The sequence below is a fragment of the Rhamphochromis longiceps genome, linkage group LG19 (genome assembly GCF_057381845.1).
Source record: "Rhamphochromis longiceps isolate RC_006_pf linkage group LG19, R_longiceps_female_GT1.1, whole genome shotgun sequence".
Lineage (NCBI taxonomy): Eukaryota > Metazoa > Chordata > Actinopteri > Cichliformes > Cichlidae > Rhamphochromis > Rhamphochromis longiceps.
The window spans coordinates 3269010-3341098 of record NC_140575.1 but is presented as its reverse complement, the minus strand read 5'-3'; the positions used below and the strand labels follow the sequence as shown (position 1 = coordinate 3341098).

At 41.7% G+C, this 72089-nt stretch overlaps 2 protein-coding genes across 3 annotated transcripts; one reads left to right on the top strand and one right to left on the bottom strand.

Annotated features, from left to right (window-relative positions):
* Positions 1-38243: 38243 nt before the first annotated feature.
* Positions 38244-46788, bottom strand: lamtor3 (late endosomal/lysosomal adaptor, MAPK and MTOR activator 3). Its single transcript, XM_085391601.1, has 7 exons — positions 46681-46788; positions 46422-46477; positions 43422-43456; positions 43265-43323; positions 41656-41789; positions 41101-41164; positions 38244-38596 (listed from the first exon to the last, which is right to left on the bottom strand). Exons 2-7 carry the CDS (start codon positions 46428-46430, stop codon positions 38523-38525), a joined length of 375 nt encoding a protein of 124 aa, XP_085247727.1. The 5' UTR covers positions 46431-46477; positions 46681-46788; the 3' UTR covers positions 38244-38522.
* Positions 46789-55099: 8311 nt separating this feature from the next.
* LOC146646027 (sterile alpha motif domain-containing protein 3-like) lies at positions 55100-63697 on the top strand. 2 transcript variants are annotated; one of them, XM_085391317.1, is made up of 10 exons: positions 55100-55201; positions 56291-56375; positions 59046-59160; positions 59495-59683; positions 59768-59855; positions 60752-60913; positions 61025-61234; positions 61702-61867; positions 62835-62914; positions 63067-63697. In XM_085391317.1, the coding sequence occupies exons 2-10, from the start codon at positions 56294-56296 to the stop codon at positions 63367-63369; spliced, it is 1395 nt and encodes a 464-aa protein (XP_085247443.1). In that variant the 5' UTR covers positions 55100-55201; positions 56291-56293; the 3' UTR covers positions 63370-63697. The 2 variants fall into 2 exon arrangements, with proteins under 2 accessions (XP_085247443.1, XP_085247441.1); XM_085391315.1 differs by lacking the exons at positions 60752-60913; positions 61025-61234.
* Positions 63698-72089: the final 8392 nt, after the last annotated feature.

Genomic DNA, 72089 nt, shown 5'->3' with positions numbered 1-72089 from the left:
TAGGTATATTTGTATTTTGAGCATTTTAGTTCATGTTTTATTTAAGTCCTCTTTTTCAGTCTGGATTGAGTTTTTAAGTGTAGCTTGTCTCTCTTTTTATTAGTTTCCTTGAATTAGTTCCTCCTTTAGGGCCAGATTTACACATCGGGGCAAAATAGCATGTGAGCGCTGATAAGTGTGGTTAGTTTTGCAAAAGTTGTGCTGTTTTCTAAATACAGGCGAAATCAGTTGAATAATCCATGCCTAATCTTCATATTATTAATTTAGAGGAAAGTCACAAACTAAGGGCCACATTTACTAATTAGAAAAGAATAGAATAAGAAATGAGTTCATGACGCAGTCATGCAAATGCAACATTAGTAAATTTGGCCCTTTACTCTTTGTTGTCGTTCTTGTACAATTTCAATTGCTCTTCCAGAGCCATGAATTCTCTTTTCTCTCATACTTATTATAGTATATTTGTACATGCTTGTGTTTTACATAAACTGTGGAGTGTATGATTTAATCCCGTATGTCCTATTCTCAGTCTTCCTTTGGGTTTTTGCTCTGCATTCCCTTCAGACCTACTTACTTTTGAGTACTGTACAGATGTCTTCTTGTGCCAGCTGTGTCCCAATATTCCTGTCAAATATTCAAAATATAATTCTTAATCATTTTAACCTCAGCTTTGCTTAGTAATATTTTCATGTTAATTTCCTGTAATTTCATCTTTTTGTCTACCTTTTCATTCCCTTCAACGTAATGACATTCCTAAATTATGGAATTCCAAAAGCATCTGGAAAATCTGATAAAAAAATACACATACGACATAATTTATGTGAATATTTTCCAGACTTGAGAGTGCAAATAAGCTATCAGAAGCTATGATGAAACTATGTTTTGTTATTTTCTTTCACCCACTGTAAAGCAAACATTATTCCATTTAATTCCACTTGAATTCCACTTGAATTCCACTTGAATTCCACTTGAATTCCACTTTAATTCCACTTGCCATTATACTGACAAATCTGTTCTTCTCTTCTTATCATTCCTTCTGCATATTAAATGAAAATTGTAAAAGCAACCCCTGTCTGCCCAGTCGCTGATATTCTTTTTGATTTTCTTTTTAACTTCTCCTGCAGACGTAAGAAATAAAAAAATCTCCAGGGAGGTAGGACTGACAATGAGACAGTCAGGCTTATTTTCAAATGTGTCAGACCTGCAGTTTGCACCTTTCCTATCCACCCACTATAATAACTGGTTTGGTTATGTTCCCAGCATTCCTGTAAAATACTCTTTGCAGAATTAGCACTAATATTGCCTTGAAGGTGCACCCAGTATTTATAGTATAACATAAGTTTTACGTTCCTAATTTTCAGTGGCATTTCTCCCATTTCCTCTTCCATTGTAGACGTTAATTATGTGTTGAATGCTCTACTGTAGATTTGGGCCTATACCTGTTCAAAATCTTACCTTTTGAGGTCAGTTTCTGGTGCAGACATATAAGATATCCTAAGATTTTTCAAACAGTAATTTAAATTCTTACTTATTAGACCATTTTCCAGATGTTCTTTTAATGTAGTTTGCATTTTGTTTCTTCGATATTGTAGATGCTGAACCCCTTATCAACAATGCCCCTTCAACAACGTAAAGTGGTTTTCCTGTGTTTTCTCAAACTGCTCAGAAATATTATTAATCATTAGTTAAAATAATCTGTGACTACCATTATCAACTATATGCTTGTTTGAATACTCTGCACCTACTTTTACCTCTATTGAAGTCTATATAATTTGCAATTTACTGCAGCTTAGGAGATAGAGCAGGTTGGAAGTTTGCTATCTGTTCTAGTCTGCATACCAAAGTACCCTTGGGCAAGATACTGACCCCACGGTTGCTCTGAAATGTATGTGTATGTATCAGTGCATGAGTGTGAATGTCTGTAAATGTTAAATAGAAAGCAGCACTTAGGTGTGAATGAGGCATGTTACATGTAGAAAACTGCTTTGTCCTGTGCTTTTTTTTTTAACACTTTTATTTATTTTGAAATGACTAGCTAGGATGTATCGTGTGTAAGCAGGATAGGATGGACTTTGTGTGTATGGTACGTGCAAGGGCGTAGATTTGGCATGGACGGAAGGGACAAGTCCCCACCAATACTTTGATCTCTTCGAGTAAAGAAAAACAAAACCGATAGAAATAAAAAAAATAAAAAAAAAACCCCGATCTGTCAACGTCTCATTCACCCAGCGGTGCAGAAAGAGTTAAATTACGTTCTCTACTGGAGTCCTATATCATGTGACAAATATGGCCAATGTGATTGGCTGTGCCTTTCAGGGAGCTCTGTTTAGTTTTAGCAGCGGCAAGGCTGCGCTGCGAGAAGGAGAGGAGGATGGCAGCGAAGAACCTGGATATAAGAAAGTATTTTTCAAAGAAACCTGTCAGTCACTTAAAGTCAAGTTCACTCATAAAATCTGTCCATCATAATAACGTTACAGGCTATGCAAGGTAATACATGCCAACCCTCCTGTTTTTCTCGGACAATCCCGAATTTCAGTGCCCCTCTTGTTACTCTTTCTGGGTCGCAAAATAAACTTAAAAATTTTTCAGGCGAGAATGTAGCTGTGCAAACTTCAAATATCTGAACCTGGGAGAACAGCAAACTCCCGGCACATCGTTTTAGGCTTTGGCCCACATCAGTCTAAAATTGTAACCATGAATAACGAGTTACCATGTCCACCAGGAGAGGCTGGACAGTATAGATGTAAAACAAATATGCCAGCAGTTTATCTCAGTTAACGTAAAACATACCAGTTCACTGACTTGATCGGGGCAATAGTGCCTAAAATGTTGCATAATTTTGCTGAGAGATCTGTTACTTTGTGGTAACCTTAGATGAGTAGTTTTATGGACAAAAACCAGCAGGTCACTCAGTGTTCCCTTAGTGCTAATGCGTAAGAGATGTTGGTGTAACTGAAGTAATGTTGTTAAGTCCTTAAAGTCATATTATTTTATTCTCATGACTGTATTTTAAGCTATATTTGGCCAGAGGGGCCGATGGTGCAATATGGCAGCCTCACTTCTTCACTGGGTCTCCTGTATCCACCCTGCCTCAAAGCATCTATGTGTGCCATTTGGCCAGAGGGGCCGATGGTGCAATATGGCAGCCTCGCTTCTGTCAGTCTGCCCCAGGGCAGCTGTGGCTACAACTGTAGCTGCCTCCACCAGTGTGTGAATGTGAGAGTGAATGAATAGTGGAATTGTAAAGCGCTTTGAGGGGTCCTGAAAAGCGCTATATAAATCCAATCCATTATTATCATTATTATTTATTTTTGTATGGAATATGGTTGAAGTAAACTAAAGTATAAAATACTTAGTCAGTCATTTGTTTAATAGTAACTTAACATTATATAATTCACATATAAAACTATGAATTGTAATTTTAAATGGTTTAAAAGCATGTAGAATAGCACATGTAGGCAAGTATATTTCTCCTTTTTTTATCAAGAAGCAAAGACGAAAAGGAAAAAAACAAACAGGGCAGGGGTCGGTGGTTGAATCATCTGTCCCCAACGCCAAAACCAAATCTACGCCCTTGGGTACGTGCTACAGAGTTCTGCAATGTGACTAATAAAGTATGGGTTGTTATACTCCACTCACGCTTAGGTTCTTACACAAACACTACAAAATTGGCAACAAGATTTTGTTACTTTTGTAACCCTAACAACGGCACATGTGCCATTTCCACCTGTTTTCTGCCTCTAAAACTGTCAGACAGGTGTTTTGCAACATTTTGTTAAACATCTGTAATGCCTGTAACTCCTGTCCACATGTTCATTTAGCCAATGTATCTAACTGTCCAGCAGGTACAGCAACATGCAGGCAATGCAAAAACAAAAAATAGCACTAAAAAAAGTTTTAGTGCTATACACAGACCATGCTGCTAGTGCAACGAGTAAATTTCTTGCACCGTGGAGATCTTAACCCACAACTCACAACCCTGCACAGCAGACTTAGTTGTTCACTGGGTCTCCTGTATCCACCCTGCCTCAAAGCATCTATGTGTGCCATTTGAGCACATTCAGCCGACTTAGCCTATGGTCAAGCTTGTGTCTTACTCTAAAAGGAATCAGGCCGAATTCACAAGTGTGTTGATCTGCACAAACTTCATTGTGGATGCATCTCCATTGCCCCATATGGACGCTCCACTGCTATCTACACACTTGGCTTAAAAACCCAGCCTGCCCTCTGACAGCAACCCTTCCCTTACATTAGGGCAGGGGTGCCCAATCCCGGTCCTCGAGAGCTACTATCCTGCAGCTTTTAGATGCATCCTTGTTCCCACACACCCGAATCAAATGAATGGCTTGTTATCAGGCCTTTGCCAAACATGATGGCATGCTGAAGAGGTAATCAAACCATTTGATTCAGCTGTGTTGGAGTAGGGATGCATCTAAAAGCTGCAGGATAGTAGCTCTCGAGGACCGGGATTGGGCAGCCCTGCATTAGGGTATGAGCTTGGCGATTGTTTCATTGTCATTGAATGCCCCACAGGGATGTTGGGGCGTGGTGTGCGGCAGACACCTGGTGCAGGTTAAGAATTTTATCTGCCAGGCATTAACAACTCCTCCAGTGACTTAGCCTTTAAGTCGTGTTTTGAGTACATATGCTGTTCCTTCACACTTTCTCTAGCAAGATATTAGATCAACTGCTGTGATACTTATTGTTAAGGAAAAAAGCTAAATGTTTGTAGATTGTGTGAATAAGATTTATTACTGGGGCGATAAGCTGACTGGTAGCAGGTTAGTAGTAGAGCAGGCCTGATTGTCACCTTATTATGTCAGTGGTTGTGAAGGCAGTTTCAGAGGTACATTGTGTATGCAGTAATCTATTCCACTTACATTTTAATGTGAACAGGCTTTGGTAAAGTCTGCTGCACACTTGTTTCTAAATACCTGCATAACAGTCAGCGTTAAAGCTTTAGGGCAGGTACAGATGTGTTGCACTAGTACTAACGCCTATTCTCCCTGTTCACAGATCCTCTCAGGTCCTCGGTACAGCCAGTAGTTTCTGCCTGCCCAGTTCCTCCTCAGTTACCAAACACACTTTATAAATAAACAAAATAAAATAATGTTTGCTTTTTGGGTTCAGTAACAATGAAATCAAGCCATCCATGAAACACTGCAAAGGCGTGTTGAGCAAGACTGCCTAGTAACACACAGGGCCTTGCAAAACTCGAGACAAATCTGATGCATATACACATCACAATTACAAATGCTTGCATCCATGTCAGAGCAGGTGTAGCAATGGGCAACAAAAGTGTTTTGCAGGTCAGGAAGTAACCACCCTCATTCCTTCCAAGCCTGGAGGAGGTCCTTTTGGAGTCAGGGCTCATCCCACTCTTTTTATGATGCATATATCTGCTGAAGAATGATGTTAGCACAATATGGCCAAGCTGCTCATGCTGACTTGCTAAAACCTTGTAAATTGCATGCAGTCAATTTTGGGTAATTAACAGGGTGGAACTTATGGCAAAGTCTTTTTGCTGTGAGATTAAGGCTCAGCGGGAAGGTGGCTGGTGATGGAGGGCTGACTACTGGCCATTGACTCAAAACCTCCGTCTGCCAGGAGCAGGAGCAGTTTATCTACAAAAGCTTTGACCTCAGCTTCTGATGCCAAACTATACAGACAGCTGCCAAGATATAATGACTGCATCGCAGTCTCGCAAGCATCCTCACCTGGGTGTTGTGGTCTATATGAACTTTTGTAGAGCAAAGATGGCACAACATGGGCTGCATGTGGTGCAGAAGGGGAGTGCACTCCACTCATATACAGGCGATTCTTCAAAGTAAAAATCCCATCACATGAATCAGAGCAGTGGCTATTCTTCCCTTACTTGTCAGACCTGATAAAATATCCCGTGCATGTGCATGTGGTTTCTGATTGCAAAAGGATGTTGTCTAAATCAAGATAGTTTCACTGTCAAACATTTACATTTGTTTTCTCTCATTTGATGAATAAGAGAAAAAAATAAATAAATAGAAAAGATAAAATGCAAGCATTAAATGCAAATGCACAACTTGCAGGCTTCTTCTTGAAAGCTAAAGAGAATAATAAATGTCAGTCTCTCTCAGTCTCTCATCAAGTATAACAGCATTATATACAGTTTAAAGGGGCAGATGTTAGAATGAGACATCGACCAGTTTGAAGGTTGAAAGTTGAATTCTGCATGCTCAAGTATCCATGTCGAAAGCACTTAGGCATTGATAAATGGTAAATGGACTCGTAGTGAGCATTAAAAAACTTTGTTGATATAAGCTTCATTAACACATTACATGCTTTTTTTTATATTGCATGGCTGTTTTCTTTCCTTTTTTTCTTTTTTTTTAAATTAACATTTAGGAATCACTGTACAGTACCATCAACTTCAACAATTTGTTACGACATGCATTTTTCTTTTTTCTTTTTTTTAACAACAAAAATATACAAAAGGGGGAAAAGGAAAAAAAGAAAACAAAGAGAAAAAAACATGTAGGGAGTGAGTTTTTATTACCATTAATATAACTAATGTATCCTCTAGTCTTCTACTAGTTAACAAAGTCAAAATCAAAATCTGGCCTGCGTTTTTTTATACAGTCCATCCATTTCCTCCATCGTGATACAAACTGGTCCCTCTTGTAGTTCACATCTGCTGTCATGTTCTCCATCCTGCAAATGTCCATTGTGATGTCCATCCACATGTTCATAGTTGGACTCTCAGAAGAAAGCCATTTTTTTGTGATGGCTTCTTTGCCTGCAGCCAGTAAAATATTAAACAAATATTTATTGTTATTTGTCCATCCTTCTGGCATAAGTCCAAAAAATAGAGTTTTGCTTTCCAAATAACTTCCAAATGTCTCTTGTATTGCTGCATGTATTCCCTTCCAATAAGTTTAACATGACAGTCCCAGAAAATATGATAGTGATTTGCATTTGTATTTCCACAATTTCTCCAGCAAGCGGGAGGGTTACCTTCATAGTGAGATTTTTGGTGAGGTGTAATAAAATATCTTATCAGGCATTTCCACCCAAATTCCCTCCAGCTCTGTGAGCTGCTACATTTCCATTGGTATCTCCATATTGTTGTCCACTCGTCCTCCTTTATCTCTGTTCCTCCCTCCATTTCCCATTTTGTTTTAATATATAGGGTCGAGTGTGATTTCATATTCGTTAATCCTTTATAAAGGCCAGAGATAATGCCTCTATCTTTATTTGAACTGTATGCCCTTTTAAATAAGTCTAGCAGCTGTTTACTTAATTCAGCCTTAGCTTCCTGTGTTTCTAATGAATAATTTTCTTTCATTTTATCAAAACTAATTAGTCTGCCTTGTAATGGGGGAACCATTACCATACATAAAGCTGTTAATCCTTTATTTGTCCTATCTTTGAATCTAGTGTCAAATTTATTTGGAGCAAAATGTGTGTCGTATGCACACCACTTAAGAACTGCTACATCCTCTTCTAGTTTATATTCTTTTATTACTGTTTCCCAAATTTTAAAAGTCAGCGTGATCCATGGATTTTCAATAGTTTTTATTAAACCTTGCAGGCTGCTGTCTGCTATAATAGCTTGTATGGGAATGGAGGTCAGACCCTCCTCAAAGACTTTCCATTGAGCGTCATCTGAAGGATCACACCACCATCATAGGCCTTAATTGTGCTGCTTAATAATAATCCCTAAGAGAAGGTAGGCCCCACCCCCCTTTTCCTTCATTGAGTTGTAAGGTTATAAATCTAATTCGGGGCCTTATTTCTTGCCACATGTATCTTGACAAAATTGTGTCCCATTCATTAAATTGTTTCTGGTTTATTTCTATTGGTAATGTTTGAAATAGATATAATAATTTGGGTAGTATATTAATTTTAATTGAATCTATTCCATTTCGCTATATCTTCCTTAATTTTCTTTTGTATTGGTGAGTAATTTCGTTCTAATAGTTCTGTAAGATCCAGATATTTAAAGTACTCTGTTTGCCATGCTAATTGGTACTTATTTTTAATTTCTTCTGATGGAATATAGTTGTACTTAAAAATACTTGTATTTTATTTTATGTTATTTTATGTATTTTATGACTACTGTTCCTTTTATTAATTTTGTGTTTTGTAAGGTGACGTTACATTATCTTGTATTTGATGCTCTCGAATAAAACCTGTCTGATCATTATGTATTAGACTAGGTAAGAGCTTTTCTAATCGTCTAGCCATGATAGATGTAAACAGCTAATATACTGTATTAAGAACAGATATTGGTCTATATGACCCACATTCTAATTTATCCTTATTTTCTTTTGGGATGGCAGAGATAATTGCTTCTTTCCAGCTAGGAGGTCCTTGAGCCTTCTTTAGGACCTGATTCAGTGTGGGGAGCATCACTGGTATTAATTCTTCTTTTAGCTCCTTGTACCATTCTGCCGTATATCCATCTGATCCTGGGGATTTATTTATTTTAACTTTACTTATTGCTATTCTTACTTCCTTTTCCATTATATCCTCAATCAAAGTTTTATTCTGTTCTTCATTCAATACTGGTAAATCAAGAGAGTCTAACAAACTGTCCATTTCAATCTTATTAGCATAAACATTATAAAATGTTTCAAATGCACCCTGAACTTCTAATAATTTATTTTTTATTAATTTGTCACTGGATGTTTAATTTTGTGGACTGTATTATGTGCTATTTTCTTTTTAAGTTTCCAGGCTAAGACATTCATTGCTTTAGATCCTCCTTCATAATACCTTTGTTTATGAAACATTTGATTTTTTTTTTTATTTCATGTGTAGTCAAATCATTTATTTCATTTCTTGTTTTCATGATTTCCTCCAATATATCTTGTGTTGTTTTTATTTTATGCTTTTTCTCCAATTCTTCTAACTTACTTTGTAACTCTTCTAATTTCTTACTTCTCATCTTCTTCATATAAGAGGATATTGCTATTATTTTCCTTCTGAGGACGGCTTTTAAAGCATCCCACACAATAGGAGGAGGCACCTCACCTTTGTCATTAGTTTCCATGTAGAAGTAAATCTCTTTCTTAATTAGTTATTTGAAGTGAGGATCATTCAGTAAGAATGAATTTAATTTCCAATTATTACATTTTGGTTGCAGGTTTAAATCCTTCCTTACAGTCCAGATGGGTTTCCTGTAGAAACACTATTTGTGCTTGGTCTTTGCTCATTTTAGTTAAAATTTTATTACATTTAATTGGGTTCAACAGGCCATTTACATGATATGATATGATTTTTACCTTATCCTTAAGCATACCCTTACTGTCTGGATATTATTAAAATAGCAACACCTGGTACAATCAGACCACTCCCTAAACATACATAAGCAAACATTAATATTAACATTAAAGCGGTAAAAGACAACAGCTACAAAAATAAACATTATTTGATCAAAGAAAAAAATAATGATAAAGAAAAAATTGACTTCCAACTGTGGGGTCTCCAATATGACCCTAAGCAAGCCCCGATGAAGAAGTGGGCTTCGAGGGGGGGCCTCTCTCACCTCAATGTGAGTCAGGGCCTTCCTTTGCCAGCCGGCTAATGTTCATTCTATTAATAGCATAGATAAAACATCCGCCTATTTTTAATTTCTACATTGCCACTACAGTCTATAATTTCAAAATAAGATATCGTTACCAGTGTACATGGCTAGTTTCTTCAGAGGACGTGTTTTTATTTACATAAACTCACCACCAATCCCCTTTACTCCTCAGTCTCTCTGTGTCCCACTCATTCTTGCTCTTGACATCTAAATCCTGGGAGACTTTCCTTATAATCTTGGGTCTGGTCTTTATAGGGCTTTGGAGCTGACATCACGCCGCAAGGTATTGTGGGAGCGCGGCGCCATTTTTCTGGGCCACAAATCAAAACAAACACACTGTGTTGGAAGGACGGTTGCTAGAAAGCAGTTTAAAAGAAAAAGGGCAGACAGATTGCGTCTGGATGCAAAGAGACGGTACTTGCAGATAATAGCGTGCGTTGGAAATGTGGACCCGTATGAAATACGGCAGTGGAGTAGAAACCCCAGAGACGTACCGCTGTTGACGTAGCCTGATATATTTTCGTACCTTGTCTGTGGAGTCAGCGCGTACAAGGTGAACCAGTTTCACAATTATAAGTCTCTGGAGGCACACATCCAGTTCATCAAGGATGGGTACAAGATTTGGCTATTTTTAAGTCTCCACGTTGTGAGTACCTCGTCATTCAAACAAAGGTAAGTCAGTTTGAGTACTGCGAGTAAAATGCGTTTGATTTCCCCCCGAACATTCAGATTAGTGATAGCATAACTTCATTCATGAGGAGGAAATTACAGTGAGAACATGTGGAGGCTGTTAGAGGGATAACATAGTGAGTGAGTTCAGTGCATTGATGTGACATTGTCCTGAAGGATTTAGTTATTCTCTATGGTTAAAGAAATTGCAATGATTTATTCATATTTATTATAAATAATTCTAATTACACATTTTGCTTCCGTGTTTGTGCTGTGTCACTACATTTTATTTTAGTTTTATACATTGATTAATGACCTGCAGAATCTCCTTATCATATTAGGTGTCCATAATTGTCACTTAAAGTCGAACTTTTCCATCTTGAAAGTGATTACATCCTTGCATTACATACTTTAGGTTCATTTTTCCGAAAGAGAACAGGCAGATTTAGAATATAACAGGTGGCGTTCTATAGATGGATACATTAAACAAATGAAAAATTACATGTATGTGCAAACTTTCTAAACGTTCTTTGTAACATTTGTGATAAATGGATTTGAAAGTAGATAAAACACGTTTGTGTCGGCCTTGGTTCATTAAAGTTCTTGTCTTTAAATTAACTTTGTCTGTGTGTGTTTCAGATACTGCACTCCAAAAGACTGAATGAACCAGCATTGCAGCCATGGGTCACTGTGAGCATCACAGGGAAGATTGAAGCCGCCCGCTGCACCTGTATGGCCAGAGTCGTGGAGACCTGCAGCCATGTCGCTGCTCTTCTGTTTAAAGTAGAAGCAACAGTGTTGATCCGTGGCACAAGGACTGTTACAGATGAACCTGCATACTGGTTTTGCTGGGTAATATGACCAAGATACAGCCAGAGGTTGGCCATAAGATAGACTTCTCCTCTTCAGCTGCCCAAAAAAAGGCTCTCAATCAAAACATAAACAGACCATCTGTAGTGACGGGGAAAAGAAACCGTCCTCAAAAAAAAAAAATCCCACCTGCTACTGTGGAGGAGTTGTCACCGTTACTAGATACACTGCTGGAACACAGTAAAGCTGTGGGTTGTGGTAATGAACCATCTTTTTTTTTTATCTAGGGGTCTAGATTTATGCCAGAAGTGCACTGCCATGTAAATAATTTGCATTTACTGAATATGTACTTACTAAGTAACACTGTTCAAAAGCTGAATAAAGAAACAAAAACATTTTTGCCTTTTTTTTAAAAAATTAAAACCACTTTATAGAACATCACATCAGTTACAATGTAGAATCCATGGCATTTATAGTTTACAAATGAAAAAATGTTTACACAAAATCATGACAGCGTTTCCATAATATCACCCACTACTAACATTACTTTATTTACTGTTTCTTTTGAAAAATTACTGCTATATATACGGCACAAGACTTTTAAGAGAATTTAACAAGAGCAAGTTTCCTTTTCCCCTGGTTTTATTATCACACTGTTCACCAAAACACAGCAAACCTTCATGTTTTTATCCAGAAGGGTCACCTCTTCACCCTCACATGGAAGAAGTAATCTGATTGGCATGGTGGTTTGTTTGAAGCAGGGATTTTGGAGCGGCCCTTGTGTAGCGCAGTCACGATGTTTCATCCATTTCATAGGCTGGTTTGCTGCAATAATGCCAAATAATTAACAACTCTATAAATAGAAGGTAGTTCTGCAAAATCACTCATTAGGATGTTTGTTTTAATTTGCTATGAGCTCAGAGTGCATCGCAAATAAAACTAATAGGCTATAAAGAGTTATATGAACATCTTTAGAACTTACTGGAATGAAACTGTCTGGAGCACCAACAGATATTTGGAGGTGGAAGAGAACTGGATATCAGCTCGTCTCACAGACGCCTTCTTTTGGTAACATCCGCTACATGAGCTGCCTCATGTTGCTTCCAGGTGGGGAAAGAATGAAAAGATAAACCATTTTCAACCTTATTCCCTTGCCGGTCGTGCGATCTAACATTACAACCGACCACACAGCAAGTACGAACCATAGCTGGTGTTATCCGTGTGCTTTTGCTCTTCTTTCGCTAGCGCTTTGTTTGGCCCAGAAACATGGCGTCTCAACCAAAAATCCTGACCACGCCCCCTCCCGTGACATCACGCTCCAAAGCCCTATTTACTTGGCTCCGTGTTTTCCTTTCTATGCGCCACAATAAACGTCGGATCTGTTCCAAAAGGGTCTCCGGGCATTTGGCGATCGTCACCGGGAATTCCCTCTTTACCATGTCACCTGTCGCCTCCTCCACCAAGCTGTACAACACTGTTCCCTCGGGATAAAGGACGTTCGTCTTTGCTGGAAAAAGAGTTTGGAATCAGATTTTCTTGTCTTTTAATGCGGATTTCACATCTGCATATTCCCTTCGCTGCTTTAAAACCTCTGGTGCATAATCGTGATCCAACTAAACTGTTTTGCCTCGGTAGTGAAATCCACGCTTCTGCCAGGTCAACTTCAGTATTTCTTCTTTCATTCTGTAACTAGACATGTTGGCGATGATAGGCCGTGGTCTGTTAGCTTGGCATCCATCTCAACATGCAGTTTGAGCATCTCTGTTACTGCTTCCTCATTAGCTTGTACTTGAGTTTCAACATCCACAATTCTTTCTTCTACCTCTTCCACTCTCTCATTGGTTTTGTTTATTTTCTCTCTGATTTCATTCAGTTGTGCACAATTATCACTTCTGAATTCCCTTAATTCTCATAGAATAAGGTCCAAGCTTGCAGTGCTAGCATGTTCTCTTGCGTCTGCTAGCTTATCGCTGTCCTCGTGCTTTTTTTTTCTATACCTAAGCACCTTAAGATAAACGTGCTGCATGAATGTGTGTGTGAATGGATGAATGAGAATGTTTTGAGTGCTCAACTGAGAAGAAAGGCACCATACTGTAACTATTCGGTGCATTCACAAACTGTTATAAAAGGTAAAACATTTCTTCCCTCCTACCTTTGTTATCTTAACTGCTGTCCAACTGGGTTTACACGAATAAATGAAATTTATAATGCTTAATTTTATTTGACTAGAGTGTTAGTGCCCTGGGACAGACTCTGTGTATCCTGCCTTTTGTAGGATGGATGAATTAATTAAATTAAAAGTCAGCGTATACAAGTTTGTCAGGTCCATTGTTAATAAATGTATTTGTAAATCACATGAATTGGCTAATACCATGGCTGAAGTGTTGGCATAAAAGATTTCATTTATTTAGATCTCTGTGGAGACAACTGCCCTCTGCTACTGCCACAAGTGGCAAAAAATATAAAGCCATGAAATGGGTGGATGCTATTTCACTTTTGACTGCTACTCCTTCCTTCCCATGGCTGCAAGTGAGGAGTAGCATTCAAAAATGAGTTAGTGTGAGAAAATATGTTGTTTTTAATTGGCCAGTGTCTGGCAGGCTATACACACCTATGTAGTCAGAAAGTTTAAGGCATGAATTTGAAGAGCTGTCTGACAATGGCAAATCTTACAATAACAAACATCTGTACATGTTCCCTCAGAACAGTGTTAAAACCTGTTTTTCATCCAGCTTGTATTCCGAGGGATATATGCATGACTGAACATGTAGGCTCCCCACAACGGGTACAACACAACGAATGATAATAACGGCCAGAGACCCAGTGTAAATGGTTACTCTACAAACACATTCAGCATGCATGATTAGATATGAATCATCTTCTTCCCATTTAAATTTACATATCTAAATATAAATTTATATATGTATACATTTATACATGCTAATAATTATTCTATTACTATATGAATTTAGTAAATAAGTAGTAAGTAATGTTGATTTACTTACAACAGATCTAGTTTATAAGATTAAACATTCAATTGTCAATTCAGTTTTATTTATGTAGCACCAAATGACAGCAACAATTGCCTCAAGGCGCTTTATATTGGAAGGTAAAGACTACAATAATACAAAGAAAACATAGAAAACCCCAACGCTTGGTGCGTTGCTGACAGTGGTAAGGAAAAACTCCCTTTTAACAGGAAGAAACCTCCAGCAGAACCAGGCTTAAGGGGGGTGAGTGGATACTGTGAAAGAGAGCCAGAGATTAATAATAAGTAATGATTCAATGATCACGTGGCGGAAAACTAACACAGCTTTTCATTAAAAGCTGATGGCCCCTCCCCTCCCTGAGCCTGGTTCTGCCAGAGGTTTCTTCCTGTTAAAAGGGAGTTTTTCCTTCCCACTGTTGCCAAAGTGCTTGATCATAGGGGGTCATTTGATTGTTGGGTTTTTCTCTGTATGAATTATTGTAGGGTCGCTGTATAAATAAAATTGAATTAAATTGAATTGAATAGAAAAAAAAATCATACCAAAAGCCAAACATAATGGTGTGATGGTCTGGGACTACTTTGCTGCTTCAGGGCCTGGAAGACTTGGAAGACTGATCCAACCATGAATTTTGTCGCTACCAGAAAATCTCTACTGTCATGCCCTAAAGTTCAACAGCATTCTGTTTATGCAGCAGGACAATGATCCAAAACACACCCACAAGTTCACTACTGTATAGCTAAAAAACACAGTAAAACTCAAAAAAACCAATGCGGCAGAATTTTTGAAATTCTGAAAAGAAGATGGGCCAAAAATTATCCACAGCAATATAAAAAAAAAACTCATTGCCTGTAATCAAAAACCAGTTAAGCAGTTATTAGGGTTGGAGGGCAATTATTTCTTCACACAGGGCCAGGTAGGTTTAGAGGGCTTAAACTGCATTTTGTATTCACTCGGGTTGTCTTTGTTTAACACTTGGTTTGATTTTCTGAAACACAGAAGTATGACAAATATTCAAAAAAATTAAATAAATAAATCGGGAGCATACTTTTTACATTTTCACACTTTTTACTTTTACACTTAGGAGAGGCAGTGTGACATCCGCACAGTGAACCAGAGTGTCTATTACACGATTTGCCGTGATAATGGGTTGACCAGAGGCATATATGTTGGCTGTTCACAGCCTCCCAGAGTACTGAAGGCCCCTTTTAACAGGAAGAAACCTCCAGCATCTTCACATCTCAACGACAACTGCATGCCCACCCCGGAAGAAGGAGGGAGGCCCCACTTGGAGCATTCACAGCCAAAGTGCAAGAGCCCCAGATAACCAGAGGAAACGGGCATCCTACCTCACCGGAGGCTGGGGTACCACCCAAGACACCCATTACTGTTCCAGTAAAAAAAGATGTAGTGGTAATCAGGTAAATGGTAAATAGACTTGTACTTGCAGTATATGTACTACACTAGCTGTGCAATAAACATATAGTATTTAGTCTTTAATGTTGGCTCTAACATATATGCACTGTTCACCATTCTGTCTGCTGTCTGGCTGTGTCATTATCTTATGTCTCTATCTAGAATTTAAAGAAAGAGGTATCTATAAACAAAAGCCTCCTTGTCCCACTCTGGCAGCAAACAATCCCAAAATATGCCAAAAGCATGAAAGGTGTTTTCCAGCAGCATATTTTTGACAAATAAGCATTGTTTGAAAATTGGCAGCTGAAAGTTGTGTTTCCACCATACAAAAACATTCTCTTCATATCACAAACACCCAATTTCAAGCTCCATTCATTATTAAACCAATAAATTGTTGATAACATGACATGCTTTGACAAAAAACACTGTATGGCAGCTTTTGCAATCAGAAATACGATCTGAATGCGCAATTTTGCCTAGCATATTTTGTTTTCCATAACAGGCTCTATAAATCCTCTATAGGCTCCTCATGGTTGTGTTTTTCATTGTATTTCAATGGGGAGACCCTTCAAATCCTCTTTCAACTCCAACTACTTCCACATACATTCACCTAAAGACACCGTTCAAACTTTAAAATGAAGCCAAGCCATTGAACTATTCAGCTTGTATTTATCTTTTCAATAGCTTTCATATGTTTTCTTCAGTTTCAGCTTAAGTTTCATGCTTTTTTTTTTTCACCCGTTTCAGAGTTTATAATGGGTGTCTATGGGATGAAACTTAGATTGAGGGCCAACTAACACAGTGGCAGAAACCAACAGATTCATCTTAAAAACTTCTCTTTCAACAGTGTTTGTTCCACAGGCATCATTTTACTCTCAAAAATGTATCTTTCCAACGACGCGTCTCTCAAAGTTAAAAGATGTAAACTTTTTGGACTGTGTAGATCCAAGTGGCGTTAGCACCTTCTAACCAACCCATTGTACTTTGACACCGGGAACATTAAAAACACACTGTTGTGTAGAACAAATCCTCGGGATTGTCACAGTTCAAAAATGTCTTCTATAGGAATTACGGTTTTGGATTTACAGTTTTTCAACAGGTGCACCAAGGTGAATTTGACAGGGATTTGCTACAGAGAAACAGTCTGTTAGCATTTACTGGAGGCCAACCGGATAGAGCATTCTGATTGGCCTGTTAACTTCTTGCTTATTTTTCATTGGAGGATATGTCTTCAGCAGACGGGTGGTTCAAACCTGGGCAGTTGGAGTCAGACTTTTAGAATCCTCTTTTCTGACGGGATGATTAGAACGGAAACCATTTACCTGTCTGTAGCAGATTCTCCCACATTTCAACTCATCTAACTCTGTATAGTTTATCTCCACACTAACACACAGTTAGTCTGAAAATAAACCCACAAATGCACACATGCAGACACACACAGAGACATACACGTAGGGATGGGTACCGGTGTCCGGTGCCATGATGGCACCGGTTCTGACATAAACGGTAGTAACCAGACCGAAAAGCAGCGCACATTTCGGTGCTTTATTTCGGTGCTTTTTTTTCCTGAGCTATGATACACTTCTAGCCAATCATTTTACGTTTCCGAGGATAGTAGGCGGGGCCAGGTACGTACGTTCTGTTAGAGCAGAGCTACAGATTAAAAATGTCCAAGGCGAAGCGGTCAAAAGTCTGGCTGTACTTCACAGCAAACGATGCAGACTCAGCACCCTGCAACAAGTGCTTTAAGCTGATACTGTGATACTGTCAAAGGAGGTAACACCTCAAATCCGATGAAACACCTGGCGACGCATAGCGTTTTTTTTAAAAGCCCAGAAATGCGCCGTATTTGATAGCTTGCTGCGAGACCTCAAACCGAGCACATCTACTGTGCGTGGGTTGCCTGTTATCGGACCCGGAGTTAGCAATATCCCCCAAAAACCCCGAAGAGGAGAGTCCTGGCCCCTAGCCCTGCCAGTGTAGCAGAAATGATGAGGATGATGATGCAGCAGCAGCCGTTCTTCTCTGCGTGAGTAGCTTAATGTTCGTGTGTAATTTACGTTGAGTAGGCTAACCACGTTATTACATCAATGTATGTAAGGTGAACTAGCAAACACCATCATAGCTACATGCGGCTGTCTACTTGTTTGATGGCAGATACTCCCTTCACCCTGGCCAAAAAGGCTAAAATGACCAAAGAAAAAGTGGAAAACAGTTAAACATGAGAGGTTTTTGGACAAAGTTTGTGTTTTTTCCATTGTTTAAGCACTGCTTCCAGCCAAGAGTGATACCATATATGCCCCATAGCTGCAGAAAAGGCTAACATTGTTATCTTTTTACAAAAAACAGCTGAACATGAGAGGTTTTTGGACCAATTTTGTGTTCTCCATTCTTTAAGCACCGGTTTGAGCACAGTTTAAGCACCAGCACCGTTTCAAAAGTACCGATTTGGCACCGGTATCAGATAAAACCTAAACGATACCCATCCCTACATACACGTGCACACAAGAAAACCCACTCACACACACACACAGCAGATATTCAGTTTTTTCTTTTAAGATTTTAAGATTCTTGAGTTTAGAAATGTAAAACTCATACTTTCACTCTTCAAGGGATTTAAAGAATATGAGGTTTCCACATTAATTCAGATCTTTTCTGATTCAAAATTTTCTTTTGTCATTTGTTATCTTTTTCTAATGTACATTTTAAAGATTTTCAGGAACGCTACAACTTTTAAACTTCTTCTGTGTGAACTTCAGCTTTCAACAGTTCTGTACTTTGGCTTTCAGGTGAATGATTCGGCTAATTTGACATTTTTTAACTTAAGATTCAGAAATTATTACATTTCAGTTCAAAACATTCAGCTATCAGCAATCACACATTCTATAGTTGTAATTAAACTTGTAATGTAATAATGCCAAAGCTGACACAGGAAATTTAAAAAAAGAGCACCAGTAGAAATGCACAATGGTGCAACAATAGCTACACCTGTAGGAAGAAACAAAAGCAAACAGCACATGGAAGGTAAATGTCATCCGGGGGATGGGAGATGTTCCTTCTTTTTATTTTTTTCCTTTGCATGTGTTGCTGTGTCAGTGTTTATTTTTGTTAGAGCATGTTGTAGTGTTGCATGTTTTTGTATATATTGTTTGTGTTTGGGGAGAAGCCCCTCCCTTCCGCCTTCCTCCACTTGATGCTTGATTAGAGACACCTGAAGGGCAGCGAGAGGAGACGCCGTTGTCGTGCCAAATTATGTATCCCCGACAGAATTAGTTTCCCCTGCGTTGGGACCGTGGCACAACATTAGACGGGATTATTTAAATAAACCAATGACATTTTGACTGATCATTATTTGTATCCTTCTGTAACTGTACAGAACTGTACTGAGCTAAACCTCCAAAATTTCAGGAACAATATGTCTTTGGACAGGGGGAACAAATTGCGCCGGGGGATCAGCCTGATATTATTCGTATCCCACTGTAACTTTACTGTATAAACAGCTACCATCTCCAAAATTTATGGAGTAGTTAGTCATTATAAGAAGTGTTTATGAACTGAAAATCATGAATATGGGATACTGTTTGTCCATGATTTCGAGTGCATGCTCCCGACGCAGGGGAAACAAATTCTGTCGGGGATACCTAGTTTGGCATGACACCGGGAAGTGTGGCGGAGGCTGACTGGGAACTTTGGGACTTAGCTCATGGACTGAGCACCATTATATTTTAATTGTGCTGAGTTTTATGTTTTTATTTTTCTCTCCCCTGATCAGGGTATTTTAGTGTTGTAAATAAAGTGTATTTACGTTTTATTGACTATTTTAACCAGGTAATACGTCTTCTGTTTACGTGATCACCCCCTGCTGCTCTCCCCGTTATAGAAGGGGTTCCCTTCTAGCTTACACCCGTGACATAAACATATGAGAAAATGCAGATACACAAATCAACAATCTTGTTATGATGTGTGTGTGTGTGTGTGTGTCAGTGCCTGTATATGTGTCTTTCTCACTAATCATATTTGATAATGAGTGTGAGAAGCTGCAATAACTCGGACCCACAAGCATACAGAAAGACCCGGGAGACATCTGCAGCCCCCAAGAGTACTGAAGACCCAAGGCTGCACATGTTGATGACAACCGTGTACCCACCCCAGCAGAAGAAGGAGGGCGGTCCCAGATAAAGCAGTCACAGCCAGAGGGCAACAGCTCCAGAGAACCAGAGGCAATGGACAGCCACCCCAGCAGAGGCTGCCCATCCTGGCATGAGCAAAGAACAGGGTCCCAAAGTTCCAGCCACCTGGGAACTATCCAAGACCAATCACTACAAAATTCTTAATGTACATTTAACCCTCTTGAGGCAGGCGTTGCCGATTTGCAACAGTTAAAAACTAACAACCTGATTACCTCACACACATATTTTATGAGTTTTTTTTACTCAGAAGTACCACTGCAGGACTTGGTTGTGCATTAGCAACAAAAAGTTTAATTTGAGCCTGAGAGGGTTAAAAAGAACAATGTAACAGACCCATGGCAGACCCGACCAGATTGTTACACCTTTCTTTATTTCTGGTTAATGAACACTCCAACACACCCGGCTGCAGTTTTCCAGCTATGTTAAAGATATGCAAAATTAATTACAGTTCTTCACAGTGAAAAACGCAGTCGAAATGTAAGATATATGTTATATTACTGTAAAATCTAACTTCATGATAAAATACTGCCAGCTGTGGTGTCCAGAATTTCACTGTATAAAATACATTACAACACATAAGAAATTAAGCTTAAGTGTAAGTTCAATAAGGAAGATCTGTAATCACTCCTTGTGCCTGCTTTCCTTGGTGTTTGACTGCTTTTCTGTTCTTTGCGACTACTGCTTTCCCACACTGTCAATCTTAATTCTTACATCATTATTCTAGTCCAGAACAATAGATATATTAACTCATATTATTATATTAACTCATTAGTCACAACACGTGATTTGGTTGCTGAACAAAACTAAGACATACATTATAAGGTATAATTTTTTATTTACATTATATAATGTGCACATTGAAGGACATATCCTGAATAAATGGCTCCCAGGATCTTCAAGAAGCTGCTGTTGGCCAAGGTAAATGGTACCTCCGTGGGTGCCAGTTTAGGGCAGCGTGTTGAGCAGGTGCCTACATGTCATATAGCTGAGAGTGGCCCTTTTCCACATGAATCTGTCAAATAAAGCTGAAAAAAAGTCCCAAAATAATTGTACCTTTTCTACTCCACCTGAACACTCAAAGCATTTTATACCACGTCTCATTCTGGCATTCAAACCCAGTAAGACAAGCACTTTGGTCTACGCCTAACTGCTTTCTATCTAACATTCACAGTCTGATGGATGCCTTGGAGAGCAACTTGGGGGTTACTGTATTACCCAAGGATATTGGCATGGACACTGGAGCAGCCAAGGATTTCTAATTAGTAAATAACATGCTCCTCCTTAGCTACAGCCACTCCAAAAAGGTAATGACATTCAGGGTAAATATCTGCTTAACAACCATATTACTAAGCTTTTTTGGGCTGAATGCTCAAACACTACGTAAGTAAATTTCCCTCATTGTATCTCACAGTAGTGATGGGTCATTCGCGAACGAAATGGCTCTTAGAGCCGACTCTTTGACGTGAACGACGCGAGCCGGCTCCTTATCGCGAGCCGTCATGTGGGGTTTTTTTTTTCTTTTTTTTTCCTCACCCTCTCTCTCGCACTTTTGTGCATAATTTTATATTATTGTTAATAATAAATTAATTAAAGCAACATAACAACCTGAAGAGCCGGTCCGGAGCCGGTTCGGAGCCGAAAGAGCCGGCTCTTTTTAGTGAGCCGAACCGAAAGAGCCGGATCTCTAAAAAGAGCAGGAAATCCCATCACTATCTCACAGCCCATTTTACTCTGTGATTGAAAAAAATTCAAAGAGCCCGGCACACACCCTGACCTCTTATCTCTGCTTGAGAAATACCTTTTCAGTGTATGATTGATCAACTTATTCCCAGCTGAGTCACTAGCAGTCATAGTAGAAAGGCCCCAACAAGGTGTGGACAGCCACTCACACTTCACTTGTTTCATGTTTGAGTTTCACTGAAAAAAATGTCAACATTTGTTAACAGAAATTTACTTAACCAGGACAAGCTCAATGTAATGACTGCTTTGATCATGGGTTCAAAAGCAATATGCTGACATAAATCAACACATGAAATTTCAGATTTACCTTGAACACATTTTCATAGCACTCTTACAGTTACATTGCCACTATGTACTACAACTTTACAGAGTGGCATAGTTATCTTACCTGTTAAAGCATGTATGGGCAGAAATAACAACAAGTAATGTCTTAATTTCATATTAATTTTACTTTTTCATTACTTTTGAGAACATTTTTTCAAGTAACAGGCATTTTGTAAGAACAAGGTGAAATAAGGCCATTTATTTACAGTCATTATTAGTCATCATTAGTCCTAGCAATTAATTTTCAGACATGGCATATGCAACATTACTAAATCATCTATTTGTTTATCTATTTCTCAAGCAACTGTATCTATTCAGAAACAGATAAATTTTCCGAGATGCAGTCTCTCCAGCACCCAAGCCTTTCTCTAGTGAGTTGGGTCTCACCCCATCTCTGAGAGCAGTGCCGCTAAAAGCAGCTCCAGCCACAAACCCTACTGCGTTTTCTTTTGCTTATCCCCAATTCCTGTGCCACTTCCAGAACCTCTTTCCACCTCTTGCCTGGTACTGCCAAAAGGCTCCGCCCACTGGTAGACCTGGTGATATATGGGCAGATCCCTGGTCTCTTCCAAGTCCCAGTTATTGCTTCTAGCAACCATTTAGTAGACTCTGGAGCTGAGCAAAATCTGATTGACACAAACTAGTCAACAAGTTGCACCTTTCCCTGATCCCTCCAGATTTGTTCATACCTGCCACCACCCTGAACAACCAGGTGTTTGTCACCATAACCCACCAAACAGGACCCATCACGGTAATCACATTAGGCAACCACTGCCAGACCCTCAGTGTTGGGGAGTAACGGAGTACATGTACCGCCATTACATATTTAAAATACAAAATATGAGTAACTGTATTCTGTTACAGTTACCGTTTAAAAAGGTGGTATTTAGAATACAGTTACTTTGTTGAAATAAAGGGATTACATGGCAGTCTTTTCTTGTTTCATACAGTGGGGCAAAAAAGTATTTAGTCAGCCACCGATTGTGCAAGTTCCCCCACTTAAAATGATGACAGAGGTCAGTAATTTGCACCAGAGGTACACTTCAACTGTGAGAGACAGAATGTGGAAAAAAAAATCCATGAATCCACATGGTAGGATTTGTAAAGAATTTATTTGTAAATTAGGGTGGAAAATAAGTATTTGGTCACCTCAAACAAGGAAAATCTCTGGCTCTCACAGACCTGTAACGTCTTCTGTAAGAAGCTTTTCTGTCCCCCACTCGTTACCTGTATGAATGGCACCTGTTTGAACTCATCATCTGTATAAAAGACACCTGTCCACAGCCTCAAACAGTCAGACTCCAAACTCCACCATGGCCAAGACCAAAGAGCTTTCGAAGGACACCAGGAAAAGTATTGTAGACCTGCACCAGACTGGGAAGAGTGAATCTACAATAGGCAAGCAGCTTGGTGTGAGAAAATCAACTGTGGGAGCAATCATCAGAAAATGGAAGACATACAAGTCCACTGATAATCTCCCTCGATCTGGGGCTCCACGCAAGATCTCATCCCGTGGGGTCAAAATGATCATGAGAACGGTGAGCAAAGATCCCAGAACCACACGGGGGGACCTGGTGAATGACCTGCAGAGAGCTGGGACCAAAGTAACAAAGGTCACCATCAGTAACACACTACAACGGCAGGGAATCAAATCCCGCAGTGCCAGACGTGTTCCGCTGCTGAAGCCAGTGCATGTCCAGGCCCGTCTGAAGTTTGCCAGAGAGCACATGGATGATACAGCAGAGGATTGGGAGAATGTCATGTGGTCAGATGAAACCAAAGTAGAACTTTTTGGTATAAACTCAACTCGTCGTGTTTGGAGGAAGAAGAATACTGAGTTGCATCCCAAGAACACCATACCTACTGTGAAGCATGGGGGTGGAAACATCATGCTATGGGGCTGTTTTTCTGCCAAGGGGACAGGACGACTGATCCGTGTTAAGGACAGAATGAATGGGGCCATGTATCGTGAGATTTTGAGCCAAAACCTCCTTCCATCAGTGAGAACTTTGAAGATGAAACGAGGCTGGGTCTTCCAACATGACAATGATCCAAAACACACCGCCCGGGCAACAAAGGAGTGGCTCCGTAAGAAGCATTTGAAAGTCCTGGAGTGGCCTAGCCAGTCTCCAGACCTCAACCCCATAGAAAATCTGTGGCGGGAGTTGAAAGTCCGTGTTGCTCGGCGACAGCCCCAAAACATCACTGCTCTCGAGAAGATCTGCATGGAGGAATGGGCCAAAATACCAGCTACTGTGTGTGCAAACCTGGTAAAGACCTATAGTAAACGTTTGACCTCTGTTATTGCCAACAAAGGTTATGTTACAAAGTATTGAGTTGTATTTTTGTTATTGACCAAATACTTATTTTCCACCCTAATTTACCAATAAATTCTTTACAAATCCTACCATGTGGATTCATGGATTTTTCTTTCACATTCTGTCTCTCACAGTTGAAGTGTACCTCTGGTGCAAATTACTGACCTCTGTCATCATTTTAGGTGGGGGAACTTGCACAATCGGTGGCTGACTAAATACTTTTTTGCCCCACTGTATGTTAGGCTATGCCCTCTCTATTTTTGGTAATTCCACACCGGTGGGGGAGGCTCTAATGTCTGTGTCTCAATCTTGCGGCCCATGTCAACCCTACTTACGGTCCGCATAATGACATGAAGAAATGTTTTTTAAATTTATTGCTCAAAAAATTATTTAATATGAAGGGAATAGGCTGAGTGTTACAGGCATAGCCCTAAAGAATGTAGCCTCATGGGCAGTGTAGTCCAGTTGTAAGTAAGCTATGAAGACTCGACTGTACACTCCTTAATTCAGATCAAACTGAGGTTATTGTACTCGGCCCTGAAAATCTTAGAAATATGGTATCTAACCAGATTCTTACTCTGGATGGCATTACCTTGGCCTCCAGTAACACTGTGAGGAACCTTGGAGTCATTTTTGACCAGGATATGTCCTCCAATGCAGGGTGTCCTAAAAACTCCCTGGGAAGCCTTCAGTTAATCCAAAATGCTGCAGCAAGAGTCCTGACAGGGACTAGAAAGAGAGAGCAGATTTCTCCTGTTTTGGCTTCCCTTCATTGGCTTCCTGTTAAATCCAGAATTCAAAATCCTGCTCCTCACATACAAGGTCTTAAATAATCAGGCCCCATCTTATCTTAATGACCTTGTAGTACCATATCACCCTATTAGAGCACTTCGCTCTCGCTCTGCAGGCCTACTTGTTGTTCCTAGAGTATTTAAAAGTAGAATGGGAGGCAGAGCCTTCAGTTTTCAGGCCCCTCTTCTGTGGAACCAGCTTCCAGTTTGGATTCAGGAGACAGACACTATCTCTACTTTCAAGATTAGGCTTCAAACTTTCCTTTTTGCTAAAGCATATAGTTAGGGCTGGACCAGGTGACCCTGAATCCTCCCTTAGTTATGCTGCAATAGACGTAGGCTGCCGGGGATTCCCATGATGCATTGGGTTTTTCCTTTCCAGTCACCTTTCTTACTCACTATGTGTTAATAGACCTCTCTGCATTGAATCATATCTGTTATTAACCTCTGTCTCTCTTCCACAGCATGTCTTTATCCTGTCTTCCTTCTCTCACCCCAACCAATCGCAGCAGATGGCCCCGCCCCTCCCTGAGCCTGGTTCTGCCGGAGGTTTCTTCCTGTTAAAAGGGAGTTTTTCCTTCCCACTGTCACCATGTGCTTGCTCATAGGGGTCATATGATTGTCGGGTTTTTCTCTGAATGTATTATTGTACGATCTACTGTACAATTTAAAGCGCCTTGAGGCGACTGTTGTTGTGATTTGGCACTATATAAATAAAATTGAATTCAATTGAAAGTTATAAAATACATTTTGGGGCATGTATTCTGTAATCTGTAGTGGAATACATTTTAAAAAGTAACCTTCTCAACGCTGGAGACCCTCACATTCCTTTGTCCTTTGACTAACTTGACACTCCCCTGATTTTTGGTTTCCCTTGGTACAAAAGACACAAGCTCCACAACTGGTCCAGTTATAAGATCTCCGCGTGGAGCTCCTTTTGCTTGGGAAATTGCCTCATTTCTGCACAACCCGCTGGTGGGCAAAACTCCCCTGCTAGTGCCCCTCTGTAGTCTGTAGCTCTCTCAGCTGTTCCAATGGATTATCACAACCTCAAGAAAGTGTTTAGCAAAACCAAAGCATCGTCTCTCCTCCACTGCCTTCCATGAGGTTGTACAATCTTTCCTAGCCAGAGAGGGAGGCCATGGAAAAGTCCATTCCAGAGTACCTGGCAGCTGAAATAATCCATCCGTCTTTGTCTCCAGTAGGTGCTGTTTTTTTCTTTGTGTCTAAGAAGGCCAGATCCACCCATGCATTGATTACACGGGTTTGAATGAGATAACTGTGAAGATTAAACACCTTCTCCCACTCATAAATTCAGCCTTCAAACCCATCCATGATGCTACTGTGTTCACCAAACTAGATCCCCGTAATGCCTATCACCTGGTTTGCCTGGATTCTCCAAGGGGATGAGTGGAAAACAGCTTGTAACACTCCACATGGTTGATGTGGTGGTTGACTGTAAGCCACAGGCAGCTGAACTGATTCACCTGAACCTTTCACTGGTGAAGGAAGTGGCTGGACAAGCTCGCCTGAGCCACCTGCGGGGACAGGGATGGGTGCAGGCACCTGCCGGACACTAGCCGCTCCCACCCGGGGAGTCTGTACGGATGCGGAGATTCACAGTGTCCTTGGCTGGCCTCAGCCTGTGGCCTTGCATGGGTGCCCATGGAGACCAGACGACAGCCACCCCGACCCGAGGGGTAGGTACAGGTGCAGGAGTACGCTGGGTCCCGGCTGCCCTCACCCTGGGAGCCGGGACAGGGACAGGCAATGGCTGGGCGTCCGTTATTCCCACCGGAGAAACAGATACGGGTGCAGGAACGAGCAGAGCCCCAGACACCCTCACCCAAGGCACTGGTGCGGGTCCAGGGAAACGCAGGAGCACTGCTGCCCTGGGGCAGAGACAAACAGAGGAGCAGAAGCAGCCTTTACATAGTCCAAAACAGGTATATTTACACAGGCAGAGTCTACGTAAGCCTGTGGGAAGCAACACGGGGATGAAGCAATGCCAAAAACAGTCTCTAGGGATGCAGCATGAACAGTTTCCACAGAGATTGGCTCCAAAGCACAGTGAACAGGTTCGAACACATGTGGGTGTGGGAGACAAAACTCGACCTGATCAAACAGCTCCGAGGCACCCAGTCCAAGTTTCTTAGCCAGCTTAACAATGAAGGCTGCCACCCTGTTGCCCTTCAAATTTGCTTGCTGAGAACCCGAAAAGGCAGTCACTGTGCAACACAAGGAATTTCAGGTTCAGGAGCAGGTTTACCAATGTCCAGGCAAGTTGGCTGAAAAACTAAACAGTCCATAGGAGCAACGTGGCTGACAGTCTCAGTATTCTCTGGCTACCAGACATTCTGCATTTTTACCTGCTTGGGTGACTCGAGTACTGGCTCAAACAAGACACACGGAGCATAAATGAAATTTGCTGACTCTGAAACACGGGACAAAGAAACTAAAGAGCCACTTAAAGTAATGTCCTTATGAGCTAAAAAATCTGTCTCAGGGTTAGCCCATTCAACTCAAGGTGATTCATTGAAAAACAAAATGGTGTTACTCACAGTGGAATTGATACTGGCAGCCCCAGCCACAGCTGATTTTATTTTTGCCTTATATAGTGTTTTTGCAGGTATGCTTGGAAATGTTTCAATAAACTGCTGAAACTGTTTCATATTTTCCTAGCAAAACAAAAACATGACGGGTGGCTCAAGACTTTTACACAGTATTACTGTACATGTATAATTTTGTTGTCATAACTCGAGCTGCATTATTAACAAGTTTGGACCCAGAGACTCCAGACTTAGGGGAAAAGGACAAAAGACAGGGAAGGGACAAAGGAAACAGGAAGAGAAAGAACTGGGGGAGAACAGACACATGAAAGGACAAAATACAAAAAGATATGAAGAAAAGAGGAACACAAAAGAATTCAAACCAGGAATCTCATATTATTTAAATAACTCATTTAGAAAGTCCAAAAATTTAGAAAGCTGGGAAAACAGACACATGACAGTTTTATCCTATGTTTTATAAAACAATCCTATATATTTATACTATAATATCTACATATATACACTCACACATGCAAGTAAGTACATATATGCACACATACACACGATCATATACAATCATATGTATATTTGTACCTAGCAAAGTTCTTTCTCGTTGATGTACTTTGTGGCAGATAAAGTTTTGAATATTTTTTTAAAACTGGAAAATATTTGAACATTATGGCTTTTTGTTTGCATCTGCCGTAAAGAATTTTTGTCACCAAACGCACAACTAGTCTGATGTTGCAAATAGTCGGGGCGGGGGTGTCCTGGTTTAATCATCTTGAAGAGCCAAAGCATTTTGAACATTTGTGATCAGGCACCATAAAGCATATTTGAAAACAGAGTCAAAAATTAGTGCAAACATTGTGTTTTGCAAAAGATGTTAGGAGTAGATTCTTCAAGCTTTATAAACTGACTGGTTCCAATATACATCCCTGCATCCTGTTTTATTTTGTGGTTTGTCCCTGCTCAGATGTATGTATGTGTCTCTATGTGTTGATCATTTAAGCCTCTCCATGTGGCCTTCAGGACAAAACCAGTGAAAACACAGCTGTGGATGGCCAGTCCTCTGACAGACCAGATCTCTAAAATAGAAGCCCAGAGGGGTTAAAAGTCCATGCTACATCCCTACCTCATGCCATTCACTTTATTTACTCTGTGGTCAAATGTTCCCTACTCCCCAGTGGGCAGAAGCTGTTAGCTTCTCTTTATATCTGATCTTGCTATCAACACGTTACAATGATCTGTCTTGAAATGCAAGCAGTCCAATTAGTTGGAAATCTCCTCAAGGACTAGCAAAGGTTTGCATGAACTCATGAGATGTTACATTGTTAATCCTTGTTTCTTCATTTATTAATGGCTTTTTAGTTTGCACCAAGCATCCATACACTATTTCAGCATGAACAGTAAAGATAGCAAAATAAAAGGAAAATCAAAAGCATTAACACCAGCAGACGATCATATTTTATTCAATTCAATTCAATTTTATTTATACAGCCCCAAATCACAACAACAGTCGCCTCAAGGCGCTTTATATTAATTTATAGGGCCCTCAAGAAATATTAAACATAGACAGAGATCTACAGCTTGCTGCATTTCAGCCCTTTTTATTTTTAGAATGGAGAAACACAAAAATCTGGAAATGAGCCATATCTGTTGAAAATTATAATTGTAAAATGAACCCTTTCCTGTTTATTTATTTGTTTGTTTAAAAAAAACAAAAGACAAACTGTTATCTTATTTTATTTGATAAGCCTAAAAGTAGAACAGTGGAATTAAAATAAAACTCATTTAATTTTGTTGTCTCATACTCGTGTCACTAGAGGGAATGCTGTAGCTGCTATCATTGTCAAGTGTATTTTTGATGTCTGAGAGATGGCAGTGTTATGTCCTGTTTTCAAGAAGGCAAATTTCTGAAACTTCAGTGAGATGACATGTCTGTGAATTGCAGAACTTTTCTATGACTCAATTTGTAACTGACAGCTTTGCGCATAAGAATACTTATTTTGGTTTTGGTTAACTTTATGGCTTTAGCTAATGTTAGCTAAAAGTAACTGTAGATAAAAGTAATGTTAAAAATTGATCATCCCTAAGAACTCCTGCAACGCCTTAACCGACGTGGGACGCGGAAAAACCAAAACGGCCTGGACTCTGTCGGGCAACGGAACCACACCTTCAGCGGAAATGCGGTGCCCGAGGGAATCCAGAACAGGCAACCCAAACTGGCACTTGGAAGGGTTGATGATCACGCCGTGCGCTGCCAAACGCTGGAAAACCTGGCGCAGATGGGACTCGTGCTGGTTCGCCGAGCAGCTGGCTACCAATATATCGTCCAGGTAAACAAAAACGAACGGCAGCCCACGCAAAACGGAGTCCATCAGCCGCTGAAAGGTCTGGACGGCACCTTTCAGGCCAAACGGCATGTGCAAAAACTCGAACAAGCCGAAGGGGGTAATGACAGTGGTTTTAGGAACGTCTTGGGCGCGCACGGGAACCTGGTGATACCCCCGCACCAAGTCAATTTTAGAAAAAATCGAGGTCCCAGCGAGATTGGCGGAAAAATCCTGAATGTGGGGGATGGGGTAACGGTCATTCTCCGTGGCATTATTTAAACGCGCATGGCCACCACCGACCGTCCGATTTGGGCACCATGTGAAGCGGAGAGGCCCATGCACTGTTCGAGCACTGTACAATGCCAAGGCGCTCCATGGCTGCAAACTCTTCCGGACAGTTTCGCGCAGGGCGGCAGGCAGCGACGCGCTCTGGTGACAAAACGCTGATGGTAGAAACAGATGCTCTTTCTGCAGTGCCGCCGTGTAGCAATCCCTGCCATCCTCTCCACACTTCAACTGAACACATCGCGCCACAAAACACAGCAACACACTTCCTCAACACTGGGTGTGAGTGGAGCCCTCTAGTGGTCCACCACAATATGACCTGCAATTTCAAGTTGTAAAACACGATGTGCAATCCATTATCGGATTAAAGGACAGCGTGCAAATTAAACTAGTTAGTTTCAGCACAGATGTCTACCATGTTGACATAGATCAGGATGAGACACTAGCACAGAAAGTGTTTCACGAATACACAGACTTGTTTAAAGATGAAGTCGGTGACTTACCTGTGACCTACTCAATGAAACTCACTCCAAACGTGTCACCTGTCATCAACACTCCAAGGCGCGTTCCTGTTCCCATGCAGAAAAGGTTAAAGAGGAACTCCAAAGAATGCAGGCCTCGGGAGTAATTGAACCAGTGGAGGAGCCCACAGAATGGGTATCCAACATGGTCGCAACACACAAAAAGAATACCGATGCAGGGCTCTAGAGTGCGACCAATTTGGTCGCAAATGCGATCCCCTATCGTGGACTAAACCAATCAGAGATAGTCAGGGGCGGGACCTCTCTGATTGGCCATGGTCCAGTTGAAAGTGCAGGTGGAAGTGGGAGGTGAGTAGCTTGAATAAAGCGATATCAATTCATTAAATCCTGAATCGACTTTTAAATATAACTGTGTTTTGCCAGAAACGCCAGATTCTCAGATTAAAGCTCACAAAACCATTTCAACAACAACCAAACAGCAAATGAGAGCAGGTACACGGATTCTACACAAAGACGTAAACACAGAACGGACCCGACGCATCAGAATCAGCTTTGTCTTTCTCGGCTTTCTCACCCGACGGCCCGCAGACGGACACGCTGTCGGAGCTCAGCGATCCTGATGCGTCCGGTCCGCGCTGTGATTACGTCTTTTTGCGCTGATTCTGAGCTGCAGGTTTTGTCTCTCCAACCAAAATCCACCGAGCCAGCAGCAAAAGAAGCAGCAAACTGCGCTTCACATTTGATCAATGTCGTCATGAATTTTGCTGTTTTGCTTCCACGACTATTAAAATCACACTTCCTGCACAGCTAGCTCTCTCTCTCTCTCTCTGTACTTCAAGAACAGTTTCCCGTCTCCAATCTCTGTTTTCTGTATTATTCATTCGCTTATTACCCACCAGTCTACCGTTGTTTACAGCGCTGTGGCTGCTGTCTTTTTCTTTTCTTTTTTTCACTTAAATGACCTCGGACAAGAAAGCCTATTTTTTCTGTTATTCAATACTGAAGAAATTTAAACTTTATGTGCAGAACATTGTAGAATATTTTTAAGGTTATCTGCTATAAAAAGCCAGACCAGGAAAATCTCCTTCATGTTTTTCTGTGTTTTATTCTCAGTTACTTTCACACAAAGGCATCTGCTGTGATGTTCACAATTCTGATGAAGTCAGTGCTGATAAATGATCAGAATTATAATATTTCTGATTCTTCTGGCTAAGTTGAATCGAATCGGGACTTTGAAAACCGGAATCGAATGGATTATAGAAATCAGTGATGATACCCAGCCCTAGTGAGCAGCCTAGGCACGACAGACGTGGATGTAGCTGTAATAGGAAAAGAACTATTGCTAACTTTTCTGTTAAGTTAAGGCCTGATCCTTCTGAAATTCATAGCCAGTGCTCTGACACGGTGTCATCAATCTTTGAATGCTGAAAAAGCACAGTGTATCCAGAAAAACACATTATATTATATAAATTATTATAAAATTTATGTACTCCTCTAATTTTTGTGCCGGTACTTTTTGCCATGGGTACGCCTAACTTTTTAAAGTTAGGCGTACCCATGGCAAAAAGTTAGTCTAGAGCCCTGCGATGATGTTCGTATCTGCATTGATCGAAGGGATCTGAAACAAGGCACTAATGCGACCTCACCATCCCATGCGAACTGTGGAGGAAGTAGCTGCTCAGATGTCTGGAGCAACCATCTTCTCGATTCTGGATGCAAAGAGCTCCTTCTGGCAAATCAAACTAGATCCTGCCTCATCTCTTCTCACTACATTTGCAACATCTTTCGGCAGATTCAAATTCTTAAAGAATGCCCTTTGGTATCAACACCGCTTCTGAAGTCTTCCAGAGAACCATGTAACAGATATTCACGGGATATCCATGCGCTGTGATTGTGGACGACATCCTAGTGGGAGGAAAAGGAATAGAGGAGCATGACAAAAATTTGAAAAAAGTCCTGGAGCGGGCCAGACAGGTAAAACTCAGACTGGACACATATTCACTGATGAAGGACTAAAAGCAGATCCAACTAAAATCACTGCGATCAATGAAATGCCACCACCAGAGGACAAGACGTCTCTCCAACGTTTCCTGGGAATTATCAATTAACTGGGCAAGTTCATCCCGAACTTAAGTGAACTGTCAGCACCACTTTGTCAGCTGCTTCACAAGGATGTGGTGTGGAGCTGGACTCAACATTAGCAGGATGCTTTCAACAAACTTAAAGCGTGCCTCACCAGCCCACCAGCACTACAATACTATGACATGCACAAAACAGTGACTCTCACATGTGATGCTTCTCAGCATGGTCTAGGAGCTGCATGCCTTCAGAACGACAAACCTGTGGCGTATGCATCAAGAACTTTAACTCCAACAGAGAGAAGGTACGCTCAGATAGAGAAGGAGTTACTAGCTGTAGTGTTCACATGTTACAGGTTTTATGACATCTACAGAAAGCCAGTGGTGATTGAAACTGACCACCAGCCTTTGGTCACAATCCAAAACAATCCTTTCCACACAGTTCCGGCACGGCTACAGCGCATGATGCTACGATTACAAAAGTTCAACTTGACTCTCGTATACAAGAAAGACAAACACTTTTACGTCGCAGACACACTCTCTCGCACACCAACGCTGGATGAACAACCTCTAAAGGAAGAGGGGCGCGACTTCGAGGTAATGTCACTTCAGCTCATCTCACCAAGACGCCTACAAGAGCTTGCCGAACACACCTCGAAGGACGCTACTCTACAGACACTTGGTTGTTACGTCCAGCAGGGGTGGACCAAAACAAGTGAGTAGTGTACCTATAGAAATCAAACCATTCTTCAGCTACCACGATGAACTAATCATCAACAACAATGTCATTATGAAAGGGAACAGAGCCATCGTTCCAGCATCACCACATGAAACCTATCTACAGGAACTACACAAGGGACATCCAGGCATGGAGTCTACAAAAAGGAGAGCGAGGGACAGTGTTCTGGTTGACAATAAACTCTGACATTGAGAACAAAGTCAAATCATGCAGCATTTGCAACAGTCTAAAGCCTCACCAACAAAAACAACCCCTGAAACTACACCAAATTCCTGATCTTCCCTGGTCCATCACAGCCACAGACATATTCGAATGGGACAACTGCCACTACCTTGTGCTCGTGGATTCGTATTCTGGATGGTTTGAAATAGATAAACTTGAAAACCTAACATCTGCCTCAGTCATTACCACACTCAAATGCCACTTCTTAGTACATGGGATACCACAGAAACTGTACTCAGACAATGGCACCCAGTTCACCAGCCAGACCTTTCGTGAGTTTGCCACACACTGGGAGTTTGTATATGTCACAAGCAGCCCTGAGTTTCCTCAGTCAAATGGACTCAGTGAAAGAGCTGTGCTAAAAGACTCCTTGAAAAATCACAAAGAGATGGAACTGATTTCTATTTTAGCCTGTTACATCTACGCAACACGCCACAAGACAACATTCTTGGCTCACCAGCACGGAGGCTTCTGTCAAGGCGAACACGGTCAACCCTTCCTGTGTGCAAAAAACTGTTAAGCCCAACAGCAAAAGTGACAACTACTATCAAAACTCAACTCAACAGCACTATGACAAGTCCAGCTCGCTGCTCAGTCCATTAACACCAAAGCAGGTGGTGAGATTACAAACACAGAGCGGACATGACAAGATTGGAGTTGTAAGTAAGGTATGTGCTAAACCTCGCTCTTATGTAGTTGAGTTGGACGGAAAGGAAGACAGGCGCAACAAACAACATCTTCTGCCTGTGAGCGAGCCTCAACCGGAAAAGCTCGCTACAGCACAAAATGAACTGAACACAATTCCACAAGTGGATGAAACTGAACCCGATAAAGCACAAACATGAAACGATTCAAGTTCAACTCGACCCACCACAACTTGGCACAAAACAGTCCGAACAAGTGATCAAGGACAGAAAAACGCAGGGTAAAATGAAAACACCTAAAAATTGCCAAGTACGCTGATGACAACTTCCACCGAATCAGATCTGGTAGTGTCTAAACCAAATAGTAAATACCTGGGTTAAAAGCACACTGATGCTGTATTTTCTGTTTTGAAATGTGTTTTCTCTCATGTTATGTTGTTGCATATTTGTTGCATTTATGACAATGATTACCATGAATTTCATTCGACATATGAACCTTTATTTTTGTGTAATCCATAACCTGATAAGTTCTTCCATAGTAGTGGTGTTGTTTGATTTGGGTATGCCTAAGAGGTCCAAAACTAAAAGAAAAAAAAAGAAAGAAAAGGGGTAGATAACAGTAATGTTATGTTTGTCCATACTGCCTGCCGTTGCTGCTGTTACGGAGGTTTCCAGCAGATGTTGCTGTGGTTCTAACTTGGCTATGCGTGCTTCCTGTTACCTGCAAACAAACGCCTAAATGTGTAAAGTACACAGAAATATAACATATTTAAATGTTTCCAATAATCTTTGGTGCAGATATGATGTTTATGTTCTAAATAACAGAAAATCTGTAAATGATTAGCATTTTATATTTTACTATTTTACCAGTCACACAAGTCAACTCCAATAGGATGGACAGATGATGCAAACACTTCCAGTGTATATATGATATTAACAGAGCCAGTGTAATCAGCAGCTCTAGTTTGTAGAAACTAGTTTCAAGGGCAAGTATCACTGAACTGCTGTTAATAGGCATTATGCAAGATCACCACCCAATAATATCTAAACTGAAAACAGATGAAATAAAAAAATACTTTGACTATAAAATCAGCCACGTGTCAGGGGACGCTGCCACCTTGTGACGAAAGGAGGCACAGCGCCCTGGCACCACCCCAGGACTGTGAAACTTTATTTAACCTGCACAGTCTGTGGAGTAGTATTGAAACAAAGAGACAAGCAACCTGAGAAACTCCCGCTGCACAGCCTCTCCAGACACCAGTCGACGCCTCCAACACTTCAGGGTCCTCTCACTGGGTTCAGAATCAAGGCTCACGGCACCAGTGTAACAAGACTTAATTACACTTTGCTGTAACTAACTGGTCTAAAAATTAACTTGACATTGCGTTGTGTAGTAAAAGATGCATTGGGGTGGCTGTAGCTCAGGTGGCAGAGCAGGTCAGCCACTAATCAGAAGGTCGGTGGTTTGATCCCAGGCTGCCTCCTGGCTGCATGCCAAATATCCTTGGGCAAGATACTAACCCCATGTTTGCCTACTGGTGGTGGTCAGAGGGCCCGGTGGTGCCAGTGTCCGGCAGCCTCGCCTCTGTCAGTGCGCCCCAGGGCAGCTGTGGCTACAATGTAGCTGCCATCACCAGTGTGTGAATGGGTGTGTGAATGGGTGAATGATGTAGTGTGAAGCGCTTTGGGGTCCTTAGGGACTAGAAAAAAGTGCTTTACAAATGCAGGCCATTTACCATGAGACTTTCTTATCCTTTAGAGAATCTGTTTATTATCTGGATGAGAACGGCATAAGTGCTGGTCAGGCAGGTTGGCTCGTTACAGGTGGCTCAAACACAGGACACTACAAAAGGAGTAACATGTTCTAGTAGCACAGCTTGCTAGCTAAGCTAGCCAGTGTACAATACTATTATGTGACTATTTTAGCACTTCACATTTGCAACAGTTCTCTTCTTATTAACACTCAGACAATTTATAGTGCTGCAAGTGGCATTTATGCACCGTTTATGAGAGAGGGTGCCATTGAGCCAATAAACATTACAAATAAACAAATACACGTGTTAACATGGCAAGTGTAATCACATACAACATAAACACTGTTACACCAGCATGACAGTTTTTTATCCTAAGTCTTTCACATCACAGTTATAATGAGGTCCATGAAGATCCAGTTCAGTCCACTCCCTGCAAGCAGCTCCTTACCCACCGATTCCATTTGCCTTCAACCCTCACATTCTGTTCCCACTGATACATCACAGCCCTCAGCCAAAATGCCAGCAGCCTGTTCCCAGTGAAATAGTGAATGATAAGGTCAGAACTTCCAAAATAGTTGTCATTCCTTTTTTGGAAGTTGAAGCCAATGTTGAAGGAACAAGAAGATAAAAGATGCCTTTGACTTAGGCTACGTTCACACTGCAGGTCTTAATGCTCGATTCCGATTTTTTTGTCTGCTTGTTCACACTACAAATAAAATGTGACAGCAAACGTCCTCTAGTGTGAACCCTCAAAGCGGCCCGCATGCGCAAAAGAAGACTTCACACACAGCGTGCTCTGTTTAGACCCAGACCAAACAGTATTGTTTGACTGCTGGCCTTAATATAAAGACCTGTTTCAGACTTTACGTTTCCCAATTTAGCTTTAAGTTATAAAGTTATTTTGTTATTTACATATGGCCTAATAATGATCCTTATTGCTGTTTTAGAGGAGCGGTGCTTCAAAGGATAGTTGCACATTTCTGTCAGAATCTGCAGATTATACAGTACAAATAAAATGTTCACGTTTCTCCAACGCTGTCTTCCCAACAGTTTCACTAACGTCTACACTGGATGGCCAGGAAGCGTTCACGGTGTCTTCCCGGGCGCTGATAATTGGCGTCTGTCTTGTGTCAAAGACGGATTGAGTGCGACATGACCATTCAAACAGCAGTCGCTTTCTAAAACATCAGATATGTATCGGATTCAGTACCACATACGAAAGTGAACCAGATCAGATTTGAAAATATTGGATTTGTGCCGTTCACACTGTCAGACCATGATCAGATATGGGTCGCACAGGGTCAAAAAAGTCGGATTTGATGCGCTTTCGCCTGCAGTGTGAACGTAGCCATAGAGATCACAAGAAGAAGTTTAAGTTTTATCATTAGTCAAATGTATTCTCCTAAGGTTCCCATTACTGGATCTCCAGAAACATCGGTTTCATCTCAGAGGATGACTTTATGGAGTTCTGATAAGGAAAAAGAGCTAAAGCAAGGTCATTTATCTAAAGCAAGGTTATTTTTAAAAAGAAAACTTGGATGCCCCACATACAGATACAGGAAAGACATTTAGAAATTCCAGTCTTCCTACACTTAAGTCATTCAACAGGTCACTGGGAAACTGAACAAAGTAAAAAAAAAAGCAAATTAGAACTTCTAAGACCTAAACAATAAACCAGCTGTCTGAGCTTGCAAAGACCATATGCACATGACCAGTGTTGGGGAGTAACAGAATACATGCACCGCCGTTACGTATTTAAAATACAAAATATGAGTAACTGTATTCTGTTACAGTTACCGTTTAAAAAGGTGGTATTTAGAATACAGTTACTTTGTTGAAATAAATGGATTACACTGCGGTACTTTCCTGTTTCATATTGTGGCGGGTCAGGACTGTTTGGAATAATCTTTTATGGTTCTTATTCGTCCACACTTTTCTGTACATCCAAATTGTTTTTACCATTTTTTCTCCATAAGCTCCTTCGTAATGATACCTTTTAACAAATTTTTACCGTTTGAACACTTGAGTTCCAGAGACTTGGACAACAATCTCAGCAAAAAAGTGGCAGACGAACATCATTGCAATGAAAATGTAAACCTGAATCTGTTAATTAAATGTTAACTTGTTATCTCTAAAAATACTGGTTAATATTTTTTAAATACCATATTTACATTTTCAAATTATATAAATCACATCTAAATATTCTCGGAATCATTTTCCCTTCATACATACAGCACTGTTACAGCAGTACATGACTAATATGATGAAATGCTTAAAGCAAGACCCTCCCAAAAAAAAAAAAAAGAAAAAAAAAAGTTAAATTCCAATAATTAATAAAATAAAATACAAGTAAAATTTAACCTCAGTTGTATTATTTTTTATTTGCAATTCCCCCATCCAACCAAAAACAACATTTTTAAATGCTTATAATTACAGATTTAATCAGACAAGAAATTCTACAAGAAATATCCATTAATGGCACAAAGGTGTACAGAAAACACAGCAAGATATGCACAGGTCTTATATTTAGTCAGATCTGTTAAAGACATGAATGCAGAAGCACTGAGAGCATGAAAGTGAGCAGGATGTGATGCAGATCATGTGACTGTGCAGCTGATATGTCACAGCTTTAAGTCACTTCCACCACCTGCCTCAGCTCCTCTATTAGTGAAGCCAGCTCTTTCTCCAGGCTCATTATCAGACCTGAGGACACACAAGGACAGTGTTGTACTGTTACTCAACAAATATGACATACATGTGAGGAGAAGAACTCACAACACACAGTGAGTACAGACACATAATATTTATGAGGTTTATTATCATTCCTCAGAGTGCGCCCAAATGCTACGTCTGCAGTTTGTCCAACGTTTGTTCATTCTGCGCTCCAGACGGGTTGAGCGCGTTTAAATTTTAATCGTGTTAATCGCGATGACCACATTAAAGCTGGCAGCCCTAATTTTGGGGGGAAATTACTTTGTCCATGTTTGGACTTCTGTGTTGTAAACGCGCAAATCAGTTCGTGCATGATTACATTGCTCCGCCCATCAAAAAGTCTGCGCATGCGTGAATATATCGCCCACCGTCAATATTTGGATTGACGATTGTCAGTTGGAAAATGTTTACACATTGCCCAACCCTACCACCAGGCCCGTTCTCTTCACAGATAATCTTGCAAGTGTCACGTCTGTCACAGCATCTCAAACGCCATCATTTCGGTCACATTTGCTCATTGGGCATCTACTAACTACTACACCACTTCCCAAATCTTCATGTTTTTCTGTAGTTTATCCTCAGGTACTCTGTGTGTGTGTGTGTGTGTGTGTGTGTGTGTGTGTGTGTGAGAAATAAAAAAAATAAAAAATGTAATCCGATCCATTAAATATCAAAAAAGCACCTCACAAAACTGGCGACACGCCGTAACTCGGCTCATAACCGTAACACGTCGCAGCAGTGTGCTCACGTGATAGAGCGGCTGTGTGTATTTGTAGCCTCGCTACCAAACCAGCATTTCATCTCCGAGGAAGTCATCCCAGAGAGAAGTAAAGCAAGTGTGTAAGTTCATCTCTGAATGTTTGTAAAGCATTCCAGCGTTAAGCTTAACAACCGATATATGGAGCGACTGCCTCTCTCTCTCTCTCCTGCTGCTACTTCAGTCGTGAAACTGATCAATGATCAGCTGATCGGCTTTTCTGTCGTGAGTCCGCCTCTCTTCTTTGTTTTTGGCCCACTTTGCACCAGAAAGAGGAAACCAGCGCCTGAACAACAGCAGCACGTTTAACCTTGATAAGCTGTTGTTAGAATTTATTTAATATTACTTTCTACACCAGGATCTTTTTCTACGCAGCTGACCGCTGTAACTGTGCAGTATATACACACACACACACACACACACACACACACACACACACACACACACACACACACATATATACATAGATATATATATTAGGGGTGCAACGATACACAAAATTCACGGTTCGGTTCGATACTTTGGTGTCACGGTTTGATATTTTTTCGATACAAAAAATTTTTTTCATGCTTTTTTAATTTGTCATTTATTAAAATTATAAATATATATTTTAACTCATAAGTACAGTTTTTAAATTTAATGTTGCTGAAACAACAAAGTAATAAAAAAATAAATCTGAGGAATCACTCATCTTTGGAAAAGAGAGTTTATTACAGAGAAATGTCTCTTTCCAAAATAAAAGCTATACTATAGCTTCTTCTGGGCTATATTCTCAGCAGCATATTAAACATATCAGGTCCCCATAAGGAGAATCCTGTGCTAACGGCTGTCTAAATGACTCGGGTAAAGTTTGTAGCATGCATGCTTGTTGTTTTTGTCTGCTTCCACTTGTCTTTGCACTAGGATGATGTCAGAGTAAATGTGCAGTCATATTCGTTGTGTTCCCACTAGTGCTGTCAGCGTAAATCTGAAATGACGTTAACGCCACAACACGGCAAATCTCCGTTAACGAGCTACCGCGGATCGCCCCGTGCGTGGGGCTGGACGGCGTCAACACCTTAACGAGCTAACTGCGCTAACGCACTAGCTCCCACCCATGTAATTGAGCATTGCATGGCAGATCCAACATACTGTTTTACTTTAGTCCATGACTCGCTTACCTTCAGGGTCATACGTCACATGAAAACCAAAATAGTTCCAAAGGCCAGATCTGAATGAGGGTGGGGGAGGTTCAATTTGCCATGTTGCAACGAGATTAGCTTCTGTCTTGCTAGCTTGCGCTGCGCTCAGTGGATCTGCGCTCGACAGTGCAGCCTAGGCGGAGTAGTCGAACGCAGATCCACTGAGCTCTCAACGCAGACAGCATCGTCAGAAGAAAAGTTGATAAAATAAATTAAAAATGTTGTATTGTTCGATACATATGCGTACCGAACCGAAAGCACTGTATCGAACGGTTCAATATCGGTACAAGTATCGGTGCACCCCTAATAAATAAATAAAAATTTTTATATATATATATATATATATATATATATATATATATATGAAAAAATATGGGTATGTCCTGATAAATGATCAGAATTATAATATTTCTGACAGTCTGAGTCTAAATAGAATCAAAGATCCTGTGATTTGGTTAAATTTCACTTGTAATGCTGATTTTATATTGACAACTACTGACTCTTCATATGACATCTAAATGGCATGACACTCTGCTGATCGCTGGCTCAAACTTTACCTGTGTTGGCAGTGTTGCCGGCAATGAAGCTGATGACCAGTGGTAGCCGATTGAACTGCACAATCTGTTCAATCCAGAAACATTACATGTTATATAAAAAAAAAAGTTAAATAAACTAGATATACTTTACCAAACCTGAGTTGGTCAATCCATACTCATCCTGACCTTAGAACAAACTGAAATAATGACATTAAACTTGGGTAGATGTCAGGGCTTGAAATTCATATCTAAAATTTTAGCCCCTTCACTTCTGATATGCAGAAGAGCTGAAGACCATCATCAAAACAACCTGACCTTATGCTTGTATGCCACACTGATGCAGTAATTTGGGGCAAAGGACCCTAAAACAGGTACTGTGCGTATAAATGAATATGCTGTTTGCTTTCATTATAGCAATAACTTAATATAATAATTTAACAATAGTGAAAAATAAAATAAAGGCTTGAAATATTTCGCTTTCTGTGTAACAAATATAGAATATATGACATTTTTGGAGCTAGATTATGGTATGACAAATATACCAAACTACTGATTGGTGGAAAGAAGGGGTCTGACCTGGTAGGCGTTATAATAGCAGATGATGCTCTTGTTCTTAGAAAGGCCCAGTTTGCTGCCCTGATCAGTGGCCAGAGCAAACGTAGACAGGAAGCCAGGTCTCAAAGCATGAACTGGGGCATTGTCGTTGGCAACTGCAAGGATACAGCAACGATGTCAGGGATGTAGGGATAAAACACTCTCCACATAAGGAATGTCTGCTGACATTTGTTTCAAATTAGGGCTGCCACAAACGATTATTTTGATAGTCGACTATTCGGCGATTATTTTTGCGATTAGTCGACTAATCAGATCATCATCCATTCAACGTAAAACTACAGCTTATTGCACCAGCATGCATCTGCTCTTATATAACTATCATTAGCTTACAGCTTTAAGTGTTTAAGGTATGCGCTAACTAAAAATAAAGACAAGATGATAGTTTATTAAATTTTAATGAAATTTGCAGATTGTTTCAGTTGAGTTTAATAAACTCAGCCATCTGCCAAACCGATTTACTCAGGAACAAATAAAACACTGAAAAAAGCCAAACAACAACATTTTTAAGTTATCTAAGTGACTCATATATCATGTTTAACCTGAGTAGCGAAAGACGGCGGTGGGTTTGAAAACGATTTGTCGGGGGTCCGGTGTTCTCACGGCTCTAGTTAGCCTAGCCCCCGGCTAGCTAACGAGCTAGTGGGTAACGGACGTCTCTGAAAACGTCGGAGCGCTTTTGAAAATATGTGGTGTCCTGATAAACTGAGCCGATATTTGAGGTTTACACAGCTACATTCTCGCCTGAAAATATGTTAAACGTTTATTTTGTGACCCAGAAAGAATAATAAGAGTAATATTAAAACTAACTAGCTGCCGCCATTGTTGGAAACTGAGCAGGGCCGCGCTATGAATGCTGGGACACAGCTTCTTCTTCTTCGGGGTTTAACGGCAGCTGGCATCCTTGTACATGCAGTGCTGCCATCTTCTGTTTCAGTCCGTTATTACACTCTTAAATCCTGCTACTTATTCCTGCGTCTGTTGTGATCTTACAAAGCTTCAAACGAGGCGTCGACTATTAAATCAGTCGTCGACGATTTTGATAGTCGACGTAATCGTGGCAGCCCTATTTCAAATACTGCCCAAACCTGCATAATTCACTATATTTATGATGCAACTTATTTGCTTTTTTCTCCACTAAAGAGCAACTGGTTACATTTTTCTCTAAATTAATATATAACATTTCTTGGAAATTCAAATTTGAAAAGATTTGAAACATTAATATATTTAGTAAAATACAAAAATCCTTTTTTTTTTAAAGAAAAAACATCTTATGCCAAACAAAGTAAGTCAAGTGTGCTCTCTGCTCTGATGTTCTGTGCAATAGTATGTGAGTCTGAGCGATTCACAGACTAACTGATAGCTCGTGGACTTCCCGCCTGGCTGACTTCCACCTTCAGGAGCAGCTACTCCTATCAGGGCCAATGTGGAAACTGGTTTTAGGCTCTATTCAAACACACTTTAATTCTACTACCAAGTTTCTCTTCTGTTACTTTTGCTCTCATGGATTTTACAGTTTTCCACACGACAGCAGTGAGACCAGCAATAACCAGCCATTCAGAATGTTTCTTACCTTTAATAACCGGGACACCATCCCTATCAGTGACCACAATAGCATGAAGACCTTCAATGCTGAAGGAGACAAACAACAAAACTTCCTCATTAAACACTGAACATCCTGATAGTGTCGACTGTAACATTGAAGATTTTGTTACTTTAATGATACGCACCTTTGCAACTGTTTGTAAAGATATCTCTTCAAATCCTGCAAATAATTTTACATAAAAAAAAAAAAAAAAAGGTTAGATAGTTGGTCAGAGCTAACAAACCATACTTCATCGTCCAGTAGAGGGAGCACGTTTGCTGTCCGCTCCACTCCAGGGACGGCCCAGCTGGCTGCAGTGAGCTCTGTTGTCAGATGGAGGCAGCGTACAACAAGTATGTGTTACAGCTAGTCTGTGTGACAGTGCTATTATAGTCGACACATCGCTGGTGTCGCACTGTGATTTTGATGTCAGCTGTGACACAATTTTTGCGGGGCATCAGCTGATTATGACCTTTCAATATTTGTATCTTGGCGGTGAGGCCACTGCAGAGACACACAGATATACAGAGGGAGATTGAAAACTTGAGTCTGTGGGGGAAAAAAAGCACACTTGACAAAGTCTTGACCACCTTATCTGGTGATACTGTCTGGGCGGCGACGCCTATCGTCTAGAATACTGCAGTGGCTTCCTGCACAGTACTGACTGGTATAAAAGAAGTTTCTGCGAACCATGGGTGCAGCAGTGAGCAAAGCGAGCATTACAGCGCGTACACTGCAGCCTGGTCACTCATGTGTCCGGTGACTTATCTGGACTTGGTGAAGCCAAGTATCCCAGAATTCTGTTTGTTCGAAACTTAGAAGCAGCAATGGTGGAGGAAAGTTGCTAGAAGTGTACGTAACGTTTGAGATGTTACCATTTCTGTGGAACAAAATTAACTCTTACAATATTTTCAGGATGTAGATGCGTAAACTTCAAATATTGCTCGATTTATCAAGACATCACCTATTTGCAAAAGTGCTCTGACATTTTTCCAAATGTCATTTTTGCTCTGACATTTTCATCTGTCATTTCATTTTCGTCCTCACCAGCTGAAGTCAAGGTTCACTACAGCTGGTGAGGACGCACATCATTTCCAAAACTTATTACAGTGTTTTATTTGTTCCTGAGCAAATCGGTTTGGCCGAGAATATAAATTAATCTTCATAACTGGGTCGTTTTATTTCAAAGTCTTACTTGGAGAGCTGTCAGTGTACTGAACTGAATATTTCACCAGTCCTTATCCCTGGATGTGAAAATGTGCTGTTTTTATTTTAACAGCTGACTCTGAATTAAATCTAACATTATAAATATTTTAATCCCACTGGGAGCAGAAACAGCATGTTGATACGTGAAGATCCTGAAGACTGCACCAGTGATGATCAAATTATGTTTTGTTTTTTTAAATATATTTTTTCAATTCTCTTCCAAACACTAGCTGTCTATTTTAACTTTTGAGTGTCTACTAAAATAAAAATAAAAGCATTCTGACATCGGACACGTTTGTTTCTGTTCAATAAGCAGCGTGAGCTGTGCATACACAGTGTTGGGAGTAACTGTATTCCGTTACAGTTACCGGTTAAAAAGGTGGTATTCAGAATACAGTTACTTTGTTGAAATAAATGGATTACACTGCGGTACTTTCCTGTTTCATATTGTCGCGGGTCAGGACTGTTTGGGTTTTGTTTGACAGCTACGTTCTGTTGTTCCAGGCGGCAGCGTTACGGTTGCCATGGTTACAGGGCGACGCTCTCTCTCTCTCTGCGACTGTGTGTTTCCTGGGTGAGAGAGCGCCTTTTCGTTGTTGTTGTTGTTGTTGTTGTGCTAAGCTAACAGGCAGAATGCTACAAGCATAGCTCTAAAGAATGTAGCATCATGGGCAGTGTAGTCCGTGCTGCAGGAAGAATGGACTGCCATACACGTTATGGGTCTGTGAGCGCGAGGAGGGAGAAAAAGGGGAGTGGAAAGGTACGAGCAGTCATCGAGCAGAAACGGGAGCTGGAAGCATGTAAATATAATAATAACCACTGCAGCCAAGAAGAGTGCCTGACGAGCCCAGTTGTAAGTAAGCTATTAAGACTCGACTGTACGCCGTGTTCGTGTTTTCCTCCAAAAACAATAAGCTCCGTTGGAGCAGCCTTTCAACGCCTCTCTCTGTCTCTCACTAGCAAAGTTGACCCCCCCAAAAAAGTAAAGCTATTTTTCGGCTACGAGCCGACAGGGACCCCGTCGTATTAGTCAGAGGTCCCTTTACTACAGTTCAGAGTCGCGGGGACCTTCAGTAATAGTAATAAATCACACAGCAATAGTACATTCACGTTGTTGTAAAAAGCATGATAATATATTAAGTAATCCAAAGTATTCAGAATACGTTACTGTCATTGAGTAACGTAATGGAATACGTTACAGAATACATTTTGGGGCATGTATTCTGTAATGGAATACATTTTAAAAGTAACCTTCCCAACACTGTGCATACATGTATAATATTTTGAAATAAAATTTGCGTTTTCTTCCTGGTCTAGCTTCCTCCCGGGTCTTGCGAAATCCAGACTTGCATGTGAACTTGCGAAGTACGGACTTGCATATTTCAGCACTGCGAAACTGCCTTGTATTAATACCCGCTCTTATGGCAGCACTGCATATTCTCCTGAACGATAGGCGTCGCCGCTCAGATAATCGCCACATAAGCGCTGATACAGGAAGAGAAGAGGTCAAAACCGGAAGCCGGAAGAGTTTTTCTTGTTTTTTTAAAAAACTCTTCCAACATCTCTCTTTCTCTGTATATCTGCACGTCTCCGAGTTTCTGTGCTGGAACGTCAATTAAAAAACAAACAATCGTACACTTATGCTTTCCACCCAGCTCCGGAGGCAGCGCAACAAACCGAAATACACTCCGCAGTGGTCGCCTCGACATCATGATAAGGGCACATGAAGCCGCTTCATTAATCTCCGACACCCCCAAGAATAAAGAGATCAAAATAAAATAAACAAGTAAATAAGTGCTTACTTTTGAGAGCGCTTTTAAATCTCGAACACTACTTCACGTGTCCCTTTTTTAATAGGAATTATCAGCAATACGTTTTTTCCTGCTTCTCCATTTTGGAGACGGGAACTCAAGAAGAATGACAGACGTCTCATACTTACATCGGCCATGGCAGCTATCGAGGTATCGAGACCGCTCGACGACTGCAGGGAGATGACTGTAATGATAGTTGTTCACACAGAGGACTCAGTACGTCGTCGGAACTTCACATTCTTTTATGTCAAATAAAGCACACAGCGGTTTCCCAGATAATATAAATGCGCGAGTTAACATCTCCTCATTAAACTAAAAACAAATAATAAAAATAACTAGACAGGCAAATTGGAAATACACATTAAAATCTCAAACGAAAGGACAAACCTTTGAACGACTTTAAAACAAAAACATAACCCTCGGGATCTGGAAAGGCAGATTAAAAAAACATAATCACGTGATTACTTCTTCTTCTTGAATTTTGGTGGCTGGCAAACCACAAAGTGGTGCATTAGCGCCACCAATTGGTATAGACATGAAAGGTGCTCAAAAATCACTTTCTTCTCTTTTTGTAGTACATTGATCACCTTTCACTTTACTGAGCTTGGATCGGTTGCCTTTTGCCTATTCTCTATTGGTGTTTTTTGTATATGATGTAAACTGCACATTACTCATAACAGAAAAACACCAGCAGATGGATATGTATTCATTATATGAATACATTATTCTGTTTTTATTATTCTGCCATGTACAGTGTCCTTGAGTGTTCTGAAAGGCGCTTTCTTTTTTTTTTTTTTTTTTACATTGTCTGTGAGAGATGAAAGGCGCTTTCAAATAAAATGGATTATTATTATGTCTTCCTTCCATCGTTCCTTTCATGCTCCACCCACAGCTAACACTGCACCCAAAACGGTGAGGAGAATCCTTACAGCACTTCATGGGGCTTCTTCTGAGGGGAAATCTTCTCCCGCCATTCAGCTACAACAGAACATGGAGGCGATGGACCTCATACAGGGGGAATCCACCCCCAAGAAGACCAACACAGCTTCAGTTGAACAACAGGTATGCACCCCGACGAGACATCCAAGCACAAAGAAAAAGCTCAGAGAGTGGAGACTGCACACAAAGGAAGCATCGGTGATCATTGGAGACACCAATGTGGGCTTGATTCCTCCTTATGTTGCGGAGGGAGTCCAAATTGACAGAATGGGGCCATGCAGAGATCCTTGTGGATAAAGCAGACAGTGACACATCGGTGGAGAAGCTGGTTCTCTCCTTCAGCCTGAATAACAGGTGTCAGAGGGATAAAAATGTACCAATAAGGGAGCTGAGAAGAACGCTGAGGTCGGCACAAGAAAAATTCCCCCAAGCTGACATTTATATTCCAGTGATTAACTTTTCTTCTGCCCTTCCCAAAACAGAACAAGACACATTATTACACATAAACAATTTTATTGCAGGTTTAAAGGAGCACATGCCTGCTCTACCTGCTGATAAGTTCAGCACAGAATCGGACAATCTTCGCTGGACGGACAAGACTGCAGAGCACATGTTGGATCATTGGAATGATCATGTTAATGAAGCATCTCCATGAAACCAATTTGAGTGACTGATTTTATGTACTTCTGTGCTTGAGGGAGGCTTCAGATGCCATTTTGTGAGAGTTTAGCCCCAATATAACCCACTAGAGGGTGCTGTAACTCCATTTAAGGGAATTTTCCCCTCCTCTTTACTTTTCTCCTTGTTTCTTCATTTTTTATTTGTATAGGCCCTTTTATGGCCATCCCATTATAAACTCCTGGGCCTGAAGCCTTCCCTAACCTTAACCTCTTTTAACCCCATGCAGGGAACCTAAACCTAACCGCCTAGAGCCCTGATTGAACATTGGGCCCTAACTTCATCCCCTATCTTCCGGCCCTAAACTTAACCTCTGGGTTCTTTAAGCCCACTTTCAAACCCCTTTATTTGGGATAAGAGAGGACACTTCCCTCCTGGAGAGCAATCCGTGAGTGACGTGGGGGCCCAGGATGGGAACAGGTGTGGTCTGTGCATGGAGTTTGGCCACCTTCGGTGGCCAACCTCCAAACTTGAGCTCCCCCATCTAAACCCCCTAACCCTAACCATACCCCCTCCCCCATCCTAATTCTAATCTTACCCTGGGGGCCATAACACAAAACCCTCATCCTAATGTTTACAGTAAATTACAATTGGACATGGATATTCTCTACATTACAAAAATTGATTGAAACCTCTTTTTATTGGATAAAAAAATTCCCTCTGTGGAGGGAAACTCCCACTAGGTTTATATCTGGGACTCTCCACCATTTGACCTTAGAATTGAAGAAGCTTCTCGGATGAGAGGTGAAACGTCTTCAAGCAACTTAAAGAAGTCCAGACGCTTTTCTTTCCAAGCTCCTTTGACTACGATGACCTGGATGACTGAGAACCTTCACAGAGATAAAAAATTATATTTAGATTAAAAAAACGTGGAATCACGTAAAACATTAAAAACAGTGTATTCAAAATAATATTTTCTGAAAAAACAGTTTCTGTCACGGACCCGGCTCTGGAGGACTCAGGAGTCCGTGAGCAGTGGTATTATTGTTGTTGTTGTTGTTGTTATTATTATTATTACGACTATTATTTGGGGTCGGTGTCGTCTACTGTTCTGTCCACGTTTGTATGTAGAATGCATGTGTCTGCATCTCTCTATCTCTCCCCATCCTCGGGGCTGTTGACGGAAGCGCGCGTCGTGGGAGAGGCGTGTCCGGGCGACTGTCGTCATCGGGAGTCCCTCTTTGCTGTTGCAGCTGATTACCTGACCAGCTGGTGGTAATCATCCCTCCCGGCTAGGAAGAGGTATTTAACCTGGACTCGCGGCGACAGTCGACGTGGGATTATTACTCTTGACCGGTATAGTCTGTGCGAGGCGTGTGGACCGGGGAGTCGACTAGTGTGTGGTTAATTGTGGTTTTTCCTTCTTCCTCCAGGAAAGTCGAGCGAAGAAGCGAGTTGGGGAGCACACAAACTAAGGGGGCTACAGCACGGGACGCACTGGGAGCAAGGGATGAGCACCATTGGCAATTTACATCTGAGTAACTGTTGGACTGACCTGTCAATTCACTGTAAATAAAGTGCACTGTGGCATCGCTGAGTCCTGCGTTTTGGGTCCTACATTCCTCATCCCCACTGTGGTGTAATCTATAGTGAGGTATATCATGTGCCACTAGGCGGCAGTACTTACCCTTCTAGACAGGAAGTGAGGCTATGTAAGGGATATAGAGTAAGCTGGAAATAAAGATGGTGGTGTTCCACGTTATCGCCTAAACGAGGAGTTTATTAAAAGAGCCCAACTCAACATGGTGTCAGAAGTGCACTCGCTCTAGGCGGCGAAGAGAGACAGTGGAAAAAATAACCGTCAGCTTGGCGAACGGCTAGTGACGAAAATGACAGAGCAAGCAGCGGCGTTACCGGCGACTCCTGGCCCGGTTACGGCAGCTCCACCAGCGGCTACTTTCACCATCAAGCCACCGGAACCGTTCGACTTCGCAAAGCCCCAAGAATGGGAGAAGTGGATCAGACGTTTCGAGCGTTTCAGAATGGCAAGTAATCTGAATGGTTCAACTGATGCTAACCAAGTGAACACATTAGTATACTGCATGGGAGACGAGGCTGATGACGTGCTAAGGGGACTCGACCTAACAGACGGGCAGCGCCAGCAGTACGATGCGGTCAGAAACGCATTTGAGAGACATTTTGTCCCCAGAAAGAATGTGATTTATGAAAGAGCAAAGTTTAATAAGCGAGTACAACAGCCAGCGGAAACAGTTGACTCCTTCATAACAGCTCTATATGCTCTCGCTGAAAACTGTGAATATGGTGAACTCCACGATGAACTTTTGAGGGATAGGCTCGTTGTGGGTCTTAAAGATTCATCACTGTCGGAGAGAATGCAGCTCAACAAAGATTTGACGCTAACCAAAGCTATCACAATGGCGAGACAATCTGAGGAAATAAAAAGACAGCAAACTGACCTCAGAGGCGAAAGCAGCACAGGCAAAACAGCCATGGATGCCGTGCATGTCAGAAAGTCACAGCCCAATAAATTCAGAAGCAGAGATCAAATGCAGTTCAAGCCACGAAAACCACAAATAACAAAACAAGAGAATAAAACGTGTTTTAAATGTGGAAAAACACAGATGCACCCAGCAGCACAGTGCCCAGCTAAAAATGCAGAATGCCACAACTGCGGGAAACGTGGACACTACGGGAGAGTTTGTAGGTCTACAGCTGTGCATGAGGTGGCAGACTGTGCAGATGGATTCTTCCTGGGTGAACTGGATTCAGGAGAAGACCCGTGGCTTGCTAACATCTGCGTGAGAGGCAAAAGCATGACCTTCAAATTAGACTCGGGGGCAGATGTCACAGCTATCTCAGAAGAGACATTCAAAGACATTAAGCAGCCAAATGAGCACCTGCAAAAAGCTGAAAAGCCACTGTATGGACCAGGAGGTGCAGCACTGACCGTGCTCGGGTCCACAAAGGAGGACATTTCCTACAGTGACAGGAGCACTGCAGAGACGATCTACGTAGTCAGAAACCTGCGTGTAGCTCTCTTAAGCAGGACAGCTTCTGTGAGACTGAAATTAATTGCCCGAATGGACAATGTTGACCTTGAGACAGTGAAGAAAGCGTACCCGAAGCTATGGGATGGGCTCGGGCTTGTTCAAAAACCGTACACGATTAAGCTGAAGCCCGACGCTAAACCTTATTCACTGAAAGTGCCCAGGCGTGTTCCGCTCCCACTACTGCACTCAGAAAAATTATGGTTCTTAAATGGTTCTTCAGATGTCTTCATGGTTCTTTAAAGAACCATCATACGTCAAAGAACCTTTTTATTTTGTGGATGGTTCTTCAGCTATTACAAATGGTTCTTTAAAGAACAAAAGGTTCTTCATCCTTAGCTATCTGAGTTTGTTGGTGTAAAATGGCATAAATAATATTCACTTTAATGAGGGTTTAAATTATACTGTGTGTTTTGTTTGTGTGCGGGGGGGGGGGGCAGATGGTGGGATACTGAATATTCAAATTAAAGTTAGAAACACTTGCTTAAAAATATTCTGATGGCAGGGGTGGGTGCCAAAGCCTGAAGACCCCCAGCACCCACCCTGCAAACCCACTGATCACAAATAATGTGGTAACAGAATATAGAATTTATTATTAAGCCGTTTATGAATATGGTGAATTTATAAATTAACAATCCATTCGGGGGATATTAGACAGATTCAGATACTGATCTATATCAGATCTCTCTCTCTTGCTCTCTCTCTCTCTCTCTCTTGCTCTCTCTCGCTCTTGCTCTCTCTCTCTCTCGCTCTTGCTCTCTCTCTCTCTCTCTCTCTCTCTCTCTCTCTCTCTCTCTCTCTCTATATATATATATATATATATATATATATATATATATATATATATATTCTTCGATACCCAACATCCACAATGACGGCGAAACAACTAGTAGCTCAGTGTTCCAACATTCGAAAGAAGGGACTGCTCTCACAGCTAGAGATTGACGAGGTACAACACAAATGCTACGGCAAGGAGGAGTCAGGACGCCAGGTCAGGGGGGAGATATCATCACCCGAGATTGGGTACATAGCCCCAAGTGCGATAGGAGAAGGATCGTTGAGTGCGAGAGGAACTGACCTGAAAAATAGGATCATGGCCAAGCTTGAAACCTGGATCCCCCGTAGCCGGTTACCAAGATTACGTGAAGTACCCTCAGAAGGTCTGCTAGATGATGTTAATGCAGCACTACGGGCAATACCTACAACCACGATTACCGACACTAACAAGCTGATCTACAATACAGCAGCAGTGATCAGTGAGATGCTTGGCTACAAGTTGAACAGCCACAAGGGGCGGTACCCTCCATGGAGAAGGAGGCTAGAGGGCAAGATCAAAGTAGCACGGAGGGAGGTTAGCCAACTAACAGAGTTGCAGAAAGGTGCGACAAATAAGGTGCCTAAGAAATACAGCAAGCTGTCCATACCTGAGGCCTTGGAAACTGCCAAGCAAAGACTCACAGCCTTGGCCAGCCGCTTGAGGAGGTACACCAGAGAGATAGAAGGCAGGAGAATAAACCAGCTGTTCTCCACAGAACCAGCAAAGGTGTACTCTCAGTGGCAAGGGAACAATAAGAGAACAGCACCACCAAGGCTGGAGATGGAGCAATACTGGAAGAGCATATGGGAGAAGGATGCAACCCATAACGGCAATGCTCAGTGGCTAGTGGATCTGAGGGCAGACCACAGCGACCTCCCTGAACAGGGTCCAGTAACCATCACAGTGGCAGATATCCAAGAAAGGGTCTCCAGTATGAAGAGTTGGACAGCACCAGGGCCCGACATGGTTCACGCCTACTGGCTGAAGAAGCTGACTGCACTCCACGAGCGTCTGGCAGCACAAATGAACCAGCTGCTAGTTAACGAGAGACACCCGGAATGGCTAACCGAAGGTCGGACGGTCCTGATCCCCAAGGACCCCAAGAAGGGACCGGTCCCCTCCAACTACCGACCAATAACCTGCCTCAGTACTACATGGAAGCTCCTGTCAGGCATCATATCGGCTAAGATGAACAGGCACATGGGTCAATACATGAGCGGGACACAGAAAGGAATTGGCAAAAATACCAGAGGTGCAAAACACCAGCTACTGGTAGACAGAACAATCAGCCGAGACTGCAAGACCAGACTGACCAACCTGTGCACTGCCTGGATTGATTACAAGAAGGCCTATGACTCAATGCCCCACAGCTGGATACTGGAATGCCTAGAATTGTACAAGATCAATGGGACCCTAAGAGCCTTCATCAGGAACTCAATGGGGATGTGGCGCACAACACTAGAGGCCAACTCCAAGCCCATAGCACAAGTTACCATCAAGTGCGGGATCTACCAAGGAGATGCTCTGTCCCCACTGCTGTTCTGCATAGGCCTGAACCCCCTCAGTGAGATCATTAACAAGACTGGCTACGGATACCGACTACGGAACGGAGCAGTTGTCAGCCACCTCCTGTACATGGATGACATCAAGCTGTATGCCAAGAGTGAACGAGACATCGATTCACTGATCCACACTACCAGGCTATACAGCAATGACATTGGAATGTCGTTCGGACTGGAGAAGTGTAGTCGGATGGTAACAAAGAGAGGGAAGGTAGTCAGAACTGAGGGGATTGAACTACCAGAAGGCAACATTGCAGACATAGAGGACAGTTACAAGTACCTGGGGATCCCGCAGGCAAATGGGAACCATGAAGAGGCCGCTAGAAAGGCTGCAACCACCAAGTACCTGCAGAGGGTCAGGCAAGTCCTGAGGAGTCAGCTGAATGGTAAGAACAAGATCCGGGCCATCAACACATACGCCCTGCCCGTGATCAGGTACCCTGCTGGGGTAATAGGCTGGCCAAAGGAGGAGATAGAAGCCACTGACATAAAGACAAGAAAGCTCCTGACCATGCATGGAGGGTTTCACCCCAAGTCCAGCACCCTGAGGCTGTACGCTAAGCGGAAGGAAGGGGGCCGGGGACTGGTGAGTGTCAGCACCACAGTCCAGGATGAGACAAGGAACATCCAAGAATACATTGGGAAGATGGCCCCAACTGACCGAGTGCTCAGTGAATACCTCAGGCAGCAGAAACCCAAGAAAGAGGAGGGAGACGAGGAACCATCATGGAAGGACAGGCCCCTGCACGGTATGTACCACCGGCAGATAGAGGAGGTGGCTGATATCCAGAAATCCTACCAGTGGCTGGACAAAGCTGGACTGAAAGACAGCACAGAGGCACTAATCATGGCAGCACAAGAACAAGCTCTGAGTACAAGATCCATAGAGGCTGGGGTCTATCACACCAGGCAAGACCCCAGGTGCAGGCTGTGTAAAGATGCCCCAGAGACAATCCAGCACATAACAGCAGGGTGCAAGATGCTAGCAGGCAAGGCATACATGGAACGCCATAACCAAGTGGCCGGCATAGTGTACAGGAACATCTGTGCCGAGTATAACCTAGAAGTCCCGAGGTCAAAATGGGAGATGCCCCCAAGGGTGGTGGAGAATGACCGAGCTAAGATCCTGTGGGACTTCCAGATACAGACGGACAAAATGGTGGTGGCTAACCAACCGGACATAGTGGTGGTAGACAAACAGAAGAAGACGGCCGTAGTGATCGATGTAGCGGTTCCAAATGACAGCAATATCAGGAAGAAGGAACACGAGAAGCTGGAGAAATACCAAGGGCTCAGAGAAGAGCTCGAGAGGATGTGGAGGGTGAAGGTAACGGTGGTCCCCGTGGTAATCGGAGCACTAGGTGCGGTGACTCCCAAGCTAGGCGAGTGGCTCCAGCAGATCCCGGGAATAACATCGGAGATCTCTGTCCAGAAGAGCGCAGTCCTGGGAACAGCTAAGATACTGCGCAGGACCCTCAAGCTCCCAGGCCTCTGGTAGAGGACCCGAGCTTGAAGGATAAACCGCCCGCAGGGGCGTGCTGGGTGTTTTATATATATATATATATATATCATAATGATAATACTAGTTACTGTGAACTTTACAAACCACCCAGCAGTAAATAATAATTGCACATGTGATCTGAGTACTTGTTTATCACTGCGCAATTTATTATTATATGTGTCAAGCCAAATAAATGACAGGGAGAGAGAGAGACGTTAGAACACGTAGTACAACCAAAGGGGGGGGGGGGGGCAACTGTAGGGATGCGCATGCGCACACAGATCGCGCGAGCCTTGAACTTTCTAACGGAAAGAAAACTTTCTCTCGGACGTTGCCAGTGGATAACAGTCTTCAGTACCTGCTGGTCTTTAAAGGATTCTGGATTCCTGGACTGTTGGAAAAGGTAAAACATTTTCATAAAACCTTTTTATTGTTTTGTTTTTGTTACTCGTCATTGTAGCTTGCTGTTAATGTTGTGCTAACAGTAATGGTTAGATACGTTAGCCTTTGACGTTAACGCAGTTTAGTATCTGGTATAAAGAACTGTTTTCCTAACAAAACCACTGTTACAATTAACCCCTGGAGGGTCTTAGAAAAATGCATACACTATCGGTCTTAGAGCCACAAATCGACCCAAGACTCTCCAGGGGTTAAGTGAAGGTGCTCCCAATTAATTTGGCCTGTAAAATATGTGGCTATATTGCGTGCTGCGTACATAAACTAATGTCAGGTAGACAGATATTAAAATTAATAATATGGTTAAAGTCACCAAAATGGCGCCTGAAGCCTGTTGTGTGAGCTCTGTGTCTGGTCTAGAAACTCAGAAATTCAGTAGCCTGTACTTTGAATTGTGGAGTAGCTGTATAAAATACAGCAATGCATAAGTGTTTTGAATAAACAGAAATGTGACACATGAGAAGTTGTCTTTGACTGTTACTGTATAACTTATTTTCAGAGTAGTTGACAAATTATGCTCCAGTCATTTGATGTTACCAAGATAATGTCCGTTTTTATTATAGTTAAATTTTTTTTATGTACATTTCATTTATCCAACATCATATATTAGGCAAAAAAGAGGTCATTATACTAACAAGACCAGATAATCGAAAGCATAAAATAATCAAGAAGAAGGCTTAAAAGTTAGAATAAACAGTGGTATAGTGGTTAGCGCTGCTGCCTCACAGCTAGAAAGACTCTGTTCAATTCCCGGGGTCAACCGGGTGCCTTTTTGTGTGGAGTTTGCATGTTCTCCCTGTTTCTGTGTGGGTTTCCACCCACAATCCAAACATACATATCTGAATGACAACCCTGCCATGGACTGGCAACCTGTCCAGGGTCTACCCCGCCTAAAAAAAACAGCTGGGATAGGCTCCAGCACCCCTCCGATCCTTATGATGATAAAGCGGCTTGGAAAATGAATGAATAAAAAATAAATAAGTTTTTGATGTCACAGAATAAAACAATGTAATGGCATTTTGTTTTGTTTTAACAGATCATGGCTCAGCAGTGGACTGTTGGAGAAGTATCTCTTTGGCTTGGGGAAAATGAATTGGCAGATTATCAACAGGTCTTTGTAGGTGAGCATTTCTATGGATGTGCCATATCAGTGTCCACAGTGCTCCACAAGAAAACCAACATATGAAAAACTGCTGAAACATCAACAGATATACCATGAAAGTGAATGTGGATTCTTCATTGTCTGCAGACTAGAAGACTGTCCCAGAAAGTTTTTGTCTGTGAAATCTTTGAAAAATCACACAAGGAAGAAACATAAATATCAGAAACAAGGATTAGAGTCTGCCCCAGACTGTGACCCTGTCATCCAGGAAACTGTTGAATTTCCCCAATCATCTGAACGAACTCTGAGTGAACTTGTAGAGAACTTTACAGAGACTGTGAGAAAACAACTGGCATTGTTTTCCTTGAATCTTCAAGAGAAAAGTATTGTAAATAGAAAAGTTCTAACATTTGTTCTTATTGAAGTAGAGTCACTTTTCAAGTATTTTATTGAAAACTATAGGGAGATATTTTCTAAATGTTTGCAGACTCTTAATTTTGATATATCAAGTTTTCATTATATTGATGACAATAGTTTGGTAGAACATTGCTTCAGTGCAGTCAGCAACACATATCAACTAGACAGATACTGTGTTGAGAAATTAAACTTGATTGAACCTGTTGAATGTATCCTGGGGATAGATCCTTTTACTGGGAAACAGGACACTTTTCAGTATATGCCACTTCTAAAAGTCTTAGAATTAATATGTAATGATCCTAACATTTTAAGACAAATTTTTAGGCCAGAATCCCGTGCTCCTGAAACCTTAACAGATTTTAGTGGTGGGAAAATTTACAAAGAAAGTGATTTTTTTAACACAGACAACCCACATTTGAGAATTCAGTTGTACAGTGATGAATTTGAAGTTGCTAATCCATTAGGATCAAAGAAACGTCTACATAAAGTGTCTGCATTTTATTTTACTTTGGGAAATATTCCACCAAAAGACAGATCTGTTTTAAGACATATTCATCTGTTGATACTTGTCAAACATAGATTGGTGAAAACATATGGATTTGAGAAAATATTAGAACCATTAATTTGTGACCTACAGGTTTTGCAAGAACGTGGATTACGATTAAAATTTGAAGACAGACAGTACTGCATCAAAGGTGGTCTGGCCACAATATCTGCAGACAACCTAACCTCTCACACACTTGCAGGTTTTAGCTGCTCATTCAGTAATGGTAGAATATGCAGGTTTTGTATGTGTCATTACAAGGACCTGTCTAGGATCATTAGTGAGGGAGATTGTGTTCTTAGAACAAAGACTGTTCATGCATACCATCTGCAATGTGTTGAAGATGACCCCCACTGTAGGTCAGTGTATGGTGTAACTGGCCCATGTGCCTTCAACAAGCTGTCATATTTTGATACCACAAATGCATTCCCACCTGATGTAATGCATGATTTTCTTGAGGGGGTCATTCCTCTTGTTTTGAAGTCTGTTGTAAAAGCCTTGCACGAGGACAAAACCGTTACTATCCAAGAGGTGAATGACAGCATAAGGACTTTTAGTTTTGGACAGAATGACTGCACCTCCAAACCTGCTCTAATATCTGAGAAGGTAGCACTGGATGGAAATATCTCTGGAACTGCTGTTGAGAAATGGACATTATTTAGGACTCTGCCTTTCGTCATAGGCTCCAGGATTGAAAAGGGTAACAAGTTTTGGCAGCTTTATCTTTTGGTTCGAGAAATAGGAGAGATTATTCTTGCTCCAACCATCAGCACTGACTGGATTAGTAATCTACATGAACTGATCACTTACTTTTTGACAGATTTCATCAATCTGTTTCCTGGTGTGTTTACACCCAAGCTGCATTTTCTGCTACATTATCCTCAGCTCATCCTTGATTATGGGTCACTCCGCTCTCATTGGTGCATGAGGTTTGAAGCCAGACATCAATATTTCAAGACAGTAGCAAGAATCACCAATAACTATATTAATATTTGTCAGACTTTGGCAAAGAGGAATCAGCTTCGTCAATGCTGGGAGTGGCAGCCTGAACGGATCATCAGGAGCGATCATACACAAGCAGCAGTTAATAACTTATCACTTCAAGAACTTCCAGTGAACTTGCAGATTTGTTTGCAAAACTTGGAGACAGCCGTTACTGTGGATGAGAAACTCTGGACAAGTAAATGCATCATTTTAAACTCTGTAAAATATGCAGTTGGAGATTTCTTCATTTTGGAACTTGTGCATGCAGAGCAAATTCCACTGTTTGTGAAAATAGTCCTGATTGTGTATATCAGGGCCAACTGGTTTCTTGTTGGAAGACTTTTCACAACACTGGAGTTTATAAGACACCTTCAATCATACCACATCAGAGAGACTGATGATCTGTTGATATTCAAGCCTGGGGATGAGGTAGACTTTCATGCTTTGGACGCATACAGATGTGATGGTCAAGACTTCATTACACTGATCCACCGACCTTTTAAGGCAGTCCATACCAAAGTTAGGTAAGATACATCCTAAACCATGACTTTTTAGTTAGGAGTTGTCAACCACTGTTAAAATGATTTTAACCACTTTTTGGCTATTCCACAGGTCTGTCATCATCTATAGTCACTAATGAACTCATAGCTGTTTTTTTAGTAATGTTTTATAATATTTTTATTCTTTATCTTCGACATGCTCATTTCTGTTTTGATCGTGTCTTATTGTTTTTCTGTGCCACAGACAATGAAATCGATGGATCGACACTTCTGCAGATGACTGAAAGAATGAGTGAGCGTCTTTTTCCAAAAGTGAAAGACCAAGTGAAATTTTTGTCTGCTGTAGAGAAGCTGAAAGAGTGAGTCTTAAGTTGACTGGTTGATTCACTGAATTGTACATTCATACAATCCAGTGTTTCCCCTCCCCTAGGTTTATGGTGTTGGAGGGTGGGGGGCAAGGGGTTGACGCAAGCCCTGTTCTGTTTCTCCAGCGTTGATGTGCATCACACACCCATTTACTTTCAAATTGAAATGTCACAGCCACTCTTACTCTCTGTTATGATTCTGTTTCTGTAGTTCAGCAGCTGTTATTGTACGTTTTAAATATGCGGATATTCCTGATGCAGGACACAAGGACACGTATATTCATGTCTTGTAACAAACTCTAAACATACTTCTTACTTCTTCTTGCAGTGGAAGGCAACACAAAGAAAAGCATACTGTGTCAGCACTCCAACCTATGTTTAACTGCAAAGTGCAGTTTCCTCCAGCTGTGCTCACTGCGTTGACCAATAAAGATGCAGCACTAAAGTCACCCACCAAGAACAGACTCAAAAACATGCTTATTCAAGCACTGTTTGACCACTTGAGTAATGAGACAATGTAAGTCTATATATAATTAAGATTTGATCCATTTAAAATACAGTATGTACATCAGAATTTAAGTTCATCATTCAAAATTTGCAGGTATCCCTCTCTTGTGCAGTATGTAGACCTTCTGAGGACTGTCCTTCTGAGTTTTCCTTTTTTGAAGGAGAGTTATGGCTCTGGATATGTAAGTATTCCTGAAAAGCAAACATTGATACAATTGTCCAACAAATTGTCTTTGAATTGCCCAATTATTGGCTAATGAGTGTAACATGCTAACATTTTCATTGCTACATATTCAGAGGTTATCTGTTCCCTTGTGGCCACTACAATACAAGTATTAGTATTGTGATTTTTGAGGCAGATGTCGTGCAGTATGGTCAAACAATAAATAAAATATCAATTGCTCTTTTAAATTAATTGTTTCATTTCTCTGTGAATTCTCAAGTGAATGGTGTGAAATTCAGCATTATATTAGCTCTGTTTGCCTTTGTATCAGGATAGTGTAGTTTTTGTATTTAAAAAATTAAATTTGAAAATAGGGCAGGGATAGCTCAGTAGGTAGTGTGGTTATCCCATGATCGGAAGGTCGGGGGTTTGAATCAACTGAACGGCTACCCTGAGGTACCCTTGAGCAAGGTACCGTCCCTACACACTGCTCCCCAGGCGCCTGATTAGTGGCTGCCCACTGCTTCACTGAGTGAATGGGTTAAATGCAAAGAGAGAAATTTCCCTGTGGGGATCAATAAAGTATACATTATTATTAAAAGGTAGAGGTATTAACATATAGACTGAAAGATCATGACGAGTATGCTTGTAGGACATATTGCCATTAATACTTTATCTACCTTTTATAGTGTATTTAGCCAATCTAAAGTGCTCCAAACATTTATATCATGTGTTCGATCAACTCCTAAGAGTTAAAGAAGAGATCTGTAAATAGGAACTAATTAGGTTATGACATGATTACAGCAAACCTACCAGCTTTATGTCACTCAAAGTTTTCTGGTAAATGTCTTGCATAAAGGGAGGACCTAGTTGCACCTATTTATGAATAATTAGTTACATTTTTATCATTTGTAGGATGCTCTGCATGAGTCTCTCAGGAACAAGTTTAAAAAGGAAAGAAGACCACTAGTAGACGTAGAGGAAATTGAAAAAATGAGACAGAAATACTCAGTTCCAAATTCAGGAAGAAAAAGATCATCAGATATCCAGCCCTGTATCCTTTTGAAAAAAACCAAGGCAAGTTAAATATGCTCAATGTTTGTTTGCCATTTTAAATTGTACATAAAAGTTAAAAGTATTGTTTGTTTGTTTTTTCTCTCAATATTTGCTAAACTTTTTAATAACCAGGATATCAATCCTCTTGACGATGGGGAGGATGAAAGGAGCACCGACCAACATGTATCAGTGATTAAGCAAGAGTGCCAAAAAACTAGGCCAAATGTGGATGTCATTCAAACGCACCTCAGGAAAATACAGAAGTACAGAACACACTACATTCTTCAGCATACTACTGAAGAGGTTCTACGAGAATTCCCATGTCTCACTATCCCTGTTGTGGTGAGTGTTTTATCAAAAACTGCAGCAAAAAACAACAATAACAATAGTGCACAGCAAAAACACGAATATGTACTGATGTGCTGCACATTTATACAGACTTCTAATAATCATGTACCTACAGGACAGGCAAAGTGACTGACTCAGCAGATTTCATGAGTAATAAAAGTACACTAACAGAACACTAACAGAAATTGCCACATTGACTATGTCTTTCTCTTTGGTTTTATTTTCATGCTACAGGATAATTTTGGACTAATCTGATGCCAATGATAGTTTTTTGGGAAGAATAGTCTAAACATCCCTTTTGCACAGCAATGTGTACTTGAGAATTAAAGTAAACAAATGCAAAATTATAATTTCTTCTCTAATGATAATTGATGTGTGAAATAATGATTGTTCTGGTTTGCTATATAATGGTATATATTATGGTACAAAGCTAATATGTATATGTTTATCCTTTATTTTAGCTTCTTGAAGAGGCTTCCATGTTACTTAAAACTGATGTGGACAAAAAAGTAATCCGAGGATTCAGTAAGTTGGCAGCGAAGCTTGTGTCAATAGCCCCAAACAGCAACCTTAAAAGCCTCTGCTTAAAATCTGTTGATGAGAGCCAGACAGACACTGAAAGAAAAGGTGAGGGCACTTGGCAATAATGAGCAAAAACATTTTTAACTCCTATCTCAGATACCACTTTTTAAGGTTTCACATACAGCACATTAGTAAACACAGTGTCCCTTACAACAGCGGTTCCCAACCCCCGGGCCTCGGACTGGTACCGGTCCGTGAGTCGTTTGGTACCGGGCCGCGAGAGTTGAGGCTCAGGTGTGAAATGTATAGTTTTTCAGGGTTTTTATCGGTTTTCAGCGTTATTTTGTTATCGTTTTTATCGTTTACTCGGTTTTCCTGGGTCTTTTCACGTGTGTTATGAATAAATTTTCTTTTTTTCGGTACCGGTACTAGTTTTATTTTGTTGTATTTATCCGCGACACCTTAAAGGCCAGTCCATGAAAATATTGTCAGGCATAAACCGGTCCGTGGCGCAAAAAAGGTTGGGGACCGCTGCTTTACAATATCCACAGACTGACATTTCTCCTGTCTCGTCTCTGCAATGATGTACTTTAAGATTTAACTGATATACCCTCGATGCTATATGTAGCATCGTTACATATGTAGAGTCGTTACTATACAGTTCCACCAGTTCTTTGAAGGAGAGTAGGTGTGGATTTCATCAAAAAAACGATTAATTACACCATTATTCGAATAAGTCAAGGAAATACTCTATGAAGATTTTCAGTCATTCACACAATGTTTATCCCAAAAAATGTTCAGTGGCAGCTAGACTTGCTTTGCAAGTTCTTTAGGACTCAAATTATTTAAAGCTAGCAACTTACAGAACTGAACAACATTCTGGGGGTTTTGTATAAATGCTTAACATTTACACTGAATTACACTGAAAAGTTAATTAGGTATACATTTACTGCACTAATGCTTATGTTCTGCAAGACATTCAACTCCTGATAAAGGCACTCATATGGCCTTTACACCTTTGTATTAACAAAATTGGCCAGAAAATACTTACATATTTCTCTTTATTTTTCAGGTCAGATGGTAAACACAGCTGTTCTTCTCCTGCCATCTATTTTCAAAGAAAATGCCTCTCATCTCTTCGTCATAAATAAGGTAAATTTATATATTTTTTGGTATGGTGAGAGGGGGGGGGGTCTTGAACAAATCCAGTATTTTACAGGAGTTTTATACTTTCATTGGGACAGCTGTTGTTTATACTTATTTAAACTATACTCCTCATTTCAAGAATTTAATTTCTGTTTCAGGATCCACACAGCCCGATACCTACAATCGTACTCAGCAGCAGTGACGGCAAGCCCTTGAGTGATTCAACTGAGGTCAATGTCCAGATGGATGGACAAAAAAGGATTCTGGACAGTGGGGAAATGGACATTTCATTGGCGATGGGTATTGTCTTCTCCCTGTACCATGTCTACAATGTTGCCTATCCAAGTGAACTAAAAAAGACATTTTGCTTTTTGGAGGCATTTGTTCTCAACTTGGGAACTCTGACTACACCTGTACCAGTAGCTGTGCAAAGAGTGGCAAATGCATTAAATATCTCATAGATTGCCAGCATAGTGCAGGTGAGAGACTGAAATTATCCCAGTGTGGACTAACAAAGGACCATGAGTCTCACATTAAACTTAACTTACATAACTTAAGGCTGCAGTTCATTGATAATTTAAATAAAAAGATTGTTCTTGAAATAGTTTTACTGAAAATGCAAACATGCTGATGAAAATGTGTTGTTTAATTGTCTGTTATGAAAGTATTGCTATTTCTAATGTAAAAATTGTTGTTTTATCTATAGTATAATATTTATATGTATTTATAGTAAAGATATTTAATTATTACTGTTTAAATGACTTATATGCTATTATTAGTAGTGGTGTTGTGCTTAGCATTAAAATGTCTTTTTCTGTAATACAAAGTGCCAATAAACCATTAATATATGTCTATGTGCTTGTATTTATTTTACCCTACTCAAATTCAATTTATGATACATTTTATTTTGAAAGATTTAAAATGGTTCTTTAAAGAACCACTCAAAAAAGGTTCTTTAAAATGGTTCTTTTAAAGAACCATTTGAAGGATCTTTTTAAAAATGGTTCTTTGAAGAACCATTTCTTTCAGTGGTTCATTGAAGAACCTTTAAAGGTGCCCCAAAGAACCATTTCTTGATGGTTCTTTGGGGCACCTTTGAAGGTTCTTCAATGAACCACTGAAAGAAATGGTTCTTCAAAGACCTTTTGTTTGAAAGGTTCTTTGTGGCACCAAAAAAGGTTCTTCTATGGCATCAGTCTAAAGAACCACTTTTAATTCCAGTTGGCACCTTTATTTTTCTGAGTGTGGGCAAAGTCAAAGCAGAGCTACAGAGGATGGAACAGTTGGGGGTGATCAGTCGTGTGGAGGGGCCCACAGACTGGTGTTGCGGCATGGTCGTAGCCCCTAAAAAGGACAAAGAGACAGTCCGCATCTGTGTGGACATGACACCTTTAAATGGGTCGGTGTGCCGCGAAAGATATATCCTTCCCTCTGTCGACCAAACACTAGGCATGCTCACAGGGGCGCAGTATTTCTCCAAGCTCGATGCTAACATGGGCTTTTGGCAAATACCGCTATCCAAAGAATCTGCTCTCCTCACCACGTTTATTACGCCATTTGGGAGGTACCATTTCAACCGTCTGCCATTTGGTATTTCCAGTGCACCAGAGCATTTCCAAAACATGATGGTGACAGAAGTGACAGCCGGCCTCGCGGGAGTCGTATGCCACATGGACGACATCCTGGTCTGGGGATCTACGAGAGAGGAGCACGACATGAGACTCCACGCTGTCCTCGACCGTGCAGAGAAGGCAGGCGTCACCCTGAACATGTCAAAATGTGAGTTTGGCAGAAGAGCAGTGAAATTCTTAGGATTAATTGTGTCATCTGAAGGCATGAGCCCTGACCCTGACAAAACTAGCGCGGTGCAGAAGATGAAAGAGCCAAGCACTGTGAGTGAGCTTAGGAGCTTCTTAGGAATGGTGAACCAGCTGGGGAAATTCATCCCAAACCTTTCTGAGAAAGACAAACCACTGAGAGACTTGCTTTCAAATAAAAACATGTGGTACTGGGGGCATGAGCAACAAAACGCCTTTAACAGTTTAAAACAAGAACTGTCATCTGCACCAGTGCTACAGCTCTACAACCCAAACAAACCCCAGAAGATCTCAGCAGATGCCTCTTCATATGGGTTGGGGGCAGTCTTACTACAGAAAGACAATGATGTGTGGTCACCTGTCGCGTATGCCTCGCGATCATTGACAGCCACAGAGCAGCGCTACGCTCAGCTGGAAAAAGAAGCGCTAGTGCTCACCTGGGCCTGTGAAAGATTCAGTGACTTTATTCTAGGGCTACACTTTGAGCTTGAGACCGACCATAAGCCACTAGTGAGCCTACTCGGAGGACAAGCCCTGGATTTGCTTCCACCGCGGATACAGAGATTCCGCATGCGCCTGATGAGGTATTCTTACACTATAATGCACATTCCAGGCAAAAGCCTCACCACAGCTGACACGCTGTCACGGTTGCCATTGGCAGGCAACGTGATTCCCAGAGACAATGACCTTATGGAGGACACTGATATCTACGTTGACACAGTGCTGGAGGGCCTTCCTACTAGCAGCAAATACCTTTCAGATCTCCGTGAGCAGCTGCAGTCTGACAGCGTCTGTTCGCAAGTCATGAAGTACTGTGCAGAGGGCTGGCCGGACAGGAACCAGCTGCAGGGAGTGGTAAAGCACTACTGGTCTGAAAGAGCAGTTTTGAGTGTACACAATGGACTACTACTGAGAGGTACAAAGTTGGTCATACCTGCAAACATGCGAAACGCAGTTCTGGACAAAATACACGAGGGACACCAAGGAGTAGTCAAGTGTAGAGAACGTGCGCGACAAGCAGTGTGGTGGCCAGGCTTGAGTAATCAGATCAGTGAACTTGTCCTTAAGTGCAGGCTGTGCATTCAGGAGAGAGTTAATGTGAGGGAACCTCTTATGCCCACACGTTTACCTGAGAGGCCATGGCAGAACTTAGGAGCTGATCTGTTCACACTAAAAGACAAAAACTATCTGTTAGTAGTGGATTACTTCTCGAGATATGTCGAGATTGCTCAACTCAGTCCAACTCGTTCAGCCAATGTGATTGTGCATTTAAAGTCAATATTTGCACGCCATGGCATACCTGAAGTATTGATCACTGATAATGGGCCACAATGTGCATGTCAAGAAATGGGAGACTTTGCAAAGGACTACTGTTTTGAGCATGTCACCAAGGTTCTTCAAGGTTCAAGGTCCTTCAAGGTTCTTTATTATTTGTCACATGCATAGTTATACAAGTATAACACACAGTGAAATGTAGCCTGACACGCTCCTCGCGACATGTGCAAAAATTGGGGGGGGGGGGGGGGGGGGGGTGTAGAGGAAGAACATTATATATATGTGGGGTAGCTGTAGCTCAGGTGGCAGAGCAGGTCAGCCACTAATCAGAAGGTCGGTGGTTCGATCCCAGGGCTGCATGCCAAATATCCTTGGGCAAGATACTAACCCCGTGTTTGCCTACTGGTGGTGGTCAGAGGGCCCGGTGGCGCCAGTGTCCGGCAGCCTCGCCTCTGTCAGTGCGCCCCAGGGCGGCTGTGGCTACAATGTAGCTGCCATCACCAGTGTGTGAATGTGTGTGTGAATGGGTGAATGACTGAATGTAGTGTGAAGCGCTTTGGGGTCCTTAGGGACTAGAAAAGCGCTATACAAATGCAGGCCATTTACCATTTACCATATATATATATATATAAAAAAAAAAACACCCAGCACGCCCCTGCGGGCGGTTTATCCTTCAAGCTCGGGTACATATATATATATATATATATATATATATATATATATAGTATATACACTGGGTGAATGTGCAGTAGTAGCAGCAAGCAGGTGAATTCTGTACATTAATATGAATAGATATCTGACTATTTTACAGGATAGACAATATAAACATATTTAAAATTAAAGGAATTGAAATGTACATTGTGCCTTGGTTTAGTGTCTGGAAGAGTCCTGTCTCAGTCAATTATAGATGATGTGAGAGGGCGGGTGTGTGTGTTTAGGGCACGGATGGCTTGGGGCTAGAAGCTCCTCTTGAGTCTCTCTGTCCTTGCCCGGAAGATGCGGAACCTTCTACCAGATTGCAGAAGTTGGAACAGTTTGTTGCCAGGATGGGACGGGTCCTTCAGTATCTGCGCTGCTCTAGTCCGGCATCTCCTGGTGTAGGTGTCCTGAAGCGGGGGGAGAGCAATCCTGCAGCAGCGTTCTGCTGTACGGATCACTCTCTGGAGAGCTTTTTGGTCCTTCACACAGCTGTTCCCAAACCACGATGTCATGTTCTGTGTGAGGATGCTCTCCACAGCGCCTGTATAGAAAATCCTGAGGATCTTTGGAGAGACCCTGAACTTCCTCAGTTGTCGTAGGTGATACAGGCGCTGCCTAGCCTTTTTGGTCTGGACCTGAATGTGGGCAGCCCATGTCAGGTCTGAGGAGATGTGGACACCAAGATACTTGAAGGACTGCACCCTCTCCACTGGAGCTCCATTGATGATAATGGGCTTGTAGTCTCTGTGCTGACCCCTTCTGAAGTCCACCACCAGCTCCTTGGTCTTGCTGACGTTCAGCTGGAGGTGGTTGTCCTGGCACCACGATGCCAGATTCTTCACTTCGTCCATGTAGGCCGCCTCATCGTTGTTGGAGATGGCACCCAACACCACTGTGTCGTCAGCAAACTTCACAATGGTGTTGGAGCCATGGGTGGCCACACAGTCTGAAGTGTAGAGGGAGTAGAGCAGTGGCGAGAGGACACATCCCTGAGGTGCTCCTGTGTTGATGGTGATGCTGTTGGAGAAGCACCTGCCCACCCTCACCACCTGAGTTCTGCCAGTGAGGAAGTCCAACACCCATGCACACAGACGGCTGTTAAGTCCCAGATCCCTCAGCTTTGTGAACAGTCTGCAGGGCACTATTGTGTTAAACGCTGAACTGTAATCAACAAACAGCATTCGCACATAGTTACCCTGTTTCTTGTCCACATGGCTGAGAGTGGTGTGTAGGACGTGGGCGATGGCATCCTCTGTGGAGCTGTTGGATCTGTAGGCGAACTGCAGCGGATCTGTGGTGTCTGGGATGGCGGAGGAGATGATGTTCTTCAGCAGCCTCTCAAACACCTTCATTACTACCGAGGTCAGTGCAACTGGCCGGTAATCGTTCAGGGATGAGGGTTTGCTGTTCTTGGGCACAGGGATGATGGTGGATCTTTTGAAGCATGTGGGGACCACAGACTTCGCCAGGGACTCGTTGAAGATGTAAGTGAACACACCTGCTAGCTGGTCAGCACAGCAGCGCAGCAGACGGCCGGTGATGCCGTCTGGCCCCGCCGCTTTCCTTGTGTTCACCAGTAGTCCCAGGTACCCGCAGAGCAACGGCGAAGTGGAGAGAGGCGTCCAGACCGTCAAGAATCTCCTCAAAAAGGCTAGCGATCCATACAAGGCATTGCTGGCATACAGAACAACAGCACTGGCAAATGGCTACAGCCCGGCTCAACTTCTCATGGGGCGCAGGCTTCGTACTACCTTGCCAATGCTTCCTGAAACCTTACAGCCCTGTCTGCCTGATTTTCAGCAGGTTAGTTGTTCGGAGAGAGAGAAACGGCTGAGACAAACCGAAAGTTTTAACAAGAGACATAGAACAAGAGAACTGGATAAATTGGTGCCAGGACAACCAGTCTGGATCACGGATGCAAGAGCACAGGGCACAGTGACAGCAGTCCACCTGACTCCACGATCGTACGTCATCAGTGGGCCCCAAGGGACAATTAGAAGGAACCGCAGTCATCTTGTGCCGATCCCGCAAACAGAGACTCAAACCGAAGCCACACAGATCCAAGCTACTCCTACAGAGACAGTTTCTGAGCCAAGCGCACCCCATACACCAGGTGTGATTAGAACCCGGTCTGGTAGGGAGGTGATTAAACCGAAAAGACTTGATCTGTGAAGCTGATTGTTTGAAAACAGAAAAGTGTGTTTCAAATGCTGAGTTGTGGTTTTGAGGGTAGCATGTTGAAAGGAAAAAAAATGTTTATTCTGTTACAGGTTGAAAAGAAAAAAAGTGTTTATTCTCTTGCGGGTGGAAAAGAAAAGAGAAAGTGTTTATGACAATACTGACTTTATGTTTCCTGAAATGTTGGGGTATGCCTGTATTGAAAAAACTATATGCAGTTATGTTTTGTTTGAAGAACAAAAGAATGTACCAGTCTGACTTCAGTAAGGGGGATGTGGTGTAATCTATAGTGAGGTATATCATGCGCCACTAGGCGGCAGTACTTACCCTTCTAGACAGGAAGTGAGGCTATGTAAGGGATATAGAGTAAGCTGGAAATAAAGATGGTGGTGTTCCACATTATCGCCTAAACGAGGAGTTTATTAAAAGAGCTCAACTCATCCCCACGGTCTGCCAGCCAGACAGTTTCATGGGACAGGGCATAAACATCAGTTTTAAAAAAGGAATATAGTATGGTAAAACAGTTAAAAAACAGTTATTTCATGACATCATTTTTCAAAAAACAAATACAGTTAAAAATATTAAATATTAAAAAGTTTATTGTACAATGTTTACAGTTCATATTTAATGGTAATGGTTATAAAGGTTCACATACAGAAGGTTAATATAAATTTTACAAAAGGAGAATTGGAAAGGGATTGACAAAACAAAAAACATTCACAGACAGAAGGGTATGAAGGGAGGTGGAGTCAGCCAGGGGTTCATTCGGATTTGGAGCATTGACGAGTGAACATCTCTTACCAGCCGCAGCACTGTGCATTACAGCCACATTTTCGCAGCAGTTTTTTTGTGTGCCAAGTGCCTGAAGAAGACCCTTGAGGGGTCGAAACGTTGCGCGTACGGCACACTATTTTTTGAACGTTTTTAATTAATTAAATAAAGCTTTTGTTTTAATTTTTCTTTATTCTTTTTCCTTTTTTTCCCTTTCATTTTCTTCATTTGTATCTCGCCTCATAAAAGCTCACTTAAGAGTTATAATTATTTAGATAAAAAAGGCGAACCCACATCACAAGAACTACAACAATATACAAAACATACAACACAACAACACAAACGCAAACATTAGCCAAAGACTGAGGACCGGATGGCCTCAGCAGATTGGACCGTCGTCCGATACGGAAAAAGGCAGAGGCTTTCCCGTAATCGTGACAACCAGCAGGGTGGGTTTCCTTCGGGAGGGATGGCCCGTGCATTTCCTGCCTCACAGAGGTGGCAGGCTCAGTCCCCTAACCCTAACCCCCTAACCCTATCTGGTTAGGTGTCTCTTTAAGACACCCAAGTCGAGGGTTGATGGTGTCATCAGTTTGTGCCACTGCTCTCTCTCTCGTGTTATGAGGACACGTGCCTGCACACTTGTGCTTAACGAGGGACGGATTTATGTTTTCTTCTCCAAACCTTTTGTTTTGTTTTGTTTGCAACGCTTGGGTTGTGTGGACGCTGGGCGTTATGTTGTTGAGCCGCAGCCGTTCAGCCGGGCTTTTATATGGTTGTTGAAGAAGGCGTATTAAAGAACCACCGTGGATTACCGATACCAGCGGGGGTGGGTGTTCTTCCGACTAGCCTGCTAGGTGTTTTACCGCCTCCTCTCAACCACGCAACACAACACAACGTTACAAAATGGCGCCCGAACATCTTCTCCTTGACCTCAGTATGCAGTATCTTCGAGCAGCTGATGATTGATACATTAAAAGGTACATCACGGCAAAGTAGATCTAGTAGTAGTCTGCCATACTTCGCGGAAACAGACCAGGCTGGCCTCGACGCGGACGTCGGGAAGATCACCGATTCACCGGATCACGGAGGTGTGTTTCCACGGCAACGAGCGAAGCCGCCGCAGCGCTGTTTTCGGGATGTCTTATCGTTATCTGCTGAACGCCTCTACTGCGACATCTTTGGATTAACGTGGATTCACGCTACTTGGACGCGAGACGGATGCCGCTTCTTCATAGTTTCTGAAGTGCATGTATGCGGAGTGAAGCGCACCGGGGTTTTTCTCTCCCCTTCACCAGCCGAGCTCACGCTGCAGACTTTGCTTCATCCGCACGGTCTCTGCAAGTGGGAACTTTTCCACGGGACAAACCTCTATGCCGTGTCAGGACTGGACAAGTTTGGAGTCGACTGGAAAATCACTGTACTGATGTTGTGAGTGTATATATATAAAAAAAACAAAAGCAAACAAACAAAAAAAAAAACAAAACGCTGTCTATATTTCAAACTGATTTACTATTGATTCTCACTGACTTAACTGTTCTTATTGAGATGCTGTTTTAAGTGCATTTGACTTGAAAAGGTGTTACTCATACACAGTTACTCGTAAGTTTGGATCTATTTTACACCTAAATGCTTTTGATCCGGGGTGTTTACTCCTTCTACCTCCACGTTTCAAAGTCAGATAAAACATTTGAAGCTCAACTTCAGAATTCACATGTTTTGTATATTTTTGTGTGACCAGAACTGAAGTTGATTTCAGCACAACTGCTACCTTATATAGATTTGGGTTTTTGATAAGTGTGTATTATGGCTACTCATCCTGACTTGACTGACATGTGTGATGATATAGACTTTATGTTACACCCTAACCGACTTACTGCCAGACATAGTACTGCTGACCTTGGGCATAAAGTGCAAAGTCTGCAAGCAGAGGTTGATATGCTTCAGCAGTGCCTTCATGACTCTTTGGACCTCCAGAGGAATATTTTGGAGCAGTGGACTCAACAAAAAAGACCAGTCCCAAAAATACCAGCTGCCCAGATTACTCACCCTTTTCCTCAGGCCTCCTCTACTCCATATGTGCCAGGCCTACCAACCAGGGAAACGGAGCGATCTATCTCAGCACCTGGCCCCACGCAGTCCGCCAGGGCCTTGTCCCAATCCCAGTCAGATTCGCTGGAGCTAATTAATACAACCAGAGTCCTTGCTGCGGCATTGCATCAAGCTAAATTGGAGCCCAATGTGTTCGCTAATGATGGCAGTCTTCACCCAGAAGAATGGCTACAGTCTGTTAATGCTTACAAAACCTCCTTAGACCTAACAGACGCCCAAATCCTCAGAGAGCTACCACACTTCCTAGCTAAGGAACCAAGAAAGTGGTTTAATGTGCTCATTCCTCATGTATCTACATGGGCTAAGTTTTGTGAACTTTTCAGAACTGT

Coding starts and splice junctions, on each gene's coding strand:
- lamtor3 (XM_085391601.1), bottom strand. Junction 43,324..43,421: donor CTTTACAAACAGTTGCAAAG/GTGCGTATCATT, acceptor TGTCTCCTTCAG/CATTGAAGGTCTTCATGCTA. Junction 38,597..41,100: donor CGGCAACACTGCCAACACAG/GTAAAGTTTGAG, acceptor GTGTGTCCTCAG/GTCTGATAATGAGCCTGGAG.
- LOC146646027 (XM_085391317.1), top strand. CDS start 56,294: ATGGCTCAGCAGTGGACTGTTGGAGAAGTATCTCTTTGGCTTGGGGAA. Junction 59,684..59,767: donor CACTTGAGTAATGAGACAAT/GTAAGTCTATAT, acceptor CAAAATTTGCAG/GTATCCCTCTCTTGTGCAGT. Junction 59,856..60,751: donor AGAGTTATGGCTCTGGATAT/GTAAGTATTCCT, acceptor TATCATTTGTAG/GATGCTCTGCATGAGTCTCT.